General features: G+C 36.9%; 1 protein-coding gene across 2 annotated transcripts; it reads right to left on the reverse strand.

Moving 5' to 3' along the window:
- Window positions 1–1336: 1336 nt before the first annotated feature.
- Window positions 1337–32907, reverse strand: LOC121432241. Of its 2 annotated transcripts, none has more exons than XM_041630094.1 (2): window positions 32647–32907; window positions 1337–3121 (listed from the first exon to the last, which is right to left on the reverse strand). In XM_041630094.1, the coding sequence occupies exons 1-2, from the start codon at window positions 32873–32875 to the stop codon at window positions 2715–2717; spliced, it is 636 nt and encodes a 211-aa protein (XP_041486028.1). In that variant the 5' UTR covers window positions 32876–32907; the 3' UTR covers window positions 1337–2714. The 2 variants fall into 2 exon arrangements, with proteins under 2 accessions (XP_041486028.1, XP_041486029.1); XM_041630095.1 differs by lacking the exon at window positions 32647–32907 and adding an exon at window positions 20567–20806.
- Between the last annotated feature and the right edge of the window lie 39182 nt (window positions 32908–72089).

Below are 72089 nucleotides of genomic sequence, written 5' to 3' on the forward strand. Positions count from 1 at the left end.
ACTACCAATTTAGCCTAGTTATCATTTAGTCTAATACCCGGAAGTTTTTAGGCTACCTTGAAGTAATTTCTCGTAATTTTAAAAGTATTTTGCTGAAGGAATTTTCATACGACTTCTACAGTATACAATGTTGTAGAATTGTAAGCTATTTTTAAGGGAAGTTTGAATATTCCTTGAAGTACATATCATTTGCACGTATAAGCATAGAGCTCATAATTTTAGTGAGAGCATACCAGAATTTTCTTTTCCCCATAGAATACTGTTTCTTGAAATTCCGACCTTCCGTACTCCATAAGTGACAACTTTAGACCGAAAAGTAAAAATAGTACTGATAACAGTAAGATTGTCAACGAAGTGACTTTTCCAGTAAGTCATTACAATAATAAATAATAAATACATTTGGGTCAAATTTTAGTTCCTCCCTCTGAATCATTTTACACTTTTTTAAATTATCATTTTATTCGGTTTTTCTTTGTTATTTTGTATCATTTTCAGGATTGTTTTACAAACGTCCAACACGTGCTTACAATGACACTGTGTCAATAATCATAGAATAACAATTTGTTATAACGGTACGATAATTGCAACAATAGAAAATATTCTGTAAAAATAGAGTAGTTAGAAGAAATGATGGCACAAAGAGAGAGAGGAGGTGGGGGGAAATGACGATAGCCTGATCATTATACATGAATGTTTTATGTGGAACTATAATCTCCTGCGACAATGCGCGACAAACCGAAAAATTAACTGTCGGCTAAATTTACAATACGTACGTGAGAACACAGAGGACATGAATTAGCCAAATACATTCACATCTGTTCTTCCTCGTCAGAATGACAACCTGGAAAATTCTAATCATGTTATGAATCCTTAAGAGCAAAAACTTTTTATTGGTTCGAAATATAATCTTTACACAAAGAGGAAAGCATTTCTTCTATTTTACATCATGTTACCAGCTCTGCGTAATCATTAGAAGCAAAATAAAACTAGAAATATCACTGAACTTAAAACCATCGTCATCTTGCAACGGTCTTATCTTTATGAGGAATATTTAGAAATTAAAATATAAATGTGATAGTAATAGAAGAAATAAAAGTAGTAGAAGTAGTAGTGGTAGTAGAAGGTCATGGTAGTTGCAGTAGCGTAATAACAGTAGCCTGGGGATAGATATTAGTAGAAATAGTGGTACCAACAGTAGTGATAGTAGTAGTAGTACTAGTAGTAGTAGTAGTAGTAATAGTAGTAGTAGTAGTAGTAGTTTTAGTAGTAGTAGTAGTAGTAGTAGTAGTAGTAGTAGTAGTAGAAATTGTTGTTGTAGCTCGTGGTAGTAGTAGTAGTAGTAGTAGTAGTAATAGTTGTTATTTTAGCAATAGTAGTAGTTGTAGTAGTAGCAGCCGCAGTAGCAGGAGTAACTACAGGACGAACAAAACAGAGTAACAATAAAGTAGTATAGTTGCTGACTTGTCAGTTACTGTTTTACCTTTTATATATCTTATCCAATTTCATGGCAAAAAAATCTTTTAAAGGGTATCAATTACATGCATCTTTGTTCAAGACTGTTCTCCCGAATCTGACAGTGAGCAAGGTCGCTTCTTCAAGTGTCAACCTTTAAGATCAGTTAACAATCTTGTACTCAATTAGCTTTGATTTGTAGCCATCGTCTGATCGATTACCCCAACATCAAGGATGTCTTGTGAACGCAAAAGTCAATTTGTTGAGAAACGCACACTGGGGATTTTTTTTTGACAGATTAAAAAGCGCTACAAAGGTTATTTCTCAATTTCTGGTGATGGTCCCAGCCGTGCGTTTGGGGGCATCCTGCTCGTTGAAGTCCACAGTTTTCTTGAGCTTTGACATTTAGTCTCGTAAAACTAGAGGGACTTCCGTGGGCTCGAGATATTATTGCTCTCTCATTCGTGTGGATGGGAAATATTTCATTTTACAGTTGCACCTTCAAATTATACATGACTAGAACTGATATTGGTAGATTCAGATAACAATACATCGTCTGATGGGACTTATATTTTAGGAGGCTGATAATCTAAGATAGTGACAAAGGCAGGCAAAAGTTGGAAATTTATTCTGTAGCGTGATAAAGCAACTTGAAAACTCACCTCGTATAAATTAATTTAATTTGATTTCTACGTATGCTATGTCAAGTGATGTAGCATGAACAGTTTTACTTGTATGATGTTACGCCATTCTCTCCCAGCTCTGAAAACCATGAATACAAATTGTTCACGAACAATGTATCTTTGTCCAAATTTCTGGGAACTGAAAAAGAAGAATTGAATCCCCAAACACCATAATCATTCGCTAGGCAATCTACCATTGGGTCAACTAGATCCATGATTTCCATGTGAAGCTAAGTATTTCCGGGGGTGCAGCTTGTCAGACAAAGTAGTATTCGCTATGTTCCAAAGGGCTGTCAATACTTTTCTTTTAAAGAAAATACCCTGGAACCATATGTATAGTATATGGTTGTAGTACTCAAATTAAGAACTCCTAGATTCTGCAAAAAAAGTTCAGGAACCAGGCCCCATTTCTCGACACCGTAATAAGTCCCCATCATTGGCCTATTTCTTGACTAAATCTGAGATAGTGAGCTACGTGTCCGCTAATCGTTTCTCGAAGCCCTCTATGCCACGATCAAGGACAGCAACATTACTTAATACAATAAAACTCTTCAAGAGAAGAATATGACTTTGGTGATCTTACCTTTGGGTAGACTCCTCATATCTCACACTAAACGATAAAATTCCATAGGCTTCTTCATTGGCATCATCTTTTGACGGTGACTGCGTCTTGTCCAATGTGGTCTGCGCGTCCTCCATCACATAAAGTTCGGGCCGAATCTCCCCGAGATCGCACATCCGAAAGTTCTCGAAGCTACGCCTCCTTCGGGAGTCAACGGGGGAAGGCACTGTGAGTGTACTCGGGCTGGCTCCGGACATGCTCGAGGAGCGCTTTCGGCTTTCATCGTTAGGGTTCGCAAACTGTTCGTCAGGTCGAGGCCTACGCATTGAGGCAGCTCGTTTGATAGGGCTTGTGCCATCTGGTACCTTGGCACTGCCTTCTGAGGAGGTGCTGGCATCATCGTCGCTATAGTACGGGTCCAGCCCTGCATGGAAATGAATAAGGACAGATGTCGAAGACTTTGTTAATATACATATTGCAGGATTTTCTTTCGTTTTAAGATAAGAATCAGTGTATTTTACTGCTCGGCAGATAGGACCCACCGTGATCAACTTATTAGTAAAAAATGACATTTGAATAGTTTTGTTTATCATTCATATCCTTGCCAAGCAATTATTACTTATGTATATATTGCAATCATTTATCTCCTTTCTGTTTTTCGCAATTCTATGTAATTCTGTTTCCCTATATACCATGTATACCCAATCCATTTTACATGGTATAAGCTTATGTTTTTACTCAATTTTTTTTCGTGTTTCACCAAACCAAGAAAAAGGGTTGTTCTCCCGTTTTTTCCTATACTATTAATTTCAACGTTTTTCTTGTGTTACTGACTACAGTCTGCTAAGACAAGGTGTGAAAATGTCACTGATTTAATGTGCCATTTTTGGCCGCTGATAAGGTTTGTTTACCTCAAAACCTGTTTTAATCCTTTTCTTTTCTTATACCTTTTCTTCAAGCTGGTAGCGTGTCGCTCTTTTCCGACCTTTGTCAATGATTATTAACATATTAAACTGAAATTGAAGACACGTAAAAAAATGTGTAAGGCTCCCATCACAGTAGTTTTGGAGCGTCTGATTCCGTTATACTACCCGCAACGATGCCAAGCTTGACAAGCACAACTCGGAGAGTAAAGTATGCGAATATAATTTATTAATTAATTTGTCATTCCGCATCTCTAATGACACATAACCACTTTTGATCATTGCAGCTTGTTTATAACAGATATGACGTCACGAATGTCGTGTATTATTAACCGGAGAAGCGTGAGGTAGTCAAAAATAGTTCACGACCTAATTGCCCTACACCGAATCATAATTTGATGGAGAATGCGTCGTTGTAGCAGTGGTCATGTATCAAAGATGTTCGAGTATATCAAATCACATGAAATACATAGACATACTGAGGGATGAACGATACTGTGTGCCAATCTTCATCAATATATGTTAGTAAAATTCAATTTTGACATGTTCAAAAGTTTAAAACGAGTCGCACAGTCTGTTGTACTTTTAAAACCAGCTGAAGATTTTATTATAATAGTGGAATAGACAGACGCACTAGTTTCCCAGATGTCTTTAAACAGTAGTATCCTGCGAAATTGTTTGAAGTCTTGTAAGTCACAACCTGTTAGCCTGGATGTGTCTGTACTCTGCCGTCGCCTAAAAGAAGCACCGAGAATACTTGTTATGTACTTTCGATGACCTAATTGCGTCAGTGCGTTGACTTGTCTGTTTGTCGTTATTTTGTTTATTTGTTGTGGGGTATATTTCCCAATCGTCGCGTTTGTTTCCTGTTTTTAATTGTATCACGTATTCTCCGTATTCTTCGTTGTCATATCGAACAAAATTACTTGATGTTTCAAAAAAAAAATTGGGAATACGCCTACAATATGTAATCCTCCTTTTTATAACAAATTCGTTTAGTTGATGATAAAAAAATTTCGTTGTAGGCCCGTATTCTGAACTAGAGTCTAAATTAAACTCTGGTCTAAAAATGTGGTTTCACTATGGAATGTAAGTTGTGGCACAGATATTTAACAACACAGGTTCAATTTATCAGCTCATGTGACACTCAAAACAATCATAAATGTCTAGTGATGATGACTAAAACAGTTTTCTCCACCATTAAAGTGTGCGGGAAGAGAAAGTAAACATGATGAACATAGTTACAATGTAAATAAAGGGTTAACATTTATTGCTTCCCTTAATATTAACGCAGAGTTAAACCATAGCTTAAGTGGAAACTTCACTTCAGAATACGAGTCATACTGTTGAGGACGCGTCACATAACCTTTTATAGAACGGCTTCATGAAATATGACAATGGAATCTAACTATTTACTGAGCACTTCATTCAAGATAGAAAATGACAGGAGTGTCACATTTCATACCTGTCGTATGCCAGTTGTTTATGTGGCGGGTTCGAATGTAGAGCATGCTCCGCAAATGGGCAGTCAATAGAAGATTAGTTTACTAACTTCATCATGTTCAGTTTGTTATATCATTTACTAAAGAAACAAGTCTATCACCATTCTCCGGAAAAAAATCTTATGACTATGGTGTAATCGTCGTGGTGTAGCGGTTCTGACTCTCGCTTTGTAATCAGAGGGTCGTGTTTTCGAATCCCACCAAGGCTTTTTTTCTTTTTTGTTAGCGTTGTTATCGTATCGCTTATTTCTTCATTTCATTTGTTTTCGTATAGAAATGAAAAACGGGGAGGTATATGATGAATTTGCTCGCCACCTTCCCGCCTCCCCCAACCATCACAACTGTTATTTTATTTCATTATCAGATTTTCACAAACCCTCCTGTATGATCGACTTGAATAAGGAGAGTTCTGTTTATGTTAAAGAATGCAAAGCCACAAGAGGGCGAACCGTTTCAGGTATCCTATAGAAGTACGCAGTTGGGATACATGCAGTTACTCGTCCACGAGCGCATTCGCATGGAATCACGACGCTTTCTTTAAAGTTTAATCATGTACTTTACTCTATAATCCCAGTGCAATGAACCCATCTATGAACTTACATTGACATCTATGACAGCTGATATTGGTATAAGGGGGTTTAAACATACTGAAAAAGAAGGGACGGAATCGATATTGCTGATGCAACTTGTTAAATCGTTATTTGAGCTCAAAAGGGGCACTACAGGCCGTCGACGATTTCTATTAGCCTAGCAGCTGAGTAATGAATCATGTAATTCCAAGGAGACATCAATGTTTATCCCAACATACATGCAAAATCTGGATTTTCTTTTTTCTGATGAAGCGAAAACATAACTTAGTCTTCGATGATTTTCATTTTATTTTTATTATCTTACTTTGAAACGTGAACCAAGAACAATATTAAAAGCTTGTAGAAACACCCCATAACTTCACGCAAAATTGCATGTATGATTTTAACGATCACTGGTATTACTTTTGCATCTCTTCAATCTAACCTTACCATTTGCTAAAATGCATTTTTAGTTTAGGACAAAGACACGTTGTATTACAGCCTGATTGACGAAAAGCATTGTTAATGTGTATCAAATTATAATATTCTTTCGGAAATAAAACGAGGCACAATAAAACTACATGCAACCAAAGCAATCAGGATTTTTAAAGAGAATGTTGCTTAGCTCTGCCTTACTCTTAAATACTAGCAACTTTTATGATACGGATGGGACGAGGGGATCCCCTCGAATTTCTAAACCGTATACAGCTACAAATGGAGAATGGTCCACTTGCCCACCCCCACGATTGGACCAAAAATGTGCAGCTATCACCGCGCCTCGACACCGGTATAAGCTTCCGAATCAAGTTACAAATTAATCAATCTATATTCAATGATGTGGTTACTGAAATAACACCCAAAACGCGTGTTCTTTGGTGAAATGATTTAAGTTATTACTATTCAGGTATGCAGGGGGAATTAATAGGGGGCCCCGAGGAAAGAATTTCAATGCAAGTTGAAATTCACTCTGCTTCGTCAAACGAGTACTGGGATAAATTAATTTGGTTTGCAGATGTACTTATACACTCTTTAATATTGCATGACAATATGAATTATTCAGTTGGAAGATGCGAAAACAATCACCTAGCGTGACTCTAATCGATTTCACACCAGATACATGTAGTTCCAAGTCGTATTCCAGCATGATGAAAGACTTTCAAATCGTACCATAAATCGAACGACAACCAGTAAAACATATAAACATTAATATTAGGCTTACACAAATAATTACCCTTCATTACTATTCTACAAAAACACATAATCTTTAGATGACCTTGGCAATGTGGCATAAAGAAATTGCCATTAAAAAACCCTCTCACAAAAAAGGTATGGTAAAATGTATAACCCAGAGTTTTCTACGTTCACAAAGGATTCAGCAACAGGGCCCTCTTTGGTAAACAAATATCGAGCCAATGGTAAGCCACACTGCTTGACGCGAAAAAAATCATATTTCAAAGATCTGGGTCCCGTCTTACACAGAGTTACGATTGATCCAATCACTCCTAACTATATGGAAATCCATCTGTGTCTTATTTTTTTCTACATAAAATTCTAAAAATGTCCTTTGTAAACAAAGGCAAACACACCAAATTGTCAAGAAAACAAATAATTTATGTAATTTACGTCATATCTAGAAAACATTTTGAACATTCATGCATTTTAGATGTTGATGTTACTGGCCGTCGATTATTGTGATTGATCGATCGGATCAATCCCAACTCTTTGTAAGGTGGAGCCCAGATAGTACATCTTTTAAACTTCGTTACTACATAGTAACCACATTTTTTTTTCCTGTGGACACAATTAAAAAGTAAACTGATACAATTAAAAAGTAAACTTCTACAACAGCATACCGGAAAAAGCACTGTATCCGTATAAACCGATAAAGAAAGCACCGGTGCTGGTCATGGTATGATTAGTGTCAACGATGCCTTGAAGTAGAGACTTGTGATATGAGAAACATTTTTAAAGATAGCTATGTTGATAAAGCGATTTTTATGGCGCGAATCATGATAATGTCTCTAACTGCTTTGAATGTTCACGTGCAATTTCGTGCGGAATTCCTTTTCTGGCCAAGCAACAGCAGAATCCTACGACGATGTGATGAAAGATAAATTTGACCTTTGAAAACAGATTTTCTTTTTTTTACTCTCCTCGCATCCATCATAATCCTTCAATCTCGGTGAAAATTGTGTGTATTTAAAACTACCTCCATCTTCGCCTACTTTACTCAACAAACAGCATACTGTTTGTACAAAACGTTACGAGTATTCGGACGAAGCCGTTGTTTACAGATCAGGAGCTTCATAGAATACTGGAACGAAATATTTTCTTTGCCCGGAAGGAATAGTTTTGTATCTTATTTCAAAGCTCCCATTTTATGCCGGTTTTTTTTTGCGAATGCTGACCTTTTTTATTTCACAAAGGAGTTGGGACCAACTCTACAAAATCAACTCAAATCTAAGTATAGCCAGTCAAAAAAGTGCGTTCATTACTTAAGTTTGTTTATATGAGAATTTTTCAAACAAAAAATGTAATGCAGGCAGTGGAGGATACGTCATTAGTGATGTGACAGTTCCAGAAAATAAAAATAATCTTGTGACTGGACCAAGACAAAGTAGCTTAATGAGCTAAGGAAGATTAACGGACAGATATGGTGCACGTGGGCAAAATTTTATAAAATGCTGCGAGCGAGCAGAAAATTACATTTACAATACAAAAATATATGTATGCGATATTTTTATTACATATATCAAGAAACTATCATCATATATCCCCCTCCCCCTTCCTTATCTTTATCTTTGATTTTCTGCCTACTTTTTTCATTTCCCGTAAAACTTTTGGGGTGCATGCCGAAACTTTTCATCTTTATGCCACTGCCATGACAGTAATGTACTATCCGAAGACGGGACTTATACTCTTAAAACAAATCAGTCAAATTGACTAGACCAGTAGTCAACTGGGAGCAACTTATATGGCAATCACTGATATTCACATTTCTGACATGTATTCTAGTCAGAAATAACTCTTTTCTAGTAAAATATGACTAGAAAATAGTCAAATATGACTAGAATAACAGTTGCACCCAGCTGACCCTATTAACTAGTCATTTTTGACTGATTTGTTTTTTACTCAGCTCTCCAGATAACGCATTTTTTCATTGAACGTCTTGGAAACATAAATCAGCAAAAAAAACCATCCCATCGTTATAAATTTGATTTCCATCAGACGAATGGTTATCAAAGATGATTTAACTATATCAAGAAACATGTACGCCTGAAAAGGGGGCCGTTTCGTTCAAACATACTAAATTTTGGGAGATCCCACTTGCTACTTTGGCCAAAACTTGTTGGTTTGTGGTCTAAGACAATGTGGTCAACGCAATCTCTTCCTTATTGAATTATTGAAAAGAATCAATGACACTTTTCCTTACAAAGTGCTTTCTTCTGACAATGATAAAAACACAAATAAACAATGAAATTAAATCTAACCTTAAATGCTATTTTGAATTATCGAATCTCCCCCAGTGCTGCCCTTATTCCAGTCCTTTATAGAACGATCAATATAACTCGTCGTGCACGCCGAAAAGTGAATCGCACACGCAAGTTACTATTCTTGCTCCTTTAGAGCAGAATTTAAAACTTGCAAATTTCCGTTTAAACGTTGTTCCGTTATAACGAAGATATTCGTAATAACAAGAACAAAAGGAAGGTGATATTACACAAAAAAACTTATTGCATATTGCAAGGATTTGCATAATTCTTTGTGTAAACAGCTGTATGTATTCTATCGTGAATATGCAATGGGGAAGTCGATAATGTCATGTCTCAATTTTCTTGCTTACATTCAATCAAACTAATTTCATTTCATTTTTCTGCTCAGAGTGCTGCAATACAACTTCCTATAGATAATCAGTAGCGAACCTTATTTTGTAACAAGAAAAATATGTTTACTCAACATTAAAAAGTAGAATGCTAAATATTTCATGTAAATATGATTTTTAAAACGAGGTAAAGGTGTGCCACCATTAAAAACGTTTAATAGAACAGTTTCTTTGTGATTTTTCATTTGATTTTGATTCAGTTGGCAGATTCACGTAAGTAATGTGATTTTAGTTATACCCCTTTAACTTTTATTTGCATTTGCCATTGCAAAACCTGCGCTCTGTCTGCTCTCATTACAATGAAATTACCTTGTTATGACGCTGAACATATTCGTTTCCACCAGGATAAATGAGTAAAGCTCTGGCTCTAAATATAACGAAATCAGTTGCGAACTTCTAGGGCATTACTAGTCAGTCCAGTAGTTGTTTGTGGAGGCTGACGAGGTATTACGCAGTGCACGTGTATGAGCTTGAAGAGCACATTAGGAAAAGTAAGATACATTTGGAGAGACCAATCAATCTCCCTGCAGGTTCCACTTATTCAAACAGGAAACACTTCCCCAATGGATGACAGTTCAGTTTCAACCCCCCCCCCCCCTCTCTCTCTCTCTCTCTCTCTTTCTATCTCTCCCTCTCTCTTTTCCGTTATTTCTCCATTTTCTCTCTCTCACTCACTCCTCCCTACCTCTCTCTAGAAAGATAACATATTTTAAGTCAATTTTTCTAGGACACGGGGATGCGACGTTAATGGCGAAATGGTATAAAATATTGTGATTTTCTTTTATTTCATTTGTTGATTTACTTATTTTCCAAATTTGTTTTTCTGCCTTTTTGTGGGGGGGCTTGAAAGCTTATAGACTGTATTCTACGATTACCGTTCAATGAAATCGGACAGAACCACACATCCATAAAGAACGATTTGCTTTTAAGAAATAGAATATACAACAATATAGGCACAACAAACATGACAATCATAAGTCATACGGATATCCAAATAATGGAGATCATGATGATAATAACAATAAATCATAAATGGTGGTGATGATGATGATTATTATGACCATGAAAATGATATGATTATTCATCTTTTTATTATACCTTGCCGAACACTATCAATGCCATACGAGAAATTGGGGTTATGACGTTGGTTACACTGGACTCATAACCAGGTCAAAAGCGTAATACGTATTCTCCAGTTTCAGTATAGTAGGAAGGGATTTTTTCGGGATTTTTTTAATAGTGTCAAATCGCCCAGGGCGAGCTGACCGGTCTTCTTTGCATTCCTAGTCCGTGCTCCTGTGGTGATTTGCGCAATATTCGGGCAAAGGGATTTCTTGTTTGTTTGCATGTGTATGGACATCCCCTGATTCCAAATTTGATTGTGTTAACCAGCCACAGTGTAAAAGACCTCACTTTTCACTATATTCTTCTTAAAAACAATAACAAAAACCACTAAATCATTCCATTATTCTCTCTATCTTGCCATATGATAGGGTGTAATCATAATTTACGCACATTTTTAGAAATTATCATGAAGTTGTTTTCCGATACATTAATCATTTTCTCACAGTTCACACAAAACCAACTATATTCATCAATAACAAACGAAAGGCAAAATCCCAAAGTCAAAATCGCTCGACGGAATTATGAAGTAAAGTATGTCAAGGGATTCGCTGGTAACGCGGTCTAAAAATCCGCATACATTCGTAATTCCAAAGCTTCGTTATTCCGAAGGTTCGGATGTTCGAAGGTTCGTCATTCCGAAGGTTCGTTGTTCCAAAGGTTCGTTAGTCCGAAAACGAAGTGAGGTTCGTAATTCCGAAGGTTTGTTAATCCGAAAATTAAATGAGGTTCATAATTCCGAAGGTTCGTTAGTCCGAAAACGAAATGATTAACGAACCTTATTTCGTTTTTCGGACGAACGAACCTTATTTCGCTTTCGGATTAACGAACCTTTGGAACATCGAACCTATTTCGTTTTCGGATTATCGAACCTTCGGATAAAAGAACCTTCGGAATTACGAAGTGTAACCAAAAAACCTATGGCAATCGACGAGAGCGTCACGGCTGAAAAGTGTCATAAAATGTGATCTTATAATTCAAGCACATGATAGTCTTGCAAAGCATTACAAAAGAAGTCAAGCAGAAACGCGAGAAGTATGGTCACAGCTCCATACTGACTAGCTAAAAAATAGTATTAATCACTTGGGTTTTTTAGGTCAAACTAAACCATTTGAGCTATTCGGCGCTTGAAATATGAAAAGAAATTATGATTTCAAAACAATCGTAAAATTGATGATGTATAACATAGACCTTAATTTTATCAATGTGGAAATCGTTCTTTACTGAAATGAGGTGAGTGGCATTTGGGTCTAGTTGAGAATATATTTTGTAACCCATAGGAATTTCATACGTAATTAACCCTGTGGACATAAGTCAATTATGGAATATGATTATAGAATAAAATGAATTTCCTCACTTGTCTGTGAAATTTTCATATAAATCTATGCACTCTACTGATTTACTTGCGGTATTAGACTTCCCTTCATCGATTATAGAGTTTGTGCGTGTGTACGTATGCGTATGAGTGCCCGACGCGTAATCAATTTGGTTGCCAAGGCAATCAAGCCTAAGATGTATGAACTTATCTATGTTGGATTCAGCGATGGGTAAGAAGACATCGGTGAAGGTAAAACAAAAAAGGAAAAGTTCGAAGAGACAAGAAGAAAGACGTCAACTTATTTCACTGGAATCACTTCGTTATCTGAAGATAGTAATGGAGGATTGGGGATATTAAAAATATGAATATGATTTACGAAAAACAGGAAAGAAATGAAAGGGAATGGAAGCACGATTGAGGGGAAGATATACATTGGAAAAAAAGATGTGCGAAGTATCCATCGAAAGACAAGGAACAAAGGATGAAGAGACAGAAGGATACTGAGAAACGTGAAGAAGAAAGAGAGAGCGCGCGTAAAAGCAAGGCTAATTGGAGATTATTAAGGAAGAGCAGAGAAGAAAGGCTATAACTAGTACATGTATATATAAACAGAAAAAGTAAACGATTAACAGAGAACAAGAGAGAAAAGAAAGATAAAAGAAAGTGACAACGCAGACATTTTTGTGGTAAAACAATGAATAAGGTATTATGGTGTCATCAAAAAGAACGTCCAAAATGAAAGGAAAGGGAAGACAGAAACGCAGAGAGCAGAACAAGCAATTTTTTTTTACTTATCATGGATTCAGAGAAAATCATAAAAAGGAAAACCCATGAAAAAAACCTAGGGTACAAATTCTCGAGAGCCTCTCTACTAACTCTCATGGTGCTGACAATTTATTGCGAGATATAACAGGGTTTGGTGAGAAATTGACGGAAAAGCTTGTTGCCACAAGTGCTACTTTTGGTTCACTCAATCAAAAAATGGGTAGAATTACCCCTGAGGCTGTTAATAACTTATGACTGAAAGAAGGGGTGTGTAAACCTCTAACGTCAGATCCCCCTCTCCTTTTCTCCAATATCTCATATAACGAATGTTTATCGGTAAGAAAAATTGGTAAATGGGGAAATTGCCAGGAATCTTACCCCTTTCCCCCACTCTTCTTTCAGAACTCGCATCTCAATTTTTATACAAGAATGCCTCATGCTTTATGGTTGTTGTCTCCCTTTTAGGGCGAGACAGCTTGATATGCTCACATCGACGCTGACATGAAGAGATGAGTGAAGATTCATAATTGGTTCTCTGGAGTACCGGCACTAGAACGGACGCAATTACTAGATGATCGGGGGAGAAGTTACACAGTCTTAACAGATTGCCCCATCGGTCAATACCCCCTTTCCTTCATGCTGGGTGTTATTTTACAGTTCCTTGGATTTTGGGAACCACCATATTGGCAAAGACGTGATAAGTGATGTCTCCTGGCATCTTTTAGATATTATTGGTTAATTTCGCCCTTTGATGATTTTGGAATATAGAAAAAAATATGAATGCTATTTTGACTTTGGTAAGGCTTCAAATCAACCCGCTTTAAAGGTCACCGCAAAGAGTAGTTTGTACATTTAAAGAGTTCAGTAACAGGCAAAGGTACTGTTCTTGTAAAAAAAAAAAGGTCGGAGTACGTTATGACATCAACCAATTTTCATCTTGTTCCTGCACCAATGTACTTTTGCTATCTTAGAGATCTAGTTCATTTTAACTGCATACAATTTAAGAAATAGTTTTCATTTCTATTACTAATTTTGGTGCTCATTCTGAAAAAATTTTCTCATATATCATCTAGAATACTTATTTGAGCAGACATTATTGAATGCGATCAAATTTTCAAACCGGAAGGGTTTATTTGGACAATAATCTAAATCTATATATTGTCGACAAGAAATGTCACGAATACAGGTTAACAATTAGACACCAGTTTTGCATATTGATAATGAAGCGAGGTGGGAGAATAAATAGAGACTGCTGGAAAATACTTGTGTAGATGGAACCAAAGAATTTTACATGGACATGATAAGAGTGGGAAAGACAATGTTTCACCCCTAATATATCATTCACAACGCCTTCAAGATTAGTTGTGTGAAGGGTGTGGCCAAGGGTTGCAAACATAGTTTCGTAATAATTTCGTTGTGGTTTTTTTTCTTTTCAAGTAAGTGTTCCAAACGGATTGTCAATGATCGAATATGTAACATGATTACGTTTATGTAAACCCCTCTTCTACAACAATCATGAGTCAAGCTGGCTACGCCAGGCAAAGTCAAACATATCATAGACGTTTACTTCACAATAGTCATGGGCCTACATTCTGGACCCGTTCGACAGTGTACAAGATTATTCCCGGGGCAAGAATTTGAGAATGTATCATTGGGATTTTATCTCATTTTGGCAAGTACCACCCCACTTCTTCACACAATCACACACACACCCCCACACACACCATTATATTAGTACAGCCATAGGACACGTAACCTTAAGAAAATATATTCTTTCCTGGAATCGTTGATCCAAATTCAACAGAGATAAATGTATGCTAAGTACTTCCCCCAGAACTATTTAATATCTAAGTGAGATTGTAGCATAATGGGCAAGTACCACCCCACGCATACACACACACACACGCACAGTTAGGCTAGTGCACCCATGGGCGCCTTAACCTTAAGGGGATACTCTCCTTGTCTGGATTAGTTTATGTAAATACAGCAAGGGAATACCCAGACCTATTTAGTGTCTACATTAAAAGTTATCGGCACGAGCAAGCACCACCCCCTTCCAAACACCAAGACAGTTGTGTAAGTGCAGCCATAGGGCACTCAAACTCAAGATTTCGCTTTTCTGTAATCGCAGATTTAAAAATAGCAGGGAGGAATGTATACTTACCCAGAGTTCTTTCATATCTACTTAAGATCTTATCAGCATGGGTAATCACCTCCCCCCACAAACACTAACTCTAACACACATAGCCCACAGGGCGCTTACCCTTAAGGAGAAACTTTTCTTGTCTGGATTCGTTTATTCAAATACAACAAGGGAATACCATAAACCTATATGATGTCTATGTTAAATGGAATCAACATGAGCAAGTACCACCCCCTTCCAAACACCAAGACAGTTATGTAAGTGCAGCCATAGGGCACTCAAACTCAAGATTTCGCTTTTCTGTAATCGCAGATTTAAAAACAGCAAAGAGGAATGTATACTTACCCAGGGTTTTTCATATCTACTTAAGATTGTATCAGCATGGGTAAGCACCCCCCCCCCCCCCACAAACAGTCTAACACACACATACCATCAATTTAGTGCAGACATCAGGCGCTGAACTTTATGGGAGACCATTCTTTACTGCAATTTTAATACAACAGGGATAAATATACACACACCAAAAATACTTTACTATCTACTTTAGATTTATCAGCATGGGCAGTAGCGGACCGTGACCCGGCGGAGACAAAGCATTGGGGGGGGGGGCACTGCATTGTTTGTGAACAATGCTGTGTCCCCCCCAATGCTTTGTCTCCTCCAGCTCACGGTCAGCCACTGAGCATGGGCAAGCCCCCTCCCCACCCACATTTACACACCCGCCATTGTGTCAGTGCAGCCATACATGTAGGGAACTCAAGCTTGATAAAGTCAATTCTTTTCTAAATTGATGAAAAATACTCATACGCTGATCTTTTGTACCTGAATAAATACGTTCTAATAAATAAATAATAAATCATTGATTTAAAAAAAGCAGTTAGGAATGTACACTTGAACATATTTCTTCCATATCTACTTAAGATTGTATCAGCATGGGTAAGCACCCCCCCTCCACAAACACACACACACACACACACCCTCACACACGTACACACATCGTTAGGTTAGTTCACCATATAGGGTGCTTACCCTTAAGGGAAACTATTCTTGACTGGGATCGCTGGGAGGAATGTATACTTACCAAGAATTTTTTCACATCTACTATAGATCGTATCAGTATTAAGAAGATAGATTGTATTATAACCACAGGCCAGAATGTATAAATATTAATCTGGGCAAAACATATGTACGCTATAACTATCTTATGACCTCAAGGCAACGAACGAAGATAAGCCGAATGTCGGAGGTGGATGAGTAGTGGGAGGGGAAAGGGGGTGAAATCGGTGGTCGACTTTGATATATCGATTTTGAAATAGAATGTTTGCCGAATTATATTTCAAGCCCTTCATTATTGCGTTAACGGTGAAAAAAGCTAACAAAGAATGAGGAATGCGTCATTTTCTGTTGTTGATGTCATGGTATGATCAGAAGGCATTGACCACTTTTATTGCAACATAAATCTACTTTGATGAAATATGAATGACGATCTTAAATCTGGGAACCATCCCTTATATAATACATTCGATTGCACCATACAATTACGTTAAACACAAGTGATTGTTTCTTCCATTCTAATCTCCAATCTCCGTTCCCTTACTTCATCAACCCCTTCTCTTTCAACCCCGCCCAGACAGTCAAGGAGTCTAGACTCACTAAAACTACCAATAGGGGACGGTGGGGATTATGTTATTGCAACTGTCAAGGTATTTCCACTTGATCCGAGACTGGAGGTTTTAAGAGAACGTTTCCACTTCACCAAGTAATTACCAGAGCAGTGGCATTCCATTCAGCTTAAGAAGGGATACCGAGGAGTCAGAACACATCCGCACTATATCGGAGGTATCCGTGAACCGTGCATAAGTGTATGAAACCTGCATTGTTTACACCACTGGGCGTTCGTAGTGAGATGTCGAGGAATGTCAGTGGGAACACGCCTTGAAGTGAGTTCGGGATGGTGGGTAGGACGTGGCAATCAGCATGAATTATGCATGAGGCATGGAACAGCAGGTAAGATTATCATCAACCCCATGTATTCTGTATGATCCTCTTTTCCAAAATTGTCTCCTGGCACCTCTACTTTAATAAAGCCTTGTTCCTGCCAAACTTAAGATGAATGCTCACCGACCCGCTAATGTCATGTGAGGTCTTTATCTGGCCGATCTCCAAGTTTTCCATTCACTTTTATCGCTTATAGCTGCGACGTGTATTGCTCACCGATCGATGCTTATTAATCAATCCAATGGCAGACGGAAAAGGGAGTAAAAAGAAATAGATATTAACCATGAAATGAGTGTGGGAGATGGCGTACGCGTGTATAGAAAATTCATGTCAGCAAACCAAATTTTAATTTTACATTATTCTGACGTTGACAGTATCATGCTTTCATATCATTCGACGTATTGTGTGCTACTCTCATCTTTCGATCAGAAGGCCGTGGGTTCGACATCCAGGCATGGTGTTTTTTCAGTCAGCAGGAAATTTTCCTACTGCACTCAACCGAGGTGAGGTGAACGGCAGGAATAATTTTTTTACCTGGAGCGGAATTTTCCTCTCTCAATTCCAAATTCTCTGATTATTTCCCCGGCTTTAGTAAAGCCAGATAAATAATAATAAGAAAATTTGAGATGGAGAGAAGAAACTTCCTCTCACTTAGCAATGAATAAGGTTTCCCTTTAAATGTTGTTTTATTACAAACTCGCGGAAGGTAAACGTAGAAAAAACTTCAAAAATAAGGAAAATAAAATGACAATAGCAATACAATGGTGAACACAATAATGAAGTTGCTCTTCTTGTGGTTGTTAAGGTTTTCTTAGAGGGGAAGAACTAATATCCGTTTAGCATGTTGTGAAAAAAGCACATGCCAACTATGAACAACCTAATCACTAAAATGAATGAACTCGTACACGCTTGAAAGGCATTGTGCTAGCCATGAATACAATGTGACTTTATCAAATAGCATGAAGTCGGGGAAAATCCCGTTATCGTAGAAGTGGGGCATCGTGCTAATTTGCATCCGACGAGTCAGGAAATATGACTATTTTAATAGTAGATAATTAATATAGGCACTCCAAGCACTGACACGTATTCCCTGCGTGAAGATACAAATTTGTTTTTTAAAAGAGATCCATTATACCTCGTATATTTATCTTAATGGATTCAAGTAACTTGTTGGGATTTTTCAAGAAATGAAATATTCATTGGCATTTTCAACGAGCAGAGGATGATATTCTTGTTCATCTCTCTTGGTTGTCACATCTCCCGTTCCCAAGGTGATAAAAACATTCATAAACTACAATGAATACTAATTTATCATCCGTCTTAACTTCCGTCGATATCAGATAGTTTACCAGTCTGTGTTGATATCCATTCAAGATTTCTAGCTTAAGATAATAATCATATTTGTTTGACTTCTTAATCATCATCGATGGATTACTCCGAAGAGACAGTCACTATCAATGGGCGACGCCAATTTTATCTCAATACGAAAACATGGTGTTTTCCCAGCGGTTACGCTACGATGAGGTATCTCCCATTTTTCATTAGATGACAGAACCCCGACCGCCCGAAACAAGGTCATTATTGTTATGAAAATATATTAAAATTCAATCGAGCGTTGGGGATTCAAATTATTCGACTCCTGACATTGTTCGATGCCAATAGACTTTGAAATTAAGCCCAAAATTTGTGCATTAATCTCGATGTTGTACCATAATAAATCATACGTTGTCATTGGTTTCTAGACAGTTTATAGCTTAAAATGAGCAAGATTGAACCTACTGATATTGTGTTGTGAGAGGCAATGTTACTGAAATATGTGGTTGGGCCATTGACATTGTTTTTTTTTTTCAACTTGACGTACACAACATGATTTTATATGCATACGTCTTAGTCGTTATATTAACCATTTTACTACATTCCGACCCTCTTCACCCCATCTTTCTCCCCGACCTCCACTTTTACCCAACTCTCTCTCCCTCTCTCTCTCTCTCTATACCCTTTCATCTTTCTCCTTCTTTATCTCTCCATCTCTCCTCATTCACATGTATATATGTTCGATTACCATATCAAAATTCGTTCACAAACACACCCACACATATGCGCACATCAATCCTCCCTTGCCTTTTTCTAATTCTTAAAAAAGATTTGTACAAATTATCACCAGATACAGTGGCGTGTATTTTGAACCTGATTAAACTCTGGTCACAAGTACAATAATAAAGACTAAAAAACTAACGTTGTAATCAAAAGATTGATAGCCCACTGTGATACAAATGCCCATTAGAACGGTTATGTCATTAGACACTGGGATTTTTAAAGTACAACTAAACCAAACTTAAAATACTTCTTTGCAATTTGATTAATATGGGAGAAAAAGCAGAGTTAACACCATAAAAACCCTAACGTAAAATCATCATGGTATATTTAACTTCCCACGATCTTAGTAAGAGGTCTAGAAACAAAAAAACGTGGCTTGATTATATATGACTTTTTTTTACTGCTGATCAATGTGTTTGACATAAACATTCTACGCTAGATATTAAAGGCATAATCTACTACCAAAATCTGAAATTCGTATAGACTAAATGAAATATAGGGATTTAATAACATACATGTACGGATCAATATTATAGGCAATCCCAAAATCGTTGGAAATAAAGTCTATTACGTGTTGCTCTAAGTTTGACGACGAGTCCTTTTTTTCTTCCTCCTTTAGAATAATATTTGCGTCTCAATCGGGCCTTAGGGAAGAGGAAGCCAGCCGTGCAGAAAATTTCTCCGACCACTCCGAGGAAGAGAGGCGGTCTTTCGGTTAACAACGATGTGTTCTTAGAGGAATTCCTAATGACAGTATTTTAATACTTCCAACTTTCAATTGTCTTCACTTGCTATTTACGTAATTGTGGTAATACAAATGGAGTATCATCACAGTTTGTTGCCTTTGATTTTATGCACTTGTATAATACAGTTTCCAAGACCATTTACGGAAACACGATCATTATGAAAATATATATATTTTTTTATATTGTTATATAGATTTTTTTCAGTCGTGAGCGATTTAAAGGTACTTTATTCCATACATCTGGCAAACTTCTTCATCTTCTAAAGAAATTTCTCTCTTGATTTCACCAGACATTATATATCACGTTTTTGGGGGGAGGGTTGCAATTGGTTACGAAGGAAATGCGTCCTAGTTTTAATCATCTCAATTTTACAAATTTTCATGGCAAGCTTCAATCCTTTCATTTTAAATTTTCATTTCTAATTTTGAGGTGACTATTTCAAACATGACCGCGAGCTTAAATCATGTCGGAGACAGAAATATTTTAATATATTATTACGTTTTCTCATAAAATCTATTCGATTGGGTACACTCACCTAACCTATGAAAATTGTAAAATATTAAACCAGCGTACGTTCAAAATCTGTTCAAAGGTAAAGTCAAAATTATTTTTAAAATCATGAACAATAAATTGTGAATTGTATATCTCAGCAGACGACAGCGTCAGGGTTGTTTCGTTCATTTTGCGCGGGAAAGTTATCGTGAGGCTAAAAACAAAGACAAATTTGAATTGATGCACCGTACCACAACATCTCTAACCGGGAAACATGCTAGGAAACAAACTCGTAGAAGACTTCTACTTACCTAATCCTCTCATAACATGAGAAACGATAGATCCAGCGCGCGATTTGACTGTTGGTAATGCTTTTAAATCCATATGGCTGGAAATTTCCTTCCCCTAAACTTCGTTCAAGGAGAGAGCACATTGTAAATAACAGGTAGTCTTAATAACAACCTCGCGAACGTGCGATGCATGATTGAGAGAGAGATATTACGAGTATAGTTGACGATTGTGAAAGTAAAAGCGTACGCACGCGACGCCGAATATGCAGGCTCCGCCGCGCAGTAGGTCTATGTGACATACTGCGGCGACCACTGTTGACGCTTTTGACAGAGCTTTTGGTATTGAGTGACAAAGTGCATAAAGGCAGTCCGATATGATGAGCTTCACATTCAAGTGTCATTTTCCATACACGAAAAAAAAAACGTGACACCGGATCAATTTAAACTATGTATGTAATACCTGCAAGTTTATCGACACAGAAAAACAGTACAACAGTACAAAATACAGGCGGCGATATGAAATGTCATAAAGAGCGGGAAAATAAATTATACACTAATATTGTCCCCCTCCCTCCGTCTCACTCCTTCTCTCATACCCTTTCCTTTCGATTTCTTCTAATATCCAACACATCTATTTCTCTTTTTATCCCCTCCTCTCTGTGTCTGTCTTACATTTTCTCTCTCCCTCTCTTCATCTCTTCCCCTCTCTCTTTCCATTTTCAATTCTGCTTGCATATTTTCTCTCCAGGTCTCCTACCAACTTGAAAACCATTGTCCAAGGCACGGGTGAAATCAATAACGACCGCCTTGTATGCCAAGGGATTCCCAAATATTACCAGGAAATTGAATTTAGCTACAGTAGGCAAATACATAGGTTAGGATATTGAATAGAAGAGGTTTATAGGATCTACTCCATTTTTCCTCGTTTTTCATCCCTCTCTCTACCCCCCCCCCCCCTTCTTTCTCTCTCTCCCTCTCCTCATCTTTCTTCATTTCACGCACAAATAAACACACCCTTTTATCATTCCTTTATTAAACAAACATACTCACCAATTCGCCCTCCTCCCTTGCCATCCTTAACCACCCCCCCCCCCCCCTTCCTTCCTTGAAAGATACCCTTTGAATTTCTCGAAGCCGACCTCCCTCCAGCACCCTGTTTGCTTTGTTATTCCCTTGCGTTACAGTCACACCGACGAAACAGATTCCAAACCGACCGATCGTACGCCATTTGAAATAGCGTACTAGTTTTGGTCGGTCTGAACTCGTTTTGTTTGGATGTGGCTGTAGCACGAAGTGGGAATGGTCGGGTGTACTATGATACTACCATCTTGACTGATGCTGCAATAGAGTAATTGTCAAGCCAGATCAACCTGCCCATCTGCCGTTAGATAATACATCTCACAAGAACTTCTCTTCTCCACCTATCTCTTTAAATCCTCTCGCGCCAGAACAACAAACTTGTTATCACGGTTATCAAAGTCTGAGCTCGGACCTGTTTTGTTTATCTACAGAAAAATAGGTAAATTGATAGAACCTTCTAGCAGTGGCCTCAGAATATGAATTTATGGGCTGATATCGATGAAACTGACTGGCTTTATCCGAGTTTGTTTGAAATAAATACAAACCAAACTAAAATAAATGCACTCCATCTAGTCATTCTGAGATCACAAAACGAATCAAGTCTACATACTCTAGACAAAAGTAGCTGAAAGCTACGTATTTAACTGTTAATGTTTAGCTGCAGGATGGACTTCACTATGATATTATTTTGTGGGACAATACCTAATGAACATTTAAAAAATAAGAAATAGAATATCATCGTCATCATCACCATCGTATACTTTTATTTTATTTTCAGTATTTTATTTCTCAAATATGATATCACTTTTAGAAAGTCTCTAATGAATTAATCAATTATCGTATCTATTTGAATATAAAATTTTGCGACGGATATAATACATGTAGCTTGGTGCATATCATCTGAATCCAAACAGCAAAGCTACATCATCAATAAGAATTATTTTATCAGTTGAGTTGAGCTCATCATCGAAATGAAAGAGACAATCTCTTGCCATCAAGAAACTGAAACAATGAGAAATAATAATTATTGCCAGGAGAAAGGCTGTTGTTTAGTGTATTCAGTCTCGATCAAAATAAAGTAAAAGGGGGTTAATTTGATACAGAAGCTTTCAAATCTGGATCTGAGTAAATGTAGCATCCACGAGTAACAGATTCAATTGTCGATTCTAAGACAATCGCGGATATCATTCAATGGGTGGGGAAGAGGTATTCAAGTATCAATAATTCCTAAAGAGACTGGCAGTGGGTGATATTGATGTAATACAAGTGTGAAGGCATGGGAGAGAAAAATGGAAGGGGGTAGATATTATGATGATGATACGATTACTACAAGGTATACAATTAAAATAGATTATTGGATGAAGGTTTGTATAAAAAAAAACAAGGAATAAGTTTGAATAAGGTTTTAGGGTGGGAACGGCAGACTGTGATGTTTGAGATGCATTTGGCAAGTAAAGGGGGGGGGGCTACAAGAAACTAATTTCTTGCAAAATTATAAGGGGGTGATGGGAAATTAAAGAAAGACAGGACAAGAGACAGAGGCAGACAGTACGCAAAACATGCTAAGATCTTCATATACTAAATTGAGAATAGGTGGGAAATATTTTAATAATATAGGGTATTTATATTGCGCACATATCCTCCTTGTTAGGTCTCAAGGCGCTCCTATATTACCCGTCTAAGCTAGGCGTTCAGAGCGCACACAGCTTGTTAATGAATTACTTCCTGCCGTTCCCCCATTTACCTCACCTAGGTTGAGTGCAGCGCATTGTGGATCAGTTTCTTGCTGAAGGAAGTTACGCCATGGATGGGATTCGAACCCACGACCCTCTATTTCAAAGTCCGGAGACTAATTCACTGGGCCACACTGCTCCACTTTAGATAGAATAAGATTAAAATGGGCTTTGGGAGCATCAGAAAACATAGGTAAAATCTGAAGTTGGAGAGAGGCGGCAAGAAAGACAGGAACGAGAGAACACGTGATGGGCAAAGGTAAATAGCCCGAGTATTCGGCATTTCGACCACTCTATTTAGCCGCCAAAAATCGTTGTAAGTTCATCGGTGGAGCGCATTCATGCATGTATTACTGCTCAATCTACTGTGCAAAATAAAGTGTACTGGCGAGCACATGTCTGCGAATTTCGAAGACAGTTTGGCATTATGCATTTTATTCAATTGATATTTCATTGATTGAGCTCCTCCTTCTCCTCTTCTTCTGTCTCCTGCTTAAGAATGACCTTTTGCAAACTTTCACATGACGGGTTTGAATTTGAGGGGGAGAGGGTTAAAACACTGCACTTGTTTTGACTGCGGTCGTACACTCGATCATACTCAAAACGTGTTGGTTCGCTACTTGTTTATGAGTTCTTCCTTCCATCTTATTTGCTTAATCTACAATGGAAAGCACGTTAGGAAAAACGACTGCCGCGCTTTATTTGTGCGTACTTAAAATAGACCTAAAGAATGCACAAACACCTACATTTTTGCGACCAGTAGTCAGCCCAATGTATATGTTGTGTATGGATTTTTTCGGATAGTTGTTGCGTGTGTTAATATACATTAAAGCAATGATTTTTGTTTCATTATTTCATTGAATATCTAATAGAAATATTTCGAAACAGTAAACGTATAGGGGGATGTCTTGGTGGTTGTAAAGTGTCTCTGTGTGGGTTTGGTATGGTGTGTGTGCGTGTGTGTGTATGTGTGGGCGAGAGTGGGTGGATGTGTGTGTTTGTAATGGATGTGAATGTCAGGTCAGGATACGGGTTGTATGTGCGTGTGGCTTGATTGGAATTGTTTGTCGATGTGTGTGTGAGTTTTTAAGGTGTGCGTGGGTGTGTGGATTTGTACGAGTGTGAGCGTAGACATACACATATTCGAGTTTCATACAGAATTCAGTAACCTAAGGGATAGATGTTTTTGTTTTCTAAAAGGGATTGTCAACCATACTGAGGACCTAGATGTGATAATATTGTTACACCAGCGATTTTATCTCCATACCTATACAAATTATTACCAAATTAGAACAACGGTCAGCTTGGGGCCTGCTTCATTGATTTTACTGTAGCATATCAGCCAATCCAAACAAAAAGTTGAATTTGAATAAACAGAAGAAAACAAAATAAGCATAACACCGAAAATTTAATCAAAATCGCTTAATTTCACAAAACAATTAGTTACACACGGTCAGCATGCCAAAGAGGGGATGAATGAAATCCTCTAGTCACTATTACTTTTGTATTTTATCATATATATGATATATTTCAATGTTATCCACATTGTCGTGTGAGAAGGCGTCTCTTCCTTGGAATTGTCATTGTTTTTGAAAGTTTGTGGATGAATCAACTTGGTCACTACTGTAAAATTTATTAAAAAGGTAAATATTGTCTATTAAAAATATTAAAGATCTATAAAAGTACTGAGGCACATTATCGACTCTCTCATTTCATATCACTGAGTTGTGCATATAAATATTTTGTGACCAATAATGAAAAATTCTAGAATGTTAAAACTTACTTATTTGACATCTCATTTAGAGTAAATTTTCAGCGTTATGTTTGTTTTATTTTTCTCCATTGATTCAAATCAACAAATTCGGGGATGGAATAGACCTTTAAAAAGTAAATCACCTAGCAAAGCTTAAAGCCTGAACTTCTGGTATTTATTATACCTAATATCAATTCAATTTAAATGATAATCTCTGTAATTCTAATATTTTATAAGGGATCAATCTAAATATCCTTGGTTCCTCTCATTCGAATTTCAATCATCTTTATTTTATTCATTGAGATAACAACTGGCATTTAAGATGGTTGTATCAGTAGAACCTACACGATTCGTCTTTATTATCTCTGATATTTTCATTTTAGATGATATATATATGAACGAATATTACATCCAATTTGAATATAATCAGGATATTGAAATACTCATTATCCCTAAAATGAAGGTTATCAAAATAATTGTCTTAATGCTTACAATCTGGCATGTTTTATGCAAAATAAATCAAGTCACTTTTGTGGCAGATGTTTTATTCATGACCATTATAGGAAATGGAAAGTTTGAATTGTTTGGCGCAGGGCACGTTTTTTTCTTTTATCTTTTTCGGTAGAATATGTAATGAGCTACAATTTTTCTATGGCAATTAACATTAAAAGTGATGGAGGGGGGGGGGTTAAAAGGCGATGTTTCGACAGTTCCATTTTACAAACAGTTGATTTCATTCACCAAAGCCGACATAAATCAAACTTATATCACTTGCAAATTGTTAAAGGTTGCACCACTGGCAGACCCTGATTGTGCAATCTTAATATGGTGCAAAATTGCATACAAGTATTTTGTTAATGGTGTGAATGTAATGTAATTTACGTTCGGCATAATTCTAATTATAAATATGGTCTCGCCAGTGTGACTGTGATCCCACAACGGCGCAGTCACATTTTCCCTACGGCTGCCGTACGACAAGCAAAAACGGCTGTTTTATTCATTTTTATGCCAACCACCTATATGTAGCTGATACAAAAAAAATGTTAAAACGGCTGTTTTTTACTCGCCATACGACCACCATAGGGAAAATGTGACTGCGCCAATAGCTACAGGAATCCCACATTGGAACAAAATGTGGAGTTTCTACGCACCAAGATTGAGAAGTGGCTCGCTCGAAGCCAACACGTGTTTCTTGAGAAAGAGACTTGTGGCAAAAATCAATAAGAGGAAACGACAGGATTTTTCAACAGACGTCATTTGGAAATTTCTAGTTGGTGAAGCAACTATAGCATGACTGGTAGTGTATCTTCATTCACATTCCAATCCTTATTCTCATTCTCCCTTTTTTCATTACAGTTAAAGGGTATAAAGCTTATCCCGAATACTAGTCGTAGAAGACACATGCAGATGACACTCTGAGGAAAGCGGGTAACTTCTGCCACCCCCGCTTTCTTTTCTGTGATGATCCCTTCCTCGATTTCGCGTTGTTTTTAAATTCATTGTCATCTTTCCTTTTGCCTTTATAAATAACCGCTCCACTTCTCTTTTTGTGTCTCTCTATTCCCCCTATTTATTTTTATAGTACTCTGTTTTATCACCATTCCTCCCCATCTTTTCTCCCCTCCCCCTTTCTATCTCCCTCTCTCTATCTATCTCTCCCTCTTTATTTCTCTGGCTGCGGACCCGGCCCTTTTAGACATATGGCTTCGTGATTGTCTCTCTTTCCCTCTCTTCCTTTTACCATTGAATCTATACTCTTACTTCAATTGCCCTAATTATTTCACTACACACTTGATCATTTTCATGCTCTAAATACTTGTCTCTATTTCTTTAATGCTTACTCTCAGCCCTATCCCATTCCACCCCCTCCCCTTTCTCTCTCTCTCTCTCTCAAAGTTAAATGTCAGGCATTTCTCGCTAGCGTTATTACAACACCTCAAACTATATATCCCATTTCATTTTCAGTTCTATTCCTATAATTGAAGGGCCATTTCAACAATGAGAAACATGAATTGCGCGTCTAACCCTCATTTAAACTGTTTGCTATGTCCCTTTATTAACGTGAAAGCAATTTCCACAATGTAGTATCTAGATATAGAAATTCATGAGTCTTTGTCATCTTATATTCCTAGCAATGCCTTTTTTTCTGAATGAATCTTGGTGCATTAATTGGTATAGCCCAAACCGTCACTGATAGGGATAAAGAAGTCATCCATCTTGCTCTTCGCGCCGGAGATGACTGCCAAGTCAAATTGCCAATTAAAGAAGGAGAAAAGCGCCTTAGATTGTATGAAAAATGTCACATGTTCGCTGACTGTTTAAAGGGGCGGACAGCAAAGAATGGAGGGAGATAGTTTGCAGCTCCTAGATTATGAAGAATGTGTAGCAAAAGTAAGCAGGAGCTAAATGATGTCGATTGCCATATCATATTGAACAATGTGGGCATCATTGCTTATTTAGTAAACAACTCGGCATTCAATTTTGTATATTCGTCTTTTTTTTCTTTTTATTCTTCATTATTTATTCCGCTTTGATATAAAACGTAGCAGAGTAACAGTCCAATTGATTATTCTGACTAGAAAAACGGCAATTCAAGATTGAATACTTACACATATTGTTTACTAGCGAAACATATACATGTATGTAAGTTTTCTTTAATTATTTATATTTGACATTTCTAGCTCTTGAGCCCTATTTATATATGCAATGGCTGATATAATATCAAGAACTTGAAATCAAGGGATATGGAGTTTGGAAACAACTGTCAATGTTTTGTTTAATTTTATTAAAAAATCATCTCAATTTAATATGATATAATTTTGTCCTTAATTTCAATTACACCTTTGTCAAAGGCATAAATGTTGACTGTATGCTCGATAAACCGAACCATTTTGAATAAATGTTCTCTTCTTAAAGTTATTCCACGTTTTTAAAGCTTATAGAGGGTGCGGTAGATTTAAGAAACCAGAAACAAACAAAATACACCTTACATGCCGTATTAGTACATAAACGATAAAATGGTCAGTTTAAACAAACCTTTGTCTGTTTACGGCCGGATGTTATTTAAACTCAACACAGATTTATTCTTACAAATACTTTTTAAATCCTCTACTATGAATAGAGACAGTGCGTATGCGATGTGGCTTATTTCTTTATTTCGCTTCTTTACATTTTATTTTTCCTACCGTGTTGAAAAGCCTTAGCGTGTTGACGAAAAGGTTAAATTTTCTGACCGAGAAACTACGCATCGTGCAAAGTTCGTGGTCTCCTTTATAGTGTCGTACTTTTGCATAATTCAGTCAAAAAGAAGTCTTTGCCAGAATGCAATGAAATTGGCTTGCCAGAAACGGCATTTAAAATTCGGATTGGGAGATAAACATCGTCAGTCTATATTCGTTCGTGCACAATGACGAGTGTTGCGATTTGTTTAATAACATTTGTTCGTATTTTCCCCATTATCTAATGTAATCATAGCAATTCCTGATTTGACATGTAGCCTATTTTAATCATCGTCTAATTGAGTTTAATGAAGTTTGTTAATGTTAATTGATAGAGATATGCATCTACGATTCACCCCCCCCCCCAAAAAAAGGAATAATAATGATGATAATAATAATAATAATAAGATATTGAGTGTAAAAACAACACATCACCAAAATTGCATTGATTTTGTTATTGCTACGTTTGTACGGGATCGTATAAAAATAAATTTTACAGCAATTTCAGAATAAAGGCAATTGGTTTGTTTTTCTTCTTACATAATTCGTCAACCCATACCTAGCTTTAAGAACTTTTGGGGGTACAATACCAATCTCAATCCCCTCCAGATTCCGTATCTTCTAGTTTTATTATCCCTTTGCCGTCTTTTGTTTTTCTCCACTAAACCATTCACTGGTGTTTATGTATAGATAAAGGATAGTGGGACATCGACACCTCCCCCCCAAAAAAAAAAAATAATAATAATAATAATAATAAATAAATGAATAAATAAATAAACAAATTAATAAATAAATAAATAAATATATATAGAAAGAAAATTAAAAAAATCACGATCCAGAAAAGAGAGGAGAAAAAAGAGAGAATGAGAGAGGAGAAGGGGTTAAATAGGACAAAGTTGGACCTTTCTTTTGAAAGGTACAAAACTGCTCGCCGGCGTCAAATTTTGCCAAATACGCCAGGTCTGGCCAATGATACTCCACCGAACAATAGTATGTATGAAGCAGACAATGTGAGGCATGCGTGCCATCCATGCCTTGTTTACAAAAATATCAGGCATTGTGGACGCCCTCATGTTTCAATCAAGCCTAAATCAGGCTGATTGTACAAAATATTGCCTGAAATCATCGTAAATTGATGAACGTCCTCGAAAGAATGCAACAACAGATGGTAAGGAAGAACTACACCAATCACGTAAGTGAAATCGCAATGATTTAAATGGCTTGTTTACGAGCTCCAAGCCAGTTTAGTAGGCAGAAATCATACTCATTTAATAATTATGTTTTTATTTTTTGCCTCCTCATGGATATCAAATGAGAGAATGACGTAGACTATAGGTAACGTCACCAAAAATATACATGTTGTTTACGAGAGAATGCAAAAAAAAATTCGAAACAGTTTCATTCCATTTCCCATCACATCTTTCTTAATGGCATTGACCATTCAAGAACAGACATAACTAGAACTAGAACTTGAAACCATATATACAGTGTACATGTATACGGACACAGATACCCCCCCCCCTAAAAAAAGCCCTCATACAAGTAACACCCCCCCCCCCCTTGCCGACAAAGTGGATATACTAATTGCCTTGTACGTACATATCATAGTTTCACACATTATAATCCACTGGTTTTTCGAAACCACAACGGCCAATAATGATGAACAAGTAAATAACTACCACCTGTCTGACAGCTTTAAGCTCGTTTGGTCAGTACACTGGACATCCATCAATTAATCTCTAATCGTATAGCATTTTACGGTATTTTAGCAAATCATCATTCATTCATCATTATTTGTATTTATGTACACTGGCGAAAATATATATAAACGCAGCTGTTTTTCGATAATGACAAATGACTATGCTTTATTCTTGCCTTGCGCCATCAGCTGTAGATATATAGCCAGTGGATAGAATGAGCACGATGCTGATTATCCAGGGATATCTCCGCAATTACTTATCACATAGTTATCGCTCAAGTATATATCAAGCGGAGTACTTAATCTAAGTACTTAAGGGGTACTTAAAACGAACTTCTTTCTATCAAGAATTTGTTTTCTTCCACGTCTAACTTAAACAGTTTTGTATAAAGAAATCGCTTTTATCTATTCCTGACAACGAGCTCTTGAAAGTTTTTTTTTATTATGAATTTTCTATTATTCTTCCTGCACCATCCTTTGCAATTTGTCAAACAGTCAACGTGAAATTGCAATATTCCCATATCAAATTTACAAGCATATAGTAAATCATGCCGGATAATCACCGTCAGTGGTCACCCTTTTTTTTGGTAATATCTACTTTTTGTCTGGGTATGAGCTAATCCTATATTTTAACGCAATCTTGTCTTTTTTTACAAATGGCGGCGTGTTACACGCAGAAGATTGCACTAATCCTCGATGTTGTTCATCCATCCTGATTTTTATTTGAAATTATTCAAAAATTATTCTAAAACATATGTTTCTACCTATCACGAAATCCGAGTAAAGATTCACCATAATCTACGGCATTTAAGTGAGGGGGTTGAAAATCCACTGCCGTTTTTAGAGCTTCGGTAAACACACATATCTGGCTTTTTCTAGAACACATGCTTTCTTTGCAATCATCATCAGCCCTCCAATCAAACAATCTCTTTAGCTGATTTCGACATTATCTTCTTGAAATCTACCACCACCTGAGTCAAATACCTCCTTTTAAGTCGATACTAGAAAGTATGCAGACAACATCAGGTGACCGACAGACTTACTAATTGCAACGCTACGGTAATCAGCTCTTATAAGATATTCTCCAGAGGGCAACAAGTGGAAGGTTCTCCGATCTTAACGAGGCGAATATTAAACCGCGTGGGACAAGCTGATAGCATTTGGGGTTCTTCTCCCGTTTGCTATTACCCCACATTCTGCTATTACGCTGATCGGACTATAGGCTCGTTTTAGCCGATGAAGCTTAAAAATACGAAAGAGTTGACATTTCAATGCCCATCATCCGATGATCAACGCGAGTACGAATTCGTGCAACCGATGATAGCGATTACGTGTGAACACGTGTATTGATTATTGTTGAGTACTAGGGTTCATGTCGTCTTGTTAACAAGCATGATGACATGTTAATAACACACTTTACACGAGCCAATTTACTTTCATCATTAATTTATGTCAAATCCTCTAATAAATAAGATTGAGAAAAAAAATATATGGTACGGCGCTCCATAATGAAACAGATGTAGTTTTCCTGGACATGTTTTGATGCACCATTATGAATTAAAGTATATTATCCATGTTTTATTTTAACAAAGGAAAACTGGTTTCTTGATTAATTTTGTTAAAATAAAGAATTATAGTATATTATCCATTCTTTATTTTAGCAAATCAAGAAACCAGTTTTCCTTTCTTTCAGTTTTGCCCATATATCTTATCAATGACAGTTATCTCCTTTCAAAATAAATGTTATTGCTATACTCATCTTCAAGTTCTTCCATTTCCATTTTCCCGGGGGTAATCCGAATATGTTCGTTTGAAATTGCAAAATGAGTAAGATACCGCATTAACTTGACTGTTCAATCTAGAGCCACCCTATTTCTTGTTTGCATTAATAAATATAAATTTCATCAGATAAGTTTATCATTTAACAAATTTTTCATACCGGGTACCAGGCCCGGTTAATCATTGCTTCAAGGTCAATCCTGTAATATGGTTTTCCTAAAACCAATTAAAGCAACACGATCATTCTGCAATCGACAACACAAAAATTAGAACAATGTCAATCGATCTGATAAGTAGATGGCTATAATTTCTTGAAAGGTATACGTTTGGACGTTTGGTAATTGTAGTTTTGCTGCCCAGTGGTCTGGAAAATAGATTGGCCGCTGTAAAAACGATTATTGATCTTTTGTCCCAAAAGTAGGACGTTCTGATTGGCTTCTAATATCTGTCTGCCATTATGAATAAATGTATTCGTATTAATTACTTCCATGGTCATCTTGCTCTAAAACGTGACCCTGCCCTAAATTGAATTGAAATTGAATTGAAATGAACATATTCTTTTGGAAGTAATGTCTCTGTTTTCGGGGGGGGGGGGAGGTGGGTAAAGATCGCATATCACTTGCAAAGACAGACATTTTCATACACTTAGGGGTACCATTTCGTAACACTGTACGCTAAACAGAAATAGCAGTCAAGGATTTTATTAACCCACTTACTATTCGATTATGTACTTTCCAGAGGCAATTGTACAGGATATACCTGGTCCTTGTAGAAAACATGGTAGCACTTTTGGACTTTTTGGCTTAAGAAATTAGAAATGGAGTAGAATGATTTCTTACCAGGTTGGACTCGTAGAAGTTCAGCCGATCCCAGAGGACTCGGTGGAGAGGTGGTGGCCCTCCTACCCGAGGAAAGCCTCTTCCAACGTGTGTCTGACTGAGAGGGCGCTTTAACTCGAGGTACTATGGCTGTTGCGGAATCGGTGTGTCGTAACCTCTCGCACCAGTTGGCACAGCAGCATCCGCACAGTTTATCCATCACCGCACTTGCGGTGTTCCCAAGGTTCATTATTTTCCGGGTGTTCGGATAAGATCCTTTAATTGTCTGTATGGAAAAGAACGGGGGAACACACACAATTTAGTACCGTGAAATTATATCAAAAGTTCGAGAGGTGTCCCTACCGTTTCTCACGATCTCCAGCTTTTCAAGATGGCTTGGTGATCTTGCAAGTTTAACCTTAAAGAGTATGATAAATATGCTTTCATCACATAGGCTCTAGCCATTTCATTCCTTTCAAATAAAACATTAAGTGTTACGATGTAAAGAAAGAGAACCACGATATGGGAATCTAAGATAAAAAACCAAAGGGGAACGGCAATGTAGAATGATACGGAAGAATACTAATTTCCAAAAGAATAACAATTTACGCAAAACGATTGTAATTCTCTTAAAGAAAAATAATGCTCTATTTGTGTCGTTGGCCGAACGAACGGTTAGGTAAGGGCACATGGCAAGGACTCTTTTTTTTTACAAGATTTTTTTTCCATTTTCACCTTGAAATACAATGCAATCAGTGAAGATGATGTTGGCTGGTTTGTCTTGACTAACTTAACATCTTACTTAGATCGTAATTATCTGGCTATGCTGTTTGACCGGATTATCGGACGGTGGTGCTGATTAGCTTATCATTCGAGGTTTGTAAACCAAGATAAGCTAAGAAATGTGGGGCAGTTAAATAAAGCGCATCCGATTCTAATTAGCATTATGGAATAAACCAGTGTACGGCAGTACCATTATGACGAGAAAACGAGTGAACGTCTTCATGTTTTCCGCCTCCCATGTCTCTTTCTGTCTCTCTCTCCTTCCCCCTTTCCTTTTCTCTTCTTCTCTCCTTCTGTCCCTTTCTCATTCTTCCTCAAAAACTCTAATTATCGTCATACAAATAAACACATACACACACCTCGTTTTACGTGTCTGAACTATTTCTTCTACATCTACTTTTCTCCTTCACGTTTTTTTATTCATTTACTGCCTTCCTCATTTTTTCTTCTTTCATTTTCCATTTTGTTATCATTTCCTTTCCCTTCTCCTCCTTCTTCTCTTTTACTCATTTTCTTCTTCTTACTTATAATTCTTTTTAAGGTCATAACAAACGCGATTAGTCAAGTGCCATCATCTATCTTTACTTAATTGTCAAGGCTATGCGCGATACAAGGAAAGAAATGACCTTGCCCTTCCTTGTTATGTTACAAGAATGATGACATCCTTGTCTATAATTCTTACCCATCATCACTCAAAACCGTCCCTTCCCCACTCCCTCCATGCCCTTTAACCTCTTTATTTCTCTGTCTTTCTCTATCTCTCTCTCTCTCATCCCCTCCTTTCTTTCATCATCTTGTAATCCTAATGAAGCTGTATTAACACCCACTTGACACCTTAAAAGTATCCCCAAAAGTCGTCAACGAAAGAGACCAGTTCGCTTGAAATACAGTGTCCATTAATAGCGATCGATTGGTCAAAATCTCTCATATACCCTTCATGCTAAAAGTAGTTCAGAGGGCTTCATCCTACTCATTTTAGCATCCCCCTTCTTTATTTCCATAATGCATCGAAGTGACCTTTCCAGGCTATATAAAAGGCGTGATGAGATGCAGGTCTATTTTCGCTGAGTTTTTGTTGATGTCTTATCTCCTTTTATAAATACCACCTGCCCTGACTAAAACGCTTGTTTTTTTCACAGAAAAATAATAAGAAATATAACACAATTTTCCATACTCTCAGTGCTCATCCTGTTTCGGGTTATTTCAAAGCCAGGAATATCTCATTTGCTAAATCAGATGGACTTTCCGGTGGTCAGAATCTTATAATCGAACCTTTTTAATAATAGTTCCCGTTTCATAAAGCTAGTTGTACACGTTGACTGAACATGTTCTGGAAGCGCTCACTTTGATCATTATCTTGCACATCCATGCTCATTTCTTAAATAATGTTCAAACCCCCTTGATTTCGTTTTAGATTGCAGCAGTAGCAGGCTCGAAACTTGTACAGAAAATGATCACATTTTGTACAAAACCATATTATTCAACAGGTTCTCTTTTATTATTATTATTATTATTTTATTTGGCAGAATATCAAACAAGTAAAATACAATGATAAAAAATAATTATTACAATAATACTGTAACATAAAAATAATAAAACAAGGGATTCACCTGGATGAGCTGCCAGGCATTGGGCAAAGTTAACCAAATAACTATAGTCCGCGGACCGCCCTAACCCATACCCCATCCAGGTGAATCCACTGTAGTATTTTCATGCGAAATAAACATAGCGTAAAATTTCATTCAAAATTACATAATATAACAAAATGTTCAATTACTCATTTTTTATTATTATTTTTATTATTATATTTATTATTATTAATTATTCTTAATTCTGAACTTGAAAATAAAGATCAAATAATTAACATAAATAAGATCAACATTAAACACATACTTCGAAAATCAAGATTATCAACCTCATCCAGAATATAATGTCATTTGCCATGAATGTTCCATAACTGTAATGAAAATGCTTTAATATGTTGGGAATAGAGAGTTTTCGCTCCACGGCACATGACAGTCTCAAGAACATAGAAAATGTATTGTCAGATATCATCCAAGACGATGAAAGACCAAGAAGGATTTTTCAAAGATTGGTGAATCAAAATAGCAGTTTCGCCCTGGGCTGTGGACAAACGGCAAATGTGCAATATTCCTTCAGCTCCGGAACCTAGAATGAAACTGTTTTGACGGCTAAACAATTTACAACAAAGACCATTCAGTTGTTCATTGTCTTTGACAGGCATTTTCAATTCAGTTATTGTGTTTTTAAATCCGTCGTGCTTCATGAGCGAAAACTCCTTATTACATTTTTAACTTCTTGAAATTTCCAATAATATCTGTATATATTCAGATTCAACGAGATAAAAATGTCACCACTCTTCCATGTTTCGATAAAATGTCTTGAGTCTAGTAGGCCCTAATATAATCTCCTTGCATTATCAAAATTCTCTTGAGGCAACATTTGATGAGAAGAAAACTTGCATTTTGAAGTTTATTCGGCAATATTAAAGCTTAGAGATCTGTTAATACTAGGCTGTCCATTGTAGAGAGAGTCAACAAGTGTAGCCGGGAGAAATAAGATAATAAAAAAGGAGATATGACCATATAAAGAGAGATAGAGAGAAAAGGAAAGAGAAAAAAGGAGAGAGACAGAGGAGAGCAGACAGGAAGTAAAACTACATAGACGTAATAGAAGAGGGAATACTGAAATTGAATGTGAAACTGACATGGATGTGCATCAAAAGAGGGACATGATATAGAAGGACATGTAGGGCAAACAGAATGAGCAACAGGATGAGAGATAGAGAGTAGAGAGCGAGCGAAAGAAAGAAAGAAAATGTCGGGTAGGAGCGTAGCGACGAAAGACGAAGCAGGCAGGACATGTTGAGCCATTAAGGAAGATACAACGATGCTGAATCAAACAATGGGTGAGGGAAGGAGAGGGGGAACAAGAGAGAGAGAAAGGTTGGGAGATGGAGAGCTGGAAACTAGGTACTGCCATGAATACCCTGGGATATAGGTGAATAGGAACTCAACACGTGTGTTTGTGTTGAATTTCACGTGGGTGGAAACAAAATAGTATTTACAGTCTCTGCTGAGGTTTTCAAAAGTACGCCATTCTTCCTATCAATAGATGCATTTCTTACGCATCTTCTGAAGTGCTCACAAAATCCTCGAAATCGAGGATTTTCATTTTCTCCATCGCTTTCCCAAACGCCTTTTCCATTCCTAGTTTTATGGCTATTGTACTTTTCCTGTAATATATTTTCTACATTGGAAGTTTTCTCTTCGCTTGGTGCTAATACAAACTGGGTGAATTGACATAATATTGACGTAAACGTATCAACTCTGATTATTGGTCATGGACATGGTCTACATGTATAATTCCACACACTATATGCACTGAGGTGTAATGAGCCAGTGATGTTGAGGGGCACAACATGACGTACACAGCAACTTTTTTTATTTAACAAAGTTGTGAGAGAGCAAAGGAAGTGAACGACATTTTTAGCTTTTTAACTTTTCATAAATTATCTTCGTGACGGAATTGACATAATATTCAGGTTCTCCCTTTCTTTTCCTTTTCTCGTGTTCATGAATTTTTATTGAGTCCAGTGCTAACACCGCCCCCTCTATACATATACGTCTGCGATCATTTCCCCCCCCCCCACTCCCATCTCCACCCCCTCCACCAAGATAGTTTAAACTAGAATTAAGAATCATATTATACAGAAGGGCAACATTTTTGGTGTTGAGTAATCATCTGACGCGTATAAAGCTTAAGGAGCCATTATAGCAAAGACGACCGCTGCTGAAAGAATACAATATTCAGGCCATGGTCGGGTCTACACTTAATGGCCAAGACAAACGATAACTTCTCATTGAAAATAACATCAAAAGTTACATGAAATCAGGATGCGTTACACAATCATAGCGTAGGCAGATGACGTTATTACTAATCCCTCCAGGATATTTTTTCGAAATAAACGCGGATTTAATAGCGAAGCAGGGGAATATTCTTCATATTTTTGGTCGAGATGTATCTTCATTTAGAGATAATGCCGTTGTATGACCTACATAATGCTTGCTATTTAATGGACCTGCGTATGAAATGATAATCGGGTGGACGGCGACGCTTATATAAAATAGATTGAAGACATCACATCGAGTATAGAGGAAAAGTACTGTATGTTCTGTATCATTACATTAGAATTTCTATTTAGATAATTACCTTATAATGATAATAATAATTAATTTTATTGTTATTATTACTTTCACTGTTATCATCATTAGTCGTATTATTGTTAGAAGTAGTAGTAGTTGTAGTAGCAGTAGTAGTAGCAGTAGTAATATTAGTAGTAGTAGCAGTAGTAGTAATAGTGGTGGTGGTAATAGCAGCAGAAGTAGAATATTAGTATTATTTAATCATGGTTTTCCTAAAGATATGCATAACTTCATTTTTGCTATTGATATCATCATCGTCGTCGTCATCACCGTCCTGAGAACTTGTGAAGGCAATAAGGAAATTCATAAAATGAAAACACGATTTTTACATGAAAGAAAACTAGGCACAAGCATTGCCAACTGGTAAAGAAAAAGATAACGAAGGAAAAGGCTGAATATGAGAAAGATATGGTGATAAAAATATTCCTTTCCCCCGAGTTCCGAAATCGCTGCGGGAGAGATTGAAAAATTATTACTGGTATATCTAATTAAGTATGCCTAAGCTAATTTAAGTACCTTGCTTTGGATATACCTCTGTAATATTCTGTCCTAGAAACCATCCCATCCCCCCCCCCCCTTCTCCACTAATCTTCCCAGTGTACGAAGGCGCCTGTCCATAAGCCAGAAATGAATATATCAACATTTTCTACCTCCAATTATTGAGAGAATTCTGAAGGAATTGTATAATTTTTTCCCCAAATTACATTGAAATGCAATTAACAATATTCCACTTTTGCATGAATATGTATAGATTATTGAGTACAATATTTATTGTTTGGTTATATACAAACAGCGCAATGAGAAAATAATAGCGGCTGTGTGAGTAATATTCAGATGATTATGACCGTGCAACATAGAGAAAATTATCACATGGGGTGGGACAAGGAAATTATTGAGGTGGAGGGAAAAAAAGAGCGAAAGAGAGAGGAGGAAGGGCGAGTAGAAGGTAAATATAAAGAACCAGGAATGTAAAATCAAGCGTATATACATCGACAGAGAGAAAGAGAGGGGTAGAGAGAAAAAGAGGGTTAGAGAAAGGAAGAGGAAGAAGAAAGAGAGTGTAGGAATTAAAATCATATCTGCGTCAACGAAACCGTACTTTATAAGTGACATGGAAAAAAAAACCCGGGAATCGCGAGTATGGATAAGCATTGCTTGAGAAATTTTCACGCAATGTATCACGGTCGCTCAGGTCAAACTATACTTTGAGACGAAACGATTCGTTTCTAGGAATAAAATTTCTAACCCATTTCTAACAAGAGCCGATTCAAATTGCGACATCAGCACAGTAACAGGGAAGAAAAGGACATCTCATCTTTTTGAAACTGAGACGGAGAGTCATGTTGTAAACATGCTTTCAAATGTCTCTCGGGTATAAGGGAATCCGTGTTCAGGGGATGGATGAGAACATGTCCATGTAAAAGAAATCGCAAAGGGGAAAACGTCACTAGAATTCCAAGATGTACCATAAGAGGGACATGTTTCTCGTCCATATTCTTTCTTCTTTTTTTATTTCAAAAATTCTTTAAAGGTGAGGAAGCTTTGCTACAGTCACACCAACGAAACAATTCCAACCTTAATACTGATGCTATGGCAATGAAAATAGCCTAACAGCTTTGATCGGTCATGTGTCGGTTTTGCCGATGTGGTCGAGGCATTAAGGGAGTTTTCGTACCGCGGCCGTCACGTAGAACGTTTTCAAGAACAAAGAAAATGTATTTTAAAGTGTCCTTCATGACAATGAACAACCAAAAAGAATTTGTCGAACATTGGTGAATCATGCCGGCAGTTTCGTCCTGGCTGGTGTTTCATAAAGATGTTCGTAAGTTAAGAGCAACTTTAAGAACGACTGGTGATCCTTTCTGGTTAATGATATTCACCATTAATGTTCATTGGTGATTAACGCATGAGAAAGGTTCACCAGTCGTTCTTAAAGTTGCTCTTATCTTACGAACGGCATTATGAAACGGCCCACTGGACTCTGGAAAAACGAAATATTTGCAAGTATTTTGTCAGCTCCGAACTGCCGTACTATTGGTTTCGTTGGTGTGACTACACATGATTTTATCTGACGTTTTTTAAATATAATTCGCGTTTCTTGTAAATTATGGTTATTGAATGCAATTTCATGGTCACTAGCATGATATTTACCTACATACTGATCACATATTAGTTCGTAATACCTCAAAAATCTGTGCGCATCAGAATCGGTAGACTAGCTTAGCCGGGGTAGTATACGAGCGTCTTGAGCACCTTGCAAGGTGGATACGTGTACTATACGAATCTTATATTATTCTATTTATTATTATTTTAGTACTTTAATAGCTGGAGCATAATTTATTGTTTGTGAAATTATGGTTCTTGTTATTTGAAAGCATAGAAAAAGTGGGCGTAATACTTTTACTATTATCAGTTTTTTTCCATGTTCGTAAGCTGCAGGGAGAGGCTGGGGAGATCACGTCCTTCCATCATATTTTTAAACCCTATTTTTCATCAAAAGTGCACAAAAAGTTTGCTCAAGCTGTACACTAAATCATTTAATGCAAATTCACAGAAAATAAAACGCACCCATTATTAGTTAGGTCACTTCGCTCCCTCGACTCCATGTAGACTTGAACAAAACTATTACGCTTCCCCCTAGGGAGAAAAATTCCCATGGCCATATGCAATTCTTTTGTAAACAGTAATCTAATAACGATGGTCGTAATCTAAGCTTTCATCTCACTTATCACAACCAATATTTTCCGCATTGTTCTCGTTTCTTAATTTTTTGTATGTCTTGAACAAAATGTATATGACAATAAGGACCAACAGAAAAATAAAAGCGCAGTCATAACTAATTTTTAAAGCATCAAACAGTATGCGTCCCATCTTTAATAATCCCCTGCCTTCGAGGTTTCAAAAGCTCGGGTTCTAGATGATGATGAAGACATAATTACCTCATAACAAAATTTCTCAAAAGATATAAGAGGCTTGTTTTTATTACCTGGTAGGGTACGGTAGTTTTCACAACGTAGCTTGCAGCATCTATCTGATCACAGATCTACTTGATCTTAGATAAGCAATTTAGGTTGAATTAAATGTCATCACAACAAAACAAAGCATTCGTTTTCAACAGCGTCTTTATGGGAATGTCTTCACCGTGATCAGTTCCCATATTCTCACCCTTCCCCCTTCATTCCCCCAGTGCAGAGTCATTGAGCACTAAACTATGCATGCTTAAAAGGTATAGCCCGATGCCACACGGTAAAAATTTAAAAGGGTTCTGGTGTGACTTTGCACCATTAAGACCAAAAAAGGTTCTGAATTGCACATATAAAAAGGTGCTCCAAGTTTGACAATGCTAAAGTTGCTAACTTCAATCTATTTGCAGAGTGAGGTTAACCATGGAACTTTGAAATCAAGATGTTCTCGAACATTGTCGAATGATGTTACCAAAAAATGTTCCGCATATTTGCCATTATGTTCATAAAAATGTAAAAGTAAAACAGATGACCCTTTCACCTTGTTCGTTGATTACTATGGAGGGTGATGAGATGTGAGGCATTTCAAATGAAACTGATATTTTGCTGAGATGACAACTAAGGAGGTTTTCATCTTTATCGTGACCTTAAACGCCGGAAGCACAGTCATTGCATTTCCCGCTTCCCCTGCTGCCCAGGTACGTACTAAGAATCAGCTGTGTGCGAAACGAATATAGAGGGGTGTAATCACATTATGCCATAGAAATAATGTATATTAACGAGTCTGAATATGGCAGGTGCTTTTACGATGGCGCTAACAGCACTGAAATAGATGGGAGTGTGAGGGTGCGAACTTATCCATTCACTACGTCATAATGCGCGGTATTGTCTAGTCAATTATTACGTTAATAACGTAACGCCTCGAGAGTGTTCACACGTTGATTTAGTGCATTCATCATAGCGTGGTGTGTGATGATAAAGCCCGTCACACATACGTTAAAACACCATACGTGGCGGATACATTTGCGTTGCAGTGATGCACCGTCTATCTTTCTAAGAATCGGTACGTCTGCGCAGTCTTCGGTTTTAGATATTGCAAAGGGAAAACATAAAATATGAACTCGGAAAATGTACTCTTTTAACAGCTTTAAGGAACTACTCTGTTCGGGCTGCAATCAAAAGTTGAATTTCACACAGTCAGCGAGGGTATAATTTGTCATAATTTTAGATCCCATATTCCCGTGTCAGGTAAGATCTGAGAGCCAGGAATTTGATCTATGTTTCAAATTTATTCTGGAAGAAGTCTGTTTCAACAAAATGCTACTTGTGAAATGTACAGTGTCATAATCAGTCGTGAACCGAATTGGCAGATTGGCCAATGTAATTTACCATTTAAGCATATGGGCTTTATAATGAAATAACTTACAACTTTGGACAAGTTCAACGATACGTAATGTTGACTTATTTAAAGTTTGTTTTGTAATCGATACATATCTGGATATGTTGCACAATATATATAAAAGAGATTATCAGTTTCGAACAAATTGCAACAATTTCGGCTCCAAACATATCCTACTTTCTAGAGGTAGTAGTGCCCCCCCCTCCTGTACATTGATTTATCGATGCATATTAACATTCTTGAAGCAATTAATCATTGAAGTGTAATGGCATTTTCAAGTTAGTCGTTACATTTCAGCCGTTTATTGTTGAGGTATGATAGTGTGTTCACATCTACTTGAGATAGCCAGTGCTATACAATGTCATATATTTCTGGGCCCCGTCTTACAAAGAATTACAATTGATCCTATCAACCACAACTATGGAAAGCCAGCTACGACAGCATCTAAAATGCATGGTTTTTTTATTCTAGATATAGTGTATACTCGTACATTCATTGTTATCTTGACAATTTGGTGTGTTTCTCTCTTTATTTTTACAAAGGATATTGTGCAAAGTTCCTGTAGGAAAATTTTGTCATTTATGGTTTTCCATATAGTTCAGGTTGATCTGATCAATCCATAACTCTTTATTAGACAGGGCCCCGATTCTTTGAAATATTGTCATAGATTCCATTTGAATTTCTTGTACCCATTTTACCTTTTTTCCACGTAAGTTGTTCTTATTTCAATTTTTACAAGTAAACGTTATCATATTTAGTATAGTTACGTGCTACGAGTATCTTTACAATCAATCATATTACATTAATTCTTTACATGTTGTTATCACTCTCAATAAATTATTTCTTATTTTAATATGTACTCTTTAGTTGCTAGTATGAATGTAATACATTTATTTATAAATGTATTTATAAATATGATATGGACATGATAATCATGCACCTTCAAAAATAATAAACACAAAAATTGCATGAATTATGAAAACAACACCTGTCCACCGCTTGACATATGAAACATGGAAACTATGAGCGATGCCGAGTGACTTTTTAAAATGAAGAAAGAGGAAGAGGGGAAATGATAGCAATAAACAAGAAAAATAGATGAACGATTTCTAAATTGAATATCACAAGCCCTATCAGAACAAACAACTATGATTTTTTTTTAGTTAAATTAAGACCCACGGTGCTTTTATCCGTTATATAGCCAGTAATATTTACCATGTTTTATTTCACACCTCGTTCAAAGTCTCTAATAAAGGGAAGAACTACCCCAGTCTTCTTAGCAATGTCCATATTTAAAAAAGTGACTAAATATTACTTAATCTAGTACAATTTCCTTAGCATATATATCAGATTTAGGTGTTTTTAAAGACCACTGGGCCTCAAGCTTTATCTGAATAAACTTTATCTAAATAAAATGCGTGGGCGTTGACGTTTCTTGGAGTTTTAAAAGATACTATAGGAATAATATAAATCTCTTTCTCTATGTACGAATAAATCCCATGACGTTTTGTAGCATGTAATTAGAGTGAAGAGGCAGGGTACTTTTTCCATTTTAGTAGGCTTTTAAAAGCATGTATGCCGTTGGCGAAAAAAAATGAAGAAAATGCTTATTTTTTTCATCGTAATGGCAAAGTGCCTGATCATAATCGTCCTAATCCAGGATAATTATGCTTAATCATGGAATGTCGCTATTTTAGATTTTTGTCCCGTGTTTACGGTCAAACTTCTTTTCTATTACATACAAAGTAATGTTTTTTAATGAATCAATTATAACCGAAAATATATGTAAAAGGGAACGATAGGTCAAACCAGTGGCGAAGCTAGGATTTTTTTCCGGGGGGGGCACTGGGGGGTCCTTGCTTTTTCAGGGGGGGGGGCACCGGCCATTTTTCCGGTGTGTGTGTATGTGTCCACAAGGGCGGATCCGACTTTCGCCCATAGGGGACGGGGCCCGAAATTATCTTCACCTACATCAGTCACTTGTAAGTTTTATTCTTATAAAAAAACATAACCATAAAATAATCTCATAAACCTTATAAAAAGTGCGCGCGCGAAGCGCGAGCGATTGTTTTTAAATACTTTAATGTATTTTTTCTTGAAATTTAATTTTCTGGGCAATGTTATGTGTGATCCTAAACAAGATTCGTATGTACCCCCAAGCGCGAACAAACATTTTTATCAACTGTTCTAGCATTATCGAAAAGGGACCTGTTAAGGACTGCTTACTGTTACCCACGAAGACGGTATATATTTCAATAATGCGAGCGCGAAGCGCGAGCAAATTATTGAAATCATTCTAAGCACTTTTTGTATTAATTAATGGGATAGGTATGTAACTAAACAATTGATGCGAGCGCGAAGCGCGAGAGGAAGAAAATTGAGATTTTAGACCTAAAAGCGGGACACTCTATTAATATTTTGTAAGTCATAAATAGGATATAGTTAATTGGGTATCATTAATAATGCGTTCGTGAAGCGTGAGCAGACAATTATTGATATTCTGATGTAAAACTGGATAATTTGAGTACATTTTAAATAATGAACATGCACGCTATCGCGCATGTTTTATATTTAGACCTAAAATCTGGGCATTCTGAATACATTTGTTAAATAGAACATTATGGAATACACGTAGACAATATGAACTTGGCAAATCAATGTGACCACGCAGCGTGAGCTTAAAATGCTGATATGTAGACCATACAACGGATATTTTACAGAGCACTTAAATTTGATAGTGAAAAAAAATAATGAAAGCTCGATGTCCGAGCTAAAATATATTTTGCATATTGACTTCAAAACTTGCTCCACATCAGCCTATTGAGCAAGATATGAATCCCATCGAACAGGCAATTATGGCGCGAAGCGCCAGCAAAAACTTCATATAGTAACATGAAAAGATTTTTTTTTAATTGCAAGTCTTCCCCTCACATTATTTCATTCAATCGTCTTCCTCCTCTTATTTTCCTCTTCTTTTTTCTTCTGTCTTTCTTCTTCTTTTCCTTTTTCTTTCTTCTTTCTCCCTTTTTTCTTTTCTTTTTTTTTTGCTCTGCCAATTTTTTCTGGGGGGGCACACCAAATCTCAGGGGGGCACATGCCCCCCCCCCAGGCCCCCGTAGCTACGCCACTGGGTCAAACATAAGTCTTGATCTTTTTAGTTACTTCGGGTCCACATACTCCATGCAATGCAATGCAGAGCAAAACGACTATTGCTTATTCTTATCAATCAGTAACAGCAATAAACAATACATATGAATTGAACATTATTAATTAAAGCCAGGAAAAGAAATGTACCTTATCTTAAACGTCTTTGACGGACTAGTTCGACGAGAGAGGGAGAGCAAAATATGACAAAAAGGATCCATAATTTATCACTCTGGCTCTGGGCGTTTTTATTGGGTTCTGCGTGATTGATGTGTGCTTTGATTGAGAATGAGCATTGCCCTTCTTCTAAGTGAGTAGTGACTTTATATTGGTATTTATCCCTGTGTTTACTCAATTGACGCAATAAAAAACCAATATTGGCTTACATGTTGTCATTTTCTGTCAAGTTATGGGAAGATTGTTTGTATTTGATCCAGACGAGTAGTTATAAATAACCCCCTTTGAAAATTCCTTCAGCGACATGAAAGTACGAACTCGCACCAAGACAATGGACTGGTATGCCGATTGTGCAGAAAAGGTAGATATCAGCTGAATAAATATAACATCTAAGTGTATACTGTCTAATATCAGGATGAAATGATTGAATAAATCACTTTGTTGAATTGATTTAACAATGCTGATTGATAATGAATCGCAGAATAGGATAATTGCTAATTTGATCGAAGAGTGGGTTGATTCCAAGAAAATCTATCAATAGCTATTTCAATCATTTAATTTGAAAAAAGTGGCAGGACCGACAGGGTTATCTACAAAATAAAATAAAGAATAGTTTAAAAATTCGTACTAATTTGGGTTGACGAAAGTGAGATTTTGAGGGTGTCGAGCACAAACGTCTGATCTTTACCAGAATAACTGACAAATAAAACAAACTTTTTGAAATAGAACCTCAGACAGGTCCTTTCACGAAGTGCCCCCAGAAATTTTATCACACATTGGTAGAAAATTTTTCCTTAAAATAAAAGAAGTTCCTGCAGCAGAGTCTCGAGAACAAAATTTTCGTATTGCATCACTTCTACTACCTATTATTGTGTATTCTATGATACCGTATCAGAATCAGGGCAGCATCAAGGGATGGGGACAAGGACCGAGCGTCCCCATTGAATTTTGTATTGTCAACCCTTTCCTCTCGATCTCCAACCCCTACTTGTGTAAATACAGGTACCGCCACTGCTTGTTAACATCATCAGAGATGGCGGAAACACAGCTATATACAATGTTGATCATAAACTTCAATTATTGAGCTCTCGCAATTTTCAAGGAAGAAACTTATCGGGCAATTAACGAGACTTATTCCATTGGCAAACTTTATTGTTATCAAGACAGAAAGGAAGGAGGGTGTCATCTTACTGTGCTAGGGCGTATGGAAACCCGATCCAGGCACTGTCCAGTTGTGACTCCGAATGAGTCCCGGAGACCCCTTGCGACAGATTACCTTACAACCTGAAGTGCCTTCCGGTCAACAGATTGACTTGACAGCCTCTGCGTCGGGCTCGACACGGCCCAGTGGTAACTGGAGTGTTCCATGTGCAGGGGGCTCTTGGCTTACGAGATATTTAAAGGGACAATGCAACTCCGAATCCCCAAACACACACAGACAAACCCTAACACACACATAAAGTGGTCTATCTTCACAGGGCAGCACATCACCTCTAGCTGTTGATGCAATGCTCATATGTTGTACATTAAGTCATGGACAATTTCATCACACCAATACTACATCATATATTTGTAAATGCCACCCTGGAATGGAAAAGATCGAACTTTGTGACTATGGACAAATTGTTAGGATTTAAGCAACGTAACATGACGAGAATGTTTTGAACAAAATACAAATGGAAAATGGTATTAATTGTTGACACGATAGGAACACAGACAGCGGAAGCAGCATTACTAATATAGACCGGAATTGTCATGTCACATTCGTAGATGAAGTAATGAAATTATCTGTTGTGTTCATTTTCAATCAGTCACATTCATGTACGTTTGACATTTCACAATCAACAGATTGACTGGAACTCTGGGGTTGTTCACATTCGCAGACATATCTTACACCTTTTTTTCTGCTGAGATGCATGCACAATTAAGCTGGGGGCAAGAGATGCTATTCACTCCCGTATATTTTGAACTATACTTCCACGGTCGGTTTGACTTACAAACTTGAAAAGATTTTCAGTTGACTTGCAAGATACAAAACGTCAAATCAGGGAGGCTACTTTACAAGACTCAAAGAAGTTTAGAAGTTTATTATGATAACTGACCCATTCAGTAAGCGTTCTTATGCTTCTGGAAAGCATCAGTTATGCCCATCAGCGTCTATCCTTGGGTTTTTTTTTCTTCATTAAGTTATTATGTGTACGAAATTCATGTCATAGTTATGATTTTAAGTAGTTAAGTTTTGATCCTCCATACAAGATGAAAAATTGTTTCTAATCTCTAGTCTTCAGTGTGCATAAACATCGCAACTCGCTTAAGCGGTACAAAGAAAACGAACAGATCGTTAATCCCTTTGGAGTGTCTAACCCTCAGGTTAGTGCATCAAGTATCGGCTTAACCTCAAATTCTCGCCGATGTGAACGTTAGCTCCATACTCCCTACTGCCAACGAAAGGTCATTCAAACAAACCCTAATTATGAGCACAAGATCCAGGGTCTATAATTGCATTTAGACTGCATGAATCCAATAATATTTCCTATTTTTTTCTCCCCGATGATTATTGCAACGAACCTTAGCGAATATACAGCGTCCATGCGTGTAGAAATACACGGCTCGTCATCACATTGACGGGTTTCGTATTCAGTTGACATTGATCTGTCATGGCCAAGGGTGTAAAATATCAAAAGATCTGGAGCGAGTTGTCGAAACAGTTGCAATGAAACCAATCGCAACTTGACCTACTGCAAATGAAATGCGTGTATTAGTGAATTATGTTTGATTCATTGGTAAGTTAAAACGGATATCTATCTACGGGTCCAAATGGATATGTACTGTACACATAAAGACCTTGTCACATATTAATGTCTAACGGTACCGTCTGTATTAGTCAAACAATTTTCGTCGATGTTACACTGTCGCAAATTCAATAATTTCTTTTCCAACCATCAAGCAGTGCAGTCTTTCAAAATGTAGCTAGGTCTATAAAACAGCCAAATGCAACTTAACAAGGCAATAGCTGACGCCCTAGTTTCACACGCGGTAGGGGAAGACGGCAGTGTGTGACAGACCTTTAAAGCCTGACTTTGTGAATCTTATTTTGAGGCAGTGTGGAAGGGTAAGCAAGAGTGGCAGCATAATATCGCCTGCCCTTGATATTCTGCCCTGGTAAATCTCACATCTAGTGAACTAAAAAATATCGTCACATTATTATGGCGTGTGCTTTTTCCTCTTTTCCCTCTGCTCATTTTCACCCCCTAGTAAATAGGATTAGGACAATTTTTGAAATGTCAAATATTATGCTCATGATTAAACATGGCGAAGAAGAGTTCAGAAATTAATTCTTGGGAAGGGACTTGAGAAGATGGAGAGTTCAATCTCATGAGACAGGAACTGACTTGTGAGACCATGGACACGTACACGCCCTAGCGTACCTATGAGGGGAGGGGGCAGACCCCCCCCCCCCCCCTGACGAGTCACAACTGATCCTCGACGAGCCACCAGTGGCCCCATCCTTTGAAGTTGAAGACCTTTTGACCTTTTTTTTGCTGGTAATTTTTTTTTCTGGCTCGAAATGGCCTTTATGTCCTGTTGAGAACCTTTTTTTTGGGGGGGGGGGCTTGTCAAATTTTCTTCTGGTACGAAATCCTTTATTTGCGGTTGAAGACCTTTTTTTTTGCTTTTCAATTTTTTTGGCCGACGATTTCCCCCCCCCCCCTGTGGAAAATCCTAGGTACGCTACTGCTTACACGGCAAAACGGGCGTACTAAATCTAACACCGGCTTATGTCCCTAGATGACCACACCCTGGAGTATTTAAAATATACCCCCACAGTTTGAACATACCACTAATGAGTGTAAAATTGACAACTAAAAAATCAAGATCATCGACGCATGCGCTTTTTGCTCAGTAGACTCACTAGGAACCAATCATGACTATTATTTCAAATTAGCGATTAATCGCTAACCTTTGTGTTACGGGACCCTGGTTGTGCTAATTAGCCTGTGTACATCACATTTTACATACACATGTATATTGTTCCATTTAAAAAATCATTCATGACATTCATAGAAATGAGTTTATTTGATACATTATTCACCTCCTTTTTATACCGAAATTACGACCACGTTCCAATGATGCAGAACAAGGCCCCACCAAAAAATCATTGACCAAAAGCAACTATTCGCGTAAATGGGACAATATGATGCATATAATTACCTATCTTAGGATATGAGTATACGCAATTTACAAAAACAAGGTTTCTACAAGTAGCTACATACATTAATTTTGATGTGTGAAACAAAAGGGTGTCGCCCGTGATACAAAGCTGCAAAAAAGGCATGTACGCACCTTCGATAGTAAAAGATGTAGTCTTCCAGCTGACAAAAAAAGGAATTCACACTACTGAACCACTCTCGAACTGACCACTTGTGAAAAATGCAGGCCTGGACAGAAAGAGAGGACAAAAAGACAAAATCCTAGCCGAATCTTCAATAACCCCTCCACTTGGTCGTGTCAAAATAAGCAGGCATGAAGCACCACTTAAAGGCCACTCATTCGACGCACTGGGACCTTAAGCCCACGCCACCTGCATCAACTTTGGCCAGAATGCGTTTAGCCTTTGATAGATGATGTGGAAAGGTTTGAGGGAAGGGTAAAGGGACGGGTAAAGGAGGACAAGGGGAGAGGTGGAAAAGGTAAATAGATATGGATGGATAGAGGAAGGGGGTGGAAAATTGGAACATATGAGAAAAAAAATGAGAAATGCACTGTAGTATGAATAACTAGAATAGAGATAGAGCGCAGAGAGATAACAAAGTGATGAAAGATGTGTATAATAGTGCGTAAGAAAGAAAAAAAGGAGAGGCATATTTAACTATACACTACTCAGACATACACACTCGTACAACAACCGCGATGAAAGGGAGGAATCAAGAAACAACAAAAAGATGGTAGACAAAAGAAAGGGAAGAGAATAGAAATATATGGAGGAGTAATCGGAATGAAAAATAAGGATTAAAACTTGAGTTCTGGTCACTATTACTTAATAGCAAGGAAGACTCGATTATAGTTCTGTTTTATCAATTCAAATGCACTTTGTCTGGATGAAATGATCACAAAAAATCACTTCCCTTTATCACTTCTGCTAATGAATGAAAATATATTGTATGATTATTGATGCTATTTCACTGTCCCCCTTATACTAGAGATGTTTCCGTAGTGATCACTATGTAATCAGTTTTAGCTACGCACAGATAAAAAAAACATGCTAAAATGTCTACACGAGGATCCATTTATCATGCCCTTTAAAAATGGGAAATGTAAAAGTTGATACAATGTGATTTTTAAAGCGTTCAAGTATAAAACGCTCGTAGTAAATGAATACATGTACCTTGGCACTACCCCACCTTTAATGTAGTAACGTGTCGTGGAAATACGAATCTAGCATTAACAAATGTCCTAGCGAGCTTTAGATATATTATTATGGTCAGATGATCAAGAATACTTGAACTTTTGTAAATCGCCTTTGACGTAACTGGTTTATGTAGAAAAGTTCTGCAACTATCGACAAGCTTTCGTAAACTATCAAAGTTAAATCCCCTAAGGTTTCACCACGCACTTAAAATGATGAACCCTACACATCAGCAAGTACACAATACGCAACGTTTTGATAAGACAGGATACACCTACAAGAGCTGCAGAAACTATACCATCGGTGTTATGCTTTCCACTGTAACATCAACAACAAGGATATACCATTTCCTTGGAAGTGCTCTGTAAGAAAATTGAAACGATTTCCTTCATGGCGTCATTAACTGGACATCTAACGCATTGTCGTTTTGATATCTCAGTTCTGAATTTGGGTACGACTACTTTGAATTGAAAATTAAATTGTACATCGCCTAAAATGACACCGATTTCACAGTATCAATTATATTATGTTTGTATCTGGACTTGTTGGGCAATGAAGGGTCTTAACCGTAAGGTTATACCAAACAACTAGAATGTTCAAATAAATATCTCGCAGTAAAAAGTATGCAAGAGTGTATTTTCACAAGACTGTAACCATTAGCAAGTGCTGTTGGAACTAACTTGGGGTGTTGTGCTTTGTGGGAACATCAACATCAGATTGATTGTCTGCGCTACCCGGAGTACTTAGAATCAACGTATCCCACATGTTGATTAGTGACTTTTAGCATGGCTGTCTAGTAAAGGTCGTCTAGATATCTCTTTTCTAAAACAGCTCAAAAATGCTTGAACTTGAAAGTGTTTGCAATCGTGTGGTCATTGCTGACTATGATTATGGCTGTCCTTATTGGCCTAATTTTCAGAGTGGAATGTTCAATGGTCTAATTAATCTGGTCTGGTTAATCTACAGAAAATAGTCAAGAATCCTCGAATTTAAAATCGAATTTGTAGGTTGTCCTTGGTGTTACTTATTTCGAAGTATATCTGTGGGGCATGATATTTGGGTTGAATGAACTATGTGACAATATTTAGATTATATAATGATGTTAGTAATGTAGCTTTAACGATCTGGATCAGTGCTACTGCGTATGGCAACCCCGATGGCTAAGACATTTAATGGCAAGACATGGCTACCAATAGGAGGACAATTTTCCAAGTGTGTTGTTCATAATGTATGTTTAAAACTTTATGTGTAACATGGTCAAGACAATATGGAGTTGAAATTGAAATTTACGTGTCCATTTTGTTTTTAATGATTTGAAGTTTGTATTTTGCCATAGAGCAAGCAGGGAGGAGAATTACAACTTACACATTGAAAAATGAAGACATATAATAGATCTATTTTGGAAAACTTTTTTTAAAAATCAAATAAAATGCACCCTTGCAAATAGCTTCGAGGAAAAACTAATACTGAAGGACGCGTTTTGAGGCCAAGACATTATTGTAGTGACGTCATCACATTCAGTGTCTTTGTCATGTATTTATCAGTTGATCTATATTACTTCATACAGTTCTACAATTCTCGTACTGTCACACATCCATCTCAAGATAATTCTCTTTCAGATTTGTCTTTTCGATCTTTCCCGTTTTCCTCCATCCCAGCAGCACTGACATTACCATGATTGAGAATAATATTACCAGTCCACGGGCAAGCCCCTCAGGTTGAGAGCAACGGAACACCGGCTGGTGACATTCAGGTCACATCCTCTCCATCTCCCCTGAAGACGGTCACATGATCATCATTCTACGCATGCGCGAATTACAAAACGAAGATCAAAGTGTCAGCTTCGCGAACCCCCATACACAGGTTGCAAAAAAAGTCACAAAAGGACGCTGTCTTTTGTTGTATTAAAGGAGCAAATGAAGATTTGTTTCCCATTAGGCAAAGTAATATTACTTTGTAATAAGATTAACATTAAAACATAATAACGCTAGAGATAATAAGGAATACATAACCCAATAGCGTGGTATGAATGTACCATTCACTCAGTTATTACAACTGTACTGCTTTGTTAGCCACGTTGATCTTGATTTAACGTCAAATTAGAACAGGGGCCCGTTGCAGAAAGAGTTACAATCAATCGTAACTCTAAAAATCGTGTGCAACTTGATTTTCAACCAATCAACAGCGCGCATTTGGGACTTGCGATTATTATTTTTTGCTTGCGTTTAAACGCAACTCTTTCTGCAACGGGCCCCAGATCATCACTTTCCGTTACAAGGTATTTCAGGGTTCCCTCACTTTTGAGCGAAATGATAATCTTTGGTAGATGTGAACGTAGTATAGATTCATCGTAGCGGCGCAACTTACTGACCATTTTTTTACATTAGATGGTCGCTTTAACAGGACAAACAGTCGACTAGAAATAAAGTTTGAAACACTTTAAAACGCATTATGTAATCTATTATGATCTTCTAAGACTTGTGCCTATGTTTGGAAGAATATGTAAAGCCAGGGTATGCTAAAGCCAGGGTAATTATGCTGCATATACTGTAGAGCGCTTAGAGATTTCTGACAAAGTAAGTATTAAGCGCTATATAAGCAAGTATAATTACTATGTCACACTTAAGTAAGGTGTGTTGAAAGAAACTAACCAAAAAAACGCCTGTTCCACGTGCACGTCTCTGATTGTTCAAAATAAAAGGTGATAAATTTTTAATGTAAAGTTGTTATTGATCTTAAAAAGGCTGCAAAGCTACGATTGTTCGAACTGTTTGATGTCATCACCTTTAAAAGGCATAATTTTATGCTCAAATTCCTTGAATATATTCAATGCTGGTTACTTCTCTTTTGGTCCATATATCGTAATGTTCTACGTGGTAATAAACAAATCCCTATCAACAACTAGTGAAAGCTTTGTTACTTGTTAGGCATTATCGCAATACACTACTTTTTTGACAAAAAATAGCCTATCCTACCTATCCTACAATTCAATTCGAAGACATCACCAGAGAACCTGTTAGGATGTCCGTGTCCCTGCGGCCTGGTCTAATTCAAATACCCTTCCGCTATGTAAAGGGCAACGCTAGGATATAATCTGTCATTTGGTGTTGATCTCTTCCTTTCCAAGACATAGATCGAAAACGATCCTCCTGACGATATCTTCGGGGTGTGATCCTTGCTTCATATCCAGGTCCTGCGCTTGCCTTTGTAGACATAGGAGATAAGGGGGTTGCGCACAACGTTTGATCATGATGATTTGTAAAATGTCAAGAAGTGAGGATGAAGGATAGCGGGAAGGGGTTGATCAACGAGACAGGGGATCGAAGGAAAATGTTGAAAGTGTAGAATAAACGTAACCCACGCGAGAATAAATATTGGCGCTTGTCGTCCGTTTTCTTGAAGTTATTTAAAAGTTTTAACCTATTCAAGGAAAGGATGCCCATCAGTTTGCACAAAGTTTGGCGATTATTTATAAGAAAAAGGGCATCTCTGGTGGATGAAAGTTCAAATGTCCGAGAACATTGAAAGAATAGAATAAACCTAACCCAAGCAAGAATAAATATTGGAGCTTGGTATCCGTCTTCTTAAGTTATTTATAAATTTTTACTTATTCTAGGTAAGATTGCCCATAGCTTGCACAAAGTTTGACAATTTTCAATAATAAAGGGCACATCTGGTGGACGAAATTTAAAAACATCTTAAAGTGCTAAGAAATGTAGAATAAACGTAACTCACGCGAAAAATAAATATTGACGCGTGGCATCCGTCTTGAAGAAATAAAAATTTATTACCCTATTAAAGGTAAGGCCAACCATTGGTTTGCACAAAGTGTGACAGATTTCTATGAAAGGGCCCCACTGGTGAAGGATTTTTTAAATTTTACTTTAGTTGTTGTTATCCTTTAAGACTAGAAAGATATAAATATAAATTGAGAGAAAAGAGCAGTGTCCAAAAGAGAATTTTTTAGGTGTGGTTAATATCAAAGGGTATCAGACTAAGCGCTATGACAGAGATAATTAACTATATCGAAGAGGTAGATTTGGGTAGAATAGACAAACGTGGATGACAACCTTATGCCAATCGATATTGCCCAGCCCCCCCCCCCCTTCACATCTTCCCCAACTAGCCATTTCGTTACAAGACGAAAAATCATATTGTTGGTTTTCTTAACCTACCGAAATTCGCCAGCCCCCTGTTCGACCCCTCCCCAACACGCCATTTAGTTCCAAGACAATAATTGTTCGTTTTCACTCGACTAACCGTCAGTATCGTTGGCGAGCATTTGCAGACAAACTTAATTTGGCGTGATGACAAGCATGGGGACGTGGCAGATATATTTCACGCAATGGTGAATACATGAATGTCAAAATACGGTTCGCGTTGCTGCTCGAAGATATCAAACAAGGGGGGGATCCCATTCCCCTGTTCAAACACATTTCGCACGCGTTCACACTCTGAATTCTGAACTCCCGCCTTATTGTATACCACTTCTGAATAAGGGTCTTATCCATGGAAAGCTAAATGTTTCAATCTTATTAAAAGTTCGACAATGTAAATTTTGTCAACATCAGTCAAATGTATAGTATACATGGTGGTAATCGCCATGCGGAGCCCATGGTGGTTTCATAAAGCGGTTCGCAAAGTTACACACATTATTCAATAAAAGACTTGAATCTGGATTGGCATGTTGATTTTCCATTAATTTTGAAAGCGAAATTACTATGTGCTTACGTTTATATGCATAATATCACATTCTGTTAATGAAACGAACCCTCGTTAAAAAGCGAGACAATAATTTTGATGAACAGCTACAGTCACATCTTTCGGATTGTGAAGTCACAACAAGCATTTCAGTGTGTAAGTAATGCGTTGTTTTAACATAAGGTATGGCTGCCACATTACCTATTCTAACAGGGCCTCTGTTAGAGCTAAAAACGTTTCTCTGCGGTCAGTACAGGCCTATTCTATTTAATAATCATACACAGCAAAAACTGTGGTGTTAACCGGAGTACATAGAGGACCACACCAGTTATTTCACACCGGCGTTAAATTGGTGGAGTTAGTTTTACACCTGTAGGTGTTATTACAACACCTTTTGTTGTTACATTTGCACTCTTTGGTGTTACGTTTAATCTCTAGGGTGTAATTTTAACACCTCGCGGTGTGGTCCTCTATTAACACCAATTGGTGTCAGTTTTAACACCGCAGATTTTACAGTGTGTATATATACTTTCATGATGATGGTATATGAAGAAGTGTCCAGACAATAGATTTTTAATAATGACGGCAACAGACGGTTCACCAAGCAATCTGTACCTTAGCACAGTCGTGATACAGTCGTAACAGATCGTAATACTGCCAAAGAAGCGTTACGGAGCAATCGGAGAACAATTTCGATATTAAAGTCTCGAATGGTCAGTGACGGTTTAGTGACCGTCTTGACCATTCTCAGCCCGAGTATGCTTAAAATACAGTCGTAAAGCTGTCCCTAGTTCATCATACAAACGTAATGGACCGTAGTATTCGATCCAGAACGGTCAGTACTCGACGTCAATTGCCGATTCTATTTTATACGCCAATGTGAAACAATGTCAACTACTTATCAAATCTAAAATGTGGCTGTATTTCATTTCACAAGCGTTCATAATCATGATTAGATCGTCGAGTTAACTCAATATCGCTCGCATACCTTGCATTGGGGTCGTTACTGATATCAATAGGTTCCTGCAGTGATTGGATTAAAACTTAAAATCAGGGGATGTGTTTCCTGTAGCCGTGTTCCTCATTATCCCGTATAACCTGCCCAGGTGATCAGGGCGTCTAGACACCTCATGGCTAAACACGTATTGGCTTACTAATTACACGAGGTAAAGACTTTTGAAGATTCTTAGATGCAAAACATGGGTTGATAAGTCTCGAGCAAGGTAACAGAGATCGGTGTAATGCTACAGTCACACAAACAAAACCGACCCCAAACCGACCGATGATATTCCGAATATCATCGGTCGGTTTGGAATAGGCTATTCGAAATAATGTAATAACTTGATCGTTCTGTTTCGTTGGTGTGACTGTAAAGTATATTATAGCGGTTACACTTCGTAATATCGAAGGTTCGTAATTCCGAAACACGTAAATTGCCTATACCTCGATGTTCGTTAATCCGAACATTTATGGCGTTATTCCGAAGGTTCGATAATCAAAACGAAATAAGGTTCGATGTTCCGAAGGTTCGTTAGTTCGAAAACGAAATAAGGTTCATTAATCATTACGTTTTCGGATTTACGAACCTTCGGAATTACGAACCTCATCTCGTTTTCGGATTAAATGAACCTTCGGATTTACGAACCTCATTTCGTTTTCGGACTTACGAACCTTCGGAGTTACGAACCTTCGGAAAAACGAACCTTCGGAATATCCGAACCTTCGGAATAACGAAGCTTCGGAATTACGAATGTTTGCGTATTATAGCATGCTGTATAAGAAATTACATCGCAAATTATATAGCATATTTATAAATGCTGGCTTGGCACTCTTTCTGTCTTGCTTCTTTTATACAAGACACTTAGATGTGAAAGTTGAATTGGTATATATAGTTTCGAACAACTTATGCAAGGTCATTGTTGACATACAGGTGTAGTGTTCTTCCCATCCCCCTTTCTCAGCCTATACAGGAGATTGTACATATAATAATACCGGAATGAAGATAATGTTGTTGGGGGATTAATTAATTTTCAGAAGATTCTTTGGGATTTCATTTAGTGTTCTATTTCCTAGTAATTGCAATGTCGATTCTAAATTCATTATTCAAATGTTGTCATCAGCATTTCAACATTTGTGGAGGGCGTCTCATTCTTCGTCTGACAAGTTGTAAAATATAATAACTTTTCTAGAATTTGATTGGCCGATAGGCACCGGTGTCTGAGTGTTACTAGTACAAACTGTAGAATAATTATACTATACATGTCCTTGACATGACATGCTACCCTAATGTTCGATATGTTTCTGTCGCCCCGTGTTGATTCGGAAATAAACTTTGATGCTACAAATAATCCATTCATGACATCTCACATGAGAATGTTTGTGTGAATTGTTACAGTTCTAGTGTTGATATAACCTCCCTAATCGTGGACCGTGCATGACAAAATAAACATATCAACGAAACGCGTATTCCAAAAGGTACGAAAGGGTAAATATCAAGCACGTTAGCACTTTTAAATGCCACGCTCTGTCAGGAGACTTTGCAGCGCCCAGTGACGCGCGAAATTAGAATTATCTTGCACCGGAGAATGTACAACGAGGAATATACCAGAAATGTAGGGCTCAATACTGACATCGTAGAGCTTATATCATTAAAAAATTTAATATTTTTGTTTTACTCCTTGGAGAGATCTTTCATGTGATGTCGTGAATGTGCGCATGTTTATAAGACTCATCCAAAAACAATATAGTCAAAATATGGAGGTCAGCATTGACCTTTTCTCATTTTTATTTTGAAATTATTAGAATCTTATTTTGTGATTTTTCGAATTCTTTGATTGATTTCTTTATTATAAAAAAAATCGATACATGCATAGCCAAAATAATGATCAGCAAATCTCCTTATCAGCAATGTTCTTATTTAATCATGTTAATTAGTAATTCTTATTAAATTTTCCATAAAACATTTGAGTTAATCGTGATTGTAAGAATGTATACAACGATTTACAAACTAGCAGATATTCTACCAACAACAATATAGTCTAAATATAGGAGTTAACATCAGCAACATCATTCTTCTTTCGAAAAAGTTTATATTTATTGGGACAGACTTTTAAACCACATTTGTGATTAGGCTACATTTCTTTGGTGAAGATTATAGCAACCACAATACCTATGTACATTCAATTCGTTATGAGGACGAACAAGATAAGGTGGTCCTGTATCATAAATCATGAGAATACAAAACAAATTATACTTAACATACGTATTTTTAGTATTTTAATATAAATTTCTGGGGTGTTTTTTAAGAAAGATAATATTTGAGTTAAAAAATGTTGTCAGCATGACTTGCATAATTTCAAAATAGAAAACAAATTATAAAAGGGTTATATACGAGATACAATAGCTTTTCTAGTTGAGTCGGTGATTTAAAATAATGGAAAAGATAGTGTATATACAGAGCAAGGTCTCCACCTAAAGGAAGGGAGCAACATAAAGCGAGAACTATGTTTTTTTTTTATTTCATATCTGATAATCTGACAAGTCTTGCTAGACATGACAGACATCGCCATATGAAAATAAGCACACTTTTTTTTAAATCGCGTATTGGAATTTATGGATGAAATATAACCCGCTTGATATATACTGCATTATTTTCTTCTTCTTCCTTTTTTTTGGCTTCAATTTATTCATCGGTCGCGTTAGGAATAATCATGTACACTGTATATACCTGTGTTTATTATTCTGTGTTGGTTGCGTTCGATCTCATTTCAGTTTTAGGACGATAATACAACCACAATCTTGCACTTTAATGCATTAAATATATATTTCGAAATTGAATGCAAGTTTTGCATGTGGCCAACGAGAATTACAAATATATATTCTGCGGAAAATGTTGATCTATCAATTACAAAATTGAAAATTGAAATGGTCTTTCATTCACCAGATCGCCACCCCCTTCCTAATTATGTTCATTGTCTTAAACTTTCTCAATTCCATTCCCTTTGCCTTTTACAAAGTAATAGGAATGGCGTAGCGCAATAAATTCAATTGTGACACCGAAGAGAAATGGAAAAACTGCATACTCTTCCCTTTTTTCAGAGTTGTTGCTACGTTCGAAGGATGAAAAGTGTTCATTGACTCACATGACAACGGACGAGGTTGACTAAACGAGTGCTTACCTCTAGTAAAGGATTACGTTAAATTAAAGCCAAGTCTCTAAAATTACTTTTCGATTTCTGCATGTTCTTAAACATGGTCTCAAGGAGATTCAAATTGATGGAAAACTAAATCCCGCCTAAATCTTCAGTCTGAGGAGACAGATCTTACTGGCTGCAAAATTTATATTCTCTCCACTCCAACCTAATCGGTAAAGATTAGAAGATATGGCAGTCAATACAAGAGCCTGATGGTTTGCAATTTAGGTTATCCAGTAAAATTGCAAAGCTATATTGCACTCCTACATGTACCAACATAAGATGTTCTTCAACAAATAGATTTGAAACTCATTCGTATAATCATCTTTATTAATTATGTCAAATATGACATGTTGGACAATTTGTTTCTGACAGCATTCTAGTTCATAATTTTGTTCTCAGAAACCCAGACAAAGAAGATGATCGAGAGTGATGACTTATTTTTAACGGCAAACGGTTTGCTTTTAGAAATATCTTCCCAATATAGATTTGTACGAAGCCACTAATTCGTACGGTTTACGTGGTTTTAGCAGGTGAATGAAACGTTGGTTATTCATTTTAAAGTTTTTAAGCAGCATGGCAAAGGAGGGAACTTCCTGAAAAACTCAAGCAGCTCACAAGGGGGCGCTGTTCTTCCTATGGCGATACTAATTATCACCTGCTGCGTCAGCTTGTTTACTCAATTTGTGATCAAAATAGGAACGGAATTTGATTTTGAATCAATAAATTAAAACGGGGGCATTATTATTGACATATCACCAAGACTCTTAAAAACGAACCCAATGTTGGTAATGACATAATTTTTGTACAGGGACAAGATAACTTTTTTATCATTTTTTTTTAGTTACGGATTTGAAAAAGAATAATGTCGTGAAGAATAATGTCAATCACAAATTGGCAAATATGAGGAACTGGTAAAGCTAGCGCAAATTTAAGGTAAGAGGGCATTCCGTTTACTACGGCACAATACTACTTCTAAATGCGGGGTATTTTCTTCTGCCACTCACTTACATGCTTACACTGTAAAAACTATGGTGTTAAAACTGACACCAATTGGTGTTAATAGAGGACCACACACTGAGGTGTTAAAATTACACCCTAGAGATTGAATATAACACCAAAGAGTGTAAATGTAACAACCAAAGGTGTTGTAATAACACCTATATGTGTAATACTAACACCACCAATTTAACACCGGTGTAAAATAACTGGTGTGGTCCTCTATGTACACCGGTTAACACAACAGTTTTTGCTGTGTAGTATTTATACTGTCGTAATACCAACCAAATCTACTCTAAACCGACCGACATGTCATTAGAAATATATAGCACAATATTTCTGTCAGTCTGGTGTCGTTTTCGTTGGTTTGATGAAATCATCACTGTGTGATCAACCCCTCCCCCACCCCCCCCAAAAAAAAAATCGAGGGAAAACAAAATTGTTGAATAAAGTATAAAAGCTGAGAACAAATCCGTCGATTCCGAATTTCAACTGATTTGTTCTCCCACATGGTTGGAATTATACGAAACAAGCAGATTGGAAAAGACTTTGAATCAGATACATTTGAATACCAATTGTGATAGCCATCCAATGCCTCCTGCTACACCATCACACCCTCGTGAAATGAGAGAGAGAGCGCAAATACATTTTTACACTACGCATCACTTTCACCCATCACTGTGGAAATACTGAAGGTAGGTCCTGTCTATTTACATTCCTTATGACATATCGCAATAGCCGAGAATTAAACGGTTTTGTTCGTGCCTTTTTCTTCAAAAGGAATGATACAGGTAGCCACCGGGGCACTGGTTCCGCATGAATAGTGTCCAGCCTTCCTCAAAAAAGCATAAGGATAAATGGACTTCTATACATGTGGTCGAAGAATTGTTTGAAAATGGCGAATTGTCATTTTTGTCTGATTTGTGATTGCCAATAATCATTCGTGTGTTCTTACATCCATCCTTTCCTTACACACTTTTTTTTCTTTTTCCTTTTTTTTTTGGGGGGGGGGTGATCATTCAATCGTTTTGACTTAACATGTTTAAAGGTCAAGTCCACCCCAGAAAATTTTTGATTTGAATAAACAGAGAAAAATCAAACTAGCAAAACACTGAAAATTTCATCAAAATCGAATGGTAAAATAAGAAAGTTATGACATTTTAAAGTTTCGTTTATTTTTCACAAAACATTGATATGCACAACTCGATGACATGCAAATGGGACAGTCGATGATGCCCTTCACATACTATTTCTTTTGTTTTTTTTATTGTTTAAACTGTACAATATTTCATTTTTGACATATTTTTTTACAGTAAGGACCGACTTGACTGAACCATATAGTATTGACCTATGCTTATTTCACATGTTCAGGTGGGATTAAATCGTTGTTTCACTTGACAATCAGGTGAAAATTAGAATATTTCATACAATAAAATAAAAAAGAAATAGTGAGTGGATGACGTCATCAGTCTCCTCATTTGCATACCGATCAGGATATGCATATTACTGTTTTATGAAATTAAGCGATACTTTAAAATGTCATAACTTTCTTATTTTACATCCGATGTTGATAAAATTTTCAGTGTTATTTTTATTGAATTTTCCTTTTTTTATTCAAATCAATTTTTTGTTGGGGTGAACTTGTCCTTTAATGATAAATACATGTAGCTGCAGTAAACAATGATTTCATGAGAAATAAAACCTAGATTAAATGTCATTTTCAGAACAGATCTACATCTGGTACACTTTCATTAAAACGATTACACTTACCAACGCAGATAACCACATATGGGGCAGTGTGTTATGGTTGTTTGGAAAAGGGCCATGATATCATTATTTTTCAAATTTCTCAGCAACTACACAATTAGTTAGAATTAGTTAGCACAAACGAGTTTATCTTTTCATTCAAACATTTGGGTGGACATTTCATTGGATCCTGTACTGATTCATTTTGAATTCGTTGCCAGAACTGGCATTTCTAATTAAGAATGCCCTTTTCTAAATTTTCTTTACTTTTCGCCATTTTTCAAACTGCATTTCATCTTTGGCCTTCTTTCTGACCTGTAACCTCTTCTTCCTTTTTTTCTCTCGAGCTGCTTAAATGACGTAATATTATCTCTTACTCCATTTGTCGAGCTCTACAGCTTCCTCTGTCTTCTTACGTCTAACTATAATGTGGCATATATTTGCAAGAAAGGTAGGACTAAATCGCTTTCCCCGACGTCCTTCGCTAATTATCTGCTCTAAATCTGAGTTAATGTCAACTGTATTTCTCGAAAGATCACTGCCTGAAAGAACAGTTTTGTTTCCTTGCTTTTCCTTGGTTTAACAAGGCATTGATTTAGCTCATCTTCCCTATGACATTTCCCCATCATTACAATCCCGCCCACACGATGTGTAATTCTTAGTCTTTCATCAGGTTAATATTGGATGGTAGATGGGATTGCATCGTACACATTAGAAAAACAATAAAACATTAAATGTATTTTTGCGATAAGTTTGAAGAGCTTATGGATCTAATAAACAATCTATAATTTAAGTAAGGTAAAAAAATCCCAACAGGATAATTGGGAAATTGGAATTACTGTTTGAGTATTTTCATCTCTTGAGGGTTTGCCCCATCCGGGCATTTCAGCCATTGTATGCCAACTTATCCCTACTGGAAACAACAGATGTGCCACAGTGTGGGACAAAATGTGAAATCACCTTCACACTGTTAAATCTGATCATTTCAACAATGTGAATCACATATTCACATAGTCCATATGAACAGCTGTGAGCAGTCGCACTGTCGAGATGTCCACAGTGTGAAACTATTTTCACAGTGTTGATTTTGAGCATTTTAACAGAATGAGTAATATTTTCACATAGTCCACACAGTGAACACAATGTGATGATTCTGTGTGACACTTATACGTGTGGCAAGCTATTTGACCATTTCATCCTACTCTTGATATCAAGAATAGTCTCTGTTTTCAAGATGAAATAATTTCTTGATCAAAAGAATCGATATCTTGATACAGATACTACAGTGCGTATCAAAAAAAAGTTTACACTTTGGAAAACTCCTGTAAAATTATACATTTGTAATATCATGAAGATTTTTCCACAGTTTTACATTGGTAGAGATCCATTTAAGGAAATGACGATATAACTGTCGGAAAATATTTCCGCTTGAGTGAGCACCACTTTCTTTTTGAAAAGTTAGTGAAAATGATTCGCGCAGAACTCTGAAATAGTTATGCGAATAAAAGTAGACCTTAATCATGAAAAACATGTTGAATTTGGCTAATAAAATCAGTTTTCAGATATCTTTTAGTTTTTTGAACTTGTTTCATTGTCCAAAACACAATGAAGAGTGCATTGCGCCCCACCCCACTCCCCACACACCAAGGCCATCGTAATGGTATTTGCTTTGCACTGAGCTCTGATCCACATGAAATGGCTTAGGCTTGATTTTCATTTTGTTGTCACTGTCAAGCTTGGGAAAAGTGTGGAGAAGCAAGTATTAACTGAAAAATGAAATGTAAACCCACATTAAATGAAAAAAAACTTAGTGAAAAAATGCTGGAGATGTCTGATATAAACTTTTGGTCAGATTCAGTTATGTCCTCAGATCCAGCTAGCACTAAAAGGGTAAAGGTTGTGCTTAATAAGTGTTGAAATTTCAATTTTGGTGGCAAAATCGTTCCAAAATGCTTGAATGTATCCGGTTTTTTTCAATTGACTTAAAGTGCATGGGAAATGTATGAGAAATGTTTCGCGGGGTAAGTTTGATTTCGCCCTTTCCCCTCGGCACAGCGTAAAAACGAGCATTTCTGCGCAAACAGATTGCTGCGAGCTTTACAAAAATGAACAGTGCTCACTCAAGTGTAACATTCTTTCAAAACTTTTACTTTCACTGGATAGATGAGACCCAAACCCAAGAATATATGTGAAAAAAATTACCCACATGTTGTACATTTTTTTACTTGCCAAAGTGTAAACTTTTTTTGATACGCACTGTATAATAATGATATCAATAAATACATATGAATTTTGAAGAAAAAAAATTCTGTACGTGATACAAAATGCGCGGGACAGAACGGCAAGGTTTTGACAACTTCTTCATACAAATTTACTCAGATTTAAATAGCCATATCTGAGGAACTAGCGTTTCTAGAAAAAGGATTCTAGAATTGGGGACGAATGAAAAAAAAATGGGGTAACATTTTATTATTTCGAATTCCCTCGATTTCACTTGAGGATGGCGTATAAACTTCTGTATGCCTTGAGATTCCTCCACAGTCATAATAGCAGATCAGGTAAAGGTCACTGAACAAGCTGACATACTCTAGATCGACAGACAAAATGAATTCTTCGGCATTCGGGTCATCTTTTGGAAACAATTGCGACTGGACGGCCACTTAAGCTCCCTTCAGTGACCATTATAGTATCCATTTAAAGCGGTCGCTCAAAGGACACTCGGGATTTTTATTTAGGTCTGCTTATGTCTGGGTGGAAAATTAGTCTGGCAATGTGTTGTTAGACATTACATTTGGGGAGTTATTTGGTATATTGTTGGCTGTTTTATTTTAAAGGTCATATTTCAATTTACCGAGACAAAGGATTTTTTTCGTTTGAATACATTCCGCATTTCCAGTTTTATCTTTCACATCTATATTTGTACCCCTCCTTGTTATTTACATGTACATAAACTATCAAGTCTATCAAAATTTAAATGTATACCTATTAAAATTGACTTTGAATTCTCTTGAAAAATTAACATACTGTTAAGGTTAGTATGCCAGGAATTCCATATTCTAGTTAAATATTACCCTATTTTTCTCATTTCAGTACTATTTGTTAATTAGTTCCTCAGAATAGAATCTAAATTTGAATATTTTTTAGGAAAGGGTTGTTCATACCAACTGACCAACACTAAGTGGTCTATCATCGACTGTGTTAATAAACAATCATAGCCTAAAAATATACATTTTGAGATAACCATCAATAATACAGAGAATAAATAAGCTTATAATATTTTTATACAGACTATGTCTTGAGAGGAAAGAACTTGCTTTGCTATTTAGCAACATGGTTAATCTGGTATAAATGCAATGAGCGGTGAACTAGTATGTTATCTTTCAAATGGGCCTATATGACAAGACTGCACAGCTGAGAACTTTGCATTATGCTGGCCAAATGAGATTAGTTGAGGGCCTCAGATGGCGCTATTATTTAAAGGTTGATAGTTCTTGTTGCTTTAACAATTTAGAGGGGTTGCCAGGTGTTATTCACAATTCCAAGGGCCTCCAATCCTCAGAAAGTTTGTAAGGTAATAAGTGTACTGCCCTTTTAAATAAGAAACATGAGGTGAAACTGATTTTTTGGTTAAAACCATTTGATAAATCAAATTTTCAATATTACTGTGCTACATACGATTGTGCTACATGTATATAAGGGGGGAAATGTGCAAAGTCATGGAGCGAATTTGGATCAGGGAATTCACAAGAGCTGCTGCATTTAAATGATTGTAAATTATACATCAAACTGCTGGCAAGTTATGCGGAATAATTCAATCATTTTTATTCACAATGGTGCAGAAATAAAGAGGTACTCGAATCGTTATAACAATTTTCTTCATTTTCAACTAAAAAACACCCTTACAATCTAAGAATTGCACAATGATGGAAAGTAAAACGAACATTTAGTATTCACACGATGTCAGGTACTTGGAAAAAATGAAAAATACTATTACTTTTCTGTCGCCGGAATTATACTTTTTTTATTTAATAGTCATAAATTAATAAGGTGCTTCATAATACAAGCTACTTGCACCACATTGGAACTACATAAAAATACACAATGGACTTTCATTCAATCGCTCTACAACTGACTTTTTTTTGTGTAGATTTTAGTAATAAATGTCTGGATGTTGTAATTTTGTCTGAAACACTTATTTGTCTGAAAAAAATAAATTCAGAATAAAAACACTACATCTTAAATGCATGTATAACGAATGCCCAACATAATAACACCAGAAGTATGTGCCTTGCAAGCTAAATATATCATGTTAAATTTCGAGTGAAAGTAATGGACTCCATAGTCTTTTAAAAGGCTATACTAATCATCACTACGTCCTTCATAGAGGACTGAAAAACCGTAAGTCCAATCACTGTTCAATTGCATATCCCTTCTGCTCGACAGTCACGTGACACACAAAACATTTTACTGGAATGACGCAGTCCTACCGACGATCGCCAACGATCATGCGCAACGACGTACTATCTGTCGATGTGGGGTCGTTTCCGTTGGTGTGACTGAACATAACTGGGGGCCGTTTCAGAAAGCTGTTCGTAAGATAAGAGCGACTTTAAGAACGACTGGTGAACCGCTCTTACACGCTAAACCATCGCCGATGATTATACCATTTACCACAAGAAAAGGATCACGTCGCTCTTAACTTACGAACAGCTGTATGAAACACTCACCTGGTACTGTACCTCCATATCATAGAGATCACTCTATAGAAATATATATGCGGGTCAATCACACCTAAATAATATGTCCCAGCATTGCGTATTAGTCTGTATACAAAAGCCTTATGATAAATTTACTGAAATAATTTATTAAAAAGCATGATGGCATCCGAACCTGTATGAAAATCATGAACGATCGCAAGCATGCTGTACTCTTATTCTTCTGCAACACTACATGGTATACATCTTTTAAAGGTAAGAGGACAAATATTTGCTATTAATCTATAGGAAGCATGATAATTATTGAATTCGAAGACTTCTAAGTCAAATATGTTGCATTCTTGGTAAAGAAATAGGAAGAGTTTTAATAGCCTAGGAATGACGTTGATGTTTTTGTTAAGAATTGAAGTTACGAGGATAGCATTTTCTCCAGCGACAATTGCTCCGATCGAAATTCCACAAACTAATCGAATAATGAACTTCCGGCAACCCTGGGTTTAACACTACCCTAAACATAACATAACACCCTATTGCAACCCAACCCTAACCCTATATCTTAGACGAAATTAATCTCGGAGCAATTGTGGCAGGAGCAAAGGTCGTGTCACCCTTTCAACACTAGTATACGGCAGAAGCGCTGCACAGTGCGACGACTCTTTTTTTTCATAGAGTAAATTAAAAAGATAAAATATGCATGAAATTATTGCACATCAAAGAGGGTTTCATAGTTTTGGCTAGTGGTATACTCTCCCCAAATGCCATAAAATGACCGATTGAATTTGAGTTCGTTCGAATTCGACACCATCACTCAAATCTACATGTAATAATTATTGCTGATATGCAGTTTTCACATGGCACTTGTGATAGTTGATGTATACATGTAGTTGTCCATTTACATGTCGTTTGGGGGTCAATTTAACCATGGAAAGTCGTGGTTGCTGGATGAAAGCGAATAAATTATTGATAAACCTGGCAAGAGGCAATCCTGGGCAGGAAAGGAAATGAGAAATTGTATACGAACTTCGCACGCCTTGGATAAATACGCTTTTCAATTATTAACCTCTTTTTCGGGAAATATTCATTTCTTTTGCAAACTTGTGTCTTTACATGTGCGTAAATTCATAAGGTTAGAAGATCAGTTAGCATCAAAAATCCAACCCCCAATAGACTCTGAATATGTATCAATAATGCGAAAAAAGGGTTTAGGAGGAAAATTTTGAGCTTTATTGGAGTAGGCACTGGCACAGACAGAGTAATGACACACACTGCGGTGTTGATTTAACACAAGCCTGGAATCTATGTACGTCCACATTTGGAAGCAAACCGATTCTGTTTTGATACTAATTGATGTAGTATAAACACCTATCTGGTGTTAGACCAAAATGAAACTGGTGTTGTTTAACACTTCTCTGGTGTGGACATATATAGATTCCGGGCTGGTGTAAACACCAGAGTTTTTGCAGTGTAGGTATTTTTTGCATGAAGTTAACTTAGAGGCCACACTACACCGCTCTTAACATCATGGTAATGAAAAGTAGGCAAATAATTTGGTGGGCTCAGTAGCAGATCCAGGTGTGGTAGCGGGATCCGAGGAGGATCTTTCAATGATGGAGAATTGTTTTAACAATTCAGAAAAAAGGGACAACAGAAAGTATATAAAGACTGTTTTTGGTGCCCCATCCCCAGTATCAAGGGGTTGTCATTCGAGTGACGACCATTTGATTCTTTTTTTGTTGCTTATTTTTTGTTTATTTCCCCATGGCTCGCGTTATGTCATGGACTTAAATAATAAAATGATAACATGACACATTTGGGGGTATCTCTCTATTCATCAATGTTCTTCTCTACTTAAATGATTCAATTTGCCTTCGTATGCCCCTTGAAGCCTGCCTCACTTGTTGATTTTTCCAATCTTCTCAATTCAGCTGAAATGCGCATGTTTAGTGTGGTTTTTACCAAGGTTCGTGTTGTTTGACCACTAAAGTGAACGATCGACTGGAATTATATATCTTTATCAATAATGGCCCCAAGGTGCAGTAACACGAGCCCGTTATCTGCGTCTTTCCGCAGCTTTTAATGCGACAGCCTTTTTAAAGTTTCTAACATCATTATTCACGACATCGGAGAAAGTAAAATATCTCTTAACACGGTACAAACGTGATATGGACATTGATCAAGCTGCTTGAGCGACTGATTGTTTGTGGATAAAACAATTGTGATTATAATTTCAGCCAAATTATTTTTATTTTCTTAAGTTCAGGGATTTTTTTTCTGAAAGATGTAAATGTGATTTATTATTGCACTTCAATTCAAATGTGAGTGTGAGTATACATTGCGTCCCAGAAAAAACGAAACCGAGATTAAGCGATGATTTATCATAACTTTATCACAAATACAATAGACAAATAACCCACCAATTTAAATCTTAGAATCTCCTCTTTCATATATATTATTAGATTATTCCTCATTCACGCATGAGTGAGCAAAAACAATTTGAAGAAAGGATACCAAATACTCGTTTGGCGGGGGTATCTTAATTTCAAAAAGAAAATCAGATACCTAAAATTTCAATATCTGCTCTTTTATTTGATACCTTAATCACAAAAAATGGTCAAGAAGTAAACAAGTTACGTTCCCTCGAAACAATGATTGTGTTTCTATAATTTTCAAATAACCAGAACTTTGTTATTTCTTGACCATTTTCTGTAATTGAGGTATCAAATTTAAGAACAGATATTGAATTTTTTAAAAATGTGTTTTTCTTTTTGAAAACCAGATACAGCCCGCCAAATGACTTTTTGGTATCCCCTCTTCAAATCGCCTTTGCTCGCTCATGCGTGAAAAAGAAATAATCTTAGGGGGAGATTCTAAGCTTTACAATGGTAGGTCATTTGTCTATTGTATTTGTGATTAACTTATGATAAATCGTCGATGAATCTTGGTTTCGTTTTTTTGTGGGACGCACTGTATAACGCGTCATCTCATTGGTCAGATCATGCTCAGGAGACAAGCACTACCGCGTGTACACCTATGAGATGACGTGTTTAAACATCATGTCCCAATTGGCAGATAGGTAGCTATAGTGTCAACCATACACTTTGGTTTTAAAAACTTTCGTTTTCCTGTTAGCACTCACAACATTAAGCATAAGGAAGTGCCTACCTTGGGTAAATATGTATATTTAAAATCTACATGATAAATTACCAGCAGAGACGCTGGTTGAACTATGTTCAATACGATGGTCTTCACATAAGACTAGCACAATTGGACTATAAACGGAACCATAGGCTCCATATTCAGACCACTTAACTCGAGTGAAGGGTTTGCATAGGAGACTAGTTATTGGCCAGTCGATTCATGGATTGATATTAACCTTAAACATTTAATTTCAATTATTGCGATTAGGAAACAAATCTATTTAAATCTAAATGCATTTTTTGGATGGCCGCTTTCCGCACAGATATAGGATCTAAATCCATGAGATTTGGTATGCACAGCATACATTAATGACATTAATGCCAGTGGGTAATAATTAAGCACTTTAAATAGTGTGTATTACCCTGGCATTGTTTAAATTCCCTTAAACACCCACATATGCACCTTCTACCCGCAGTCACTCACATATACCATGCAAACACACACGCACACATACCGTGTTAGACAGGACATGTGGCGCATCGACGGAGCTGTTGTTCAGTTCCATTCCCTGGGTAGAGAGTGGTACTTGAGGACAAACGTCATGTATGGCGACAAACACGGTCATTCGTGATAATTTCTGGCAATGTGAAAAGGCCGTGAGTGGAGTATTCTGAGTGCTCGAACATAAAGTGAACACCTGCTTTTTCGACCGTTTAGAGGACTCCTGTTTCTCTTAGTGCTTTTAGCAATATGGCTCCAAGTTCACCTTCCCATGAACCGCTTACAAAGAGTTTCTTTGGAAACAAGACAGGAAGGGGATCCCTTCATTTCCTTCTCATGACATAACATTGACAGATTCGACATATGATATCGATTTTGGTACACCCAATTCGTCATACACTGTTAAAAAACCCTGATTTGACAGAAAAAAGAAGATTTTGCACAAAGCAATAACAGAATCATTCTGTAAATTCATAAAAAAGGAATTTTCTGCAATTTTACAAAACAGGTATGTTTAAAAAGGGGAAATGGGTGTTTTCTTTTGTAAGTTTTCATACACCAAATACCAATTTCCTGTAGGATTACGCAATCTGGTAAGATTACAAGTGTTCTCGAGACTCTGCTGCTTTTTTTTTAAGGATAAATTTTCTAACAGTGTATCCCTTTTTCTTTCCTCTTTTTTGAACAATTGTGCTCTTCATATAAGCAAAAAAATCACATCCATTAGGTCTATGTTATATACATTACGGACACGATTCCAACGACTCTTATAACATTTTTTTTACAATTCCAACCTCAAATATGTGTTAAAAGACGAATTTGTAGCAAAAGTAGATTAATATAAAATGAAGGTAGTCTCTTAGTGCTGTGTCTCACCTTTCAATCAGATGGCCGTGGGTTCAAACTCAGCAATGTTGTTAATTTTCTTCAGCAAAATAAAATGTACTACACTCGATTTAGAAATAGAAGTAGATACATGGCAGGAATAAATCCTGTTAATGACCTGTGCCTTTATTACCCGCAGAGAGGATAATTATTTACTTTTTTAAGTTGCATTATAAATGAGTTTCATAACAACCAGTACAGACATGCTGGGAGCCCAATGTGTTATATTGTATAATATACGGTATAGTGTGAGTTTTAATGCCCTTCCCCCTTTTTCAAATCTGAGTACCTCGTTTCTCAATTTTCATACAGTATATGAGCAATATGAGAGCTAGGAGATGTAACATGTATTGAAATCCAGAGATTTAAAGGTAAAATGGAACACTTGCGTACCTGGGGATTTTGATTACCAATGTATATTCATTCTAATTTCATTTTCGCACCACCCCAACGAGCTTTTGCAGGTACGCCACTTCAATAATAAGAC

This window comes from Lytechinus variegatus, chromosome 18 (genome assembly GCF_018143015.1).
Source record: "Lytechinus variegatus isolate NC3 chromosome 18, Lvar_3.0, whole genome shotgun sequence".
Taxonomy (NCBI): Eukaryota; Metazoa; Echinodermata; class Echinoidea; order Temnopleuroida; family Toxopneustidae; genus Lytechinus; species Lytechinus variegatus.

What these genes read in the sequence shown, in the direction of transcription:
- LOC121432241 (XM_041630094.1), bottom strand. Translation starts at nt 32,875, where the DNA reads ATGAACCTTGGGAACACCGCAAGTGCGGTGATGGATAAACTGTGCGGA. An exon ending in ACTTCTACGAGTCCAACCTG is followed by an intron (nt 3,122 to 32,646) that starts GTAAGAAATCAT and finishes ATTTCCATGCAG; the next exon opens with GGCTGGACCCGTACTATAGC.